The following is a 70810-nucleotide window of genomic DNA, read 5'->3' on the forward strand; positions in this document are numbered from 1 at the left end:
GCCTTAGAGTTTCCTGCTTTTGAAGAATAAAACCTAAATGTATATAAACTGTTCAAAATGGCCCTTTTCTTTTCAACTCTACAACCTGGCATCTGGTCCAGATCAAAACAATCAACTGGAGGCAGAAATTATCTGGTAAACTAAGCACTACGCTAATTACACACTTGCATCCTACTTTGGCTATAAACGGTTGTCAGGAGCAACAGTACCATATAATTTTGTGCTGGTAAAAAGCTATGTTGTGAATGTATACAGCCTGTTCCACAAATATGACAGTGATAATTACACTTAAGTCATGTAAACAGCTCTAGATTTTATTTAAATGTCATCATAATTCACAATGACATACACTACTGTTATTATGGTTGTGACATCTTTATTTAAGCTTTAAAAAGGAGAGAAACACAGACCAACATGGCTACACGATTTATTACTGAAAATACTCAATATATCAGGGCATCAGTTCAGTCTCCAGTACTGTAGTTATTGCTTTACAATAATCTTTGTCTGTGGTCCTCAGCTGTCTAGTCTACAACAGGGAATAACACAGGTGAACTGGTTTAGATGGCAGAGGCATGTTTTAGATCAGAATCCTTTTATGGGGAGTGCTGACATCATAGATGGAGGAGTCTCTTGAAATCCACTGTTGTAGATAGGTCTACTTAGAAACCAACATACGAGAGCGGGACTTTGGGAAACCGGATGTTTAAACCTGGCATAAATTACAATAGGGCAAACGATAAGGTCCCACCATACAGGTCAATAGGTCTTCTTCCAGGAGCGAATATAAAGCTGGATGGGGATCAGTGGGTTTCTTTTCTGTAGGCTGGGATGGAACACATCAAAGTTTACCCGCCGCACCCTTTGAAGGTAGTCCTCCAGCACCACCTAGAACAGCAGCCAGAGAGAGGGAAACAGCATCCACAGCATCAACACACTGTGTCAGTCCTTATTCTCTACATGTGGTAGCTAGTGTGAGCATTATCTGAGCCCAGGAAAGTGATTCCTCTTTGCCCTAGACGCATTGTGACCATCCACCCTTCAAAACATAAAACACACGATGCGGGGCATTTGTCTACCTCAAATTCTTCACCGTGGCGTCATTCTCAAGGCTCTGGTTAATAAGCTCTGCCGTTCCTTTATTGCCCTCTTTCATGCCCCTTCTCTGTGGGAATCAGACTGCTTTTGAGAGTGCCAGTGGTAAGAGCCCATAATGCAGTCCCTTGGTGGTCTGTCTGGTGCGATTTAAATTGGGAGCATTAAAAAGGTCTGTCTGGCCAACTGATGGGGAGCGTGCTGTGATGGGAGGGAGGGATAGGCTAGACATCCATGTCAGGATATTGGGAGGTGGTTGAGGAGGAGAAAGGATCGCTCAACAGATGCTGCTCCTCCTTACCTAGGTTCAGATGAACCTGATTGGAGGATTCATGAAAAAAAAAAAAAATAATCGAATGATAAGAGAACGAAGTGAAACTAACACACAGACCTGGTCTCTTCCCTGGTGCCAAGACTAAAGAAGCCCCATAGATCAGTTCACGAGTCTTATCTTTGGTCAACGCTTTACAAAATATGACCCTTTTCATGATGTTACATCAGTCACAGTGACCACAACCTAACCCAATAAATGCTAATCATTCTTATAATAATAACAACAACCCACCGTTTGGAGGAAGGCAGGGAAGGCAGGGAAGCTGGTATGTTCTTGCTGAATGATCTGGCCTGTGGAGACAAAAAGGTTCAAACTGAGTAAAATGACCAACACAGGCTAATAAAGCTATAATCTGTTTTATAACAGATGAAGGTCTGTAGACATACAAAATCAATGACGCGCATATAAAACACCAGTAGCTACTTAATTTCGGACTGCTTCTCTTTTCAATCCCTTTTCTGTACAAACTCAAAACTATTTTTTTTAACTCAAAGCTCACAATAAAACAAAGTTACAAGTATCACCAACGTTAATTGATTAAGTACACTACCGTTCAAAAGTTTGGGGTCACTCAAATGTCCTTGTTTTCATGGAAAACAGACTTGAAATTAGTTGCAAAATGAATAGGAAATAGTCAAGACGTTGTGGTTATAAAGGTTGAGGATATAAAGGTATAAATAATTATTTTTAATTTAAATAATAAATTGTGTCCTTCAAACTTTGCTTTCAACAAAGAATTCTCGATTGCAGCAATTACAGCCTTGCAAACATTTGGCATTCACAGCGTTGTACGAGATCTTCAGGTTCTTGGCAATTTCTCCCATGGAATAGCCTTCATTTCTCAGAACAAGAATAGACTGACTAGTTTCAGAAGAAAGTCCTTTGTTTCTGGCCATTTTGAGCCTGTAATTGAACCCACAAATGCTGATGATCCAGATACTCAACTAGTCTAAAGGCCAGTTTTATTGCTTCTTTAATCAGAACAGTTTTCAGCTGTGCTAACAATTGCAAAAGGGTTTTCTAATGATCAATTAGCCTTTTAAAATGATAAACTTAGATTAGCTAACACAACGTGCCATTGGAACACAGGAGTGATGGTTGCTGATAATGGGCCTCTGTACGCATATGGAGATATTCCATTAAAAAAACCTGCCGTTTCCAGCTACAATAGTCATTTACAACATTAACAATGTATACACTGTATTTCTGATCAATTTGATGTTCTTTTAAAATGGACAAAACAGTAGCTTTTCTTTCAAAAACAAGGACATTTCTAAGTGACTCCAAACCTTTGAACGGTAGTGTGTGTCGTACGGGTAAAAAAAGCGCATTGTAGTAACCATTAGAGAAAACGACTGATGCCACATGAGAACACAGTCAGAGCCCTACATTTTTTTTTTTTTTTACCAGGACTGGATGAAAAATGTAATTGAATCAAATCTTATTGAAGACTGGAGTTTTTAAAGCAGTAAAACTGTTCAGCAAGAACAGCCCATCAAATAACATTGGAGGAACACTGTCCTAATTTCATAAGGGTACGTACGTGTTGTAGGTGTACGTGGGCTTGGCTGGCAATGTCATATACCACGTCTCTCACATTCTGTTCCCGGCTTCCTCGGATGAAGTCCTCCTGGCCTGGGAGGCTCTGTGCTGGTGGTGACACACACCTTTGTTCACACCACTTATTCACACAGGAGAGATTTGTTCCTTCAAACCACTAATCTAGCCGAGCGAACCAATTGCTCATGCTGAGAGCATATGGTCTCTAAATGGGGCGAATAAAGTGAAGCTCCCGATAATGATCTTCATTATTCACGGCATGTATAGCTATTGTCAGATCTGTTCCTTCTCCTTTAAACTGTTGGCCTCAGGTCAGCCCCCTGATAGACAGAAGTTGTTTAGAAACTGAGTAGAAGTCGGATGATTTGACTGAAAAAAAAAATATATAACGGGTAATCTGAATCTTATTATACAAATAAGGAGTTTAGTTTGATATAGTTTAACAATAATGAGGACAAGGAGTTTTGTATTGCCTAAAAACACAAGGCAGTCGGTGTCTGTAGACATGCTGCTACACATGTTAGCTTGACAAACTAAACAATCAAGTCAGGGAACTTCAATACTATTTGAATGCAATGAAGCTTGGTATTGCAAGTTATTAGCTCGGCTAGAAGCTGTTGTCAAGCAATGGGAGCAACAACAAAGCACAAACATACAGAGGGTCCAATGCCAAAGCCTGTATAAAAGGTAACATCACCACAGACAGAGGCTGCAGTAGTTAAACCCCTGGACACCAACAGTCCCTTCTGCTTCCGACCAGAGCAATTAACTTATGACCGGATGAAAATAATTGGGAAATTGCAAAGCACTCACTGTCCCTTAATGACACAGAAAGTGGAGAAAACCCACCAGGCTTTAGCGAGCTTTAATGTGGGGGGGTGAATCATAGATGGACTGTAGGGGGAAACTCTAGGGAGCTTCAATTGTGCTCAGAACTAGACCTTTATGATGTTACAATAGCGCCCCCAGGTGCCAAAACAATCTTGATAGGCAAATGACCTGGAGGCCTCCACAAACCTGACGAGGTCACTAATGTCACACACACTGGACTAGTAGGGGTAAAAACATCTCCTGATGTCACATCATAAACCAGCTGCACACAGTCCCCTGTCACTCCAGCTGTGGCTCAGAGGCCTTGTTGACAGATGGATCAGACAAAGCTGTGAATTTGACTTGTAACTACAGCCAGTGCATTTGTCATGGGGTTTCATTATAACTGTGCCTCTGGCATACTTCATTTGGAGTAGTGACACACTCCCTCACTGTGTTGATAATGCCAAACCGGTCTAGCAGGAATATCATGTGACATAAAGGCCTGAGATAGATCAGGAATGGCATCCATCTGTACCAAACGTCACTAGCAGGAAAGTCATCATTTTGATACCTCTGTTGCAGATATGGTCACTCACCAGCATGCAGATGTCCATAGGTAGGTAGACTTTGCGTCTGCTGCTGTTGTAGGGCGTGGCTCTTAGGCACATCACGATCCCCTGGGCCTTACCAATATGGCTGGCAGCATGATCAGCATGGACATCTTTCACACCTGGACAAAAAACACCACACAAAGGGAATCAGAGAAGGCAGAAAATAACTCAAGTTAAAACATTGTACCCCTTTTTAAAAAAAAAAAAAAACTATTGTATAAAATACACTTTGTCTAGGTACAAGAAGAATTTGTCTTCTAGTTTACCTCAAACATAGTTACTGTTTTTGATTGACTGGGCCATGCTAAAACCTTAAGCAGAGACTGTTCTCTTGTATACATCATTTATCACAACAATGAAGTGCACACACTTTGATATTAATAACTGGGAAATGCTTTCATGCAGAGTGCCCAGTACTTGAAACAGGTTGAGGCTTTGAGTCAGATGTCTCTTCTAGTCAATTAGACTGGAACAAGTGTGACAGGTTCCTTTGCAGAGGGGGACAAAATAATGACATTCCACAAAAAAACATGCAAATGATTGACAGAAACGCAGGTACTTGCGATGCAGAAATGCCACTTAATTAATCGCGCAAGTGAATACAGCTGGACCTGCTTCTAAGTCTCCCTCTCAAGTCATAAAACAATCTGCATAAGTAATCATTATTTTGTATTCAAGGCATTCAGGAAAGTATACAGACCCCTTGATTTGCTACATTTTGTTACGTTACAGCCTTATTCTAAAATTGATTAAATTGTTGTTTTTTCCTCAATCTACACACAATACCCCATACTGATAAAGCAAATAAAGGTTTTCAGAAATGTTTGATGTAAATGTAATATTTCATAAGTATTCAGACCCTTTGTTGAAGAACCTTTGGCAGCGATTATAGCCTCGAGTCTTCTTGGGTATGACGCTACAAGCTTGGCACACCTGTATTTGGGAAGTTTCTCCCATTCTTCTCTGCAGATCCTCAAGCTCTGTCAGGTTGGATGGGGAGCATCGCTGCACAGCTCTTTTCAGGTCTCTCCAGAGATGTTCAATCGGGTTCAAGTCCAGGCTCTGGCCGAGCCACAAGGACATTCGGAGCCTTGTCCCGAAGCCACTCCTGCGTTGTCTTGGCTGTGTGCTTGGGGTCATGGTCCTGTTGGAAGGTGAACCGTCACCCCAGTCTAAGGTGCTGAGTAGTCTGGAGCAGGTCTTCATCAAGGATCTCTGCACTTTGCTCCATTCATCTTCCCTTCGATCCGGACTGGTCTCCCAGTCCTTGACACAGAAAACCTCCCCGTAGGGATTTTGTCCAGGTTTCCTCCAGACGTGACGCTTGGCATTCATATGAAAGAGTTCAATCTTAGTTTCATCAGAACAGAGAATCTTGTTTCTCATGGTCTGAGAGTCTTTAGGTGCCTTCTGGCAAACTCCAAGCGAGCTGTCATGTGCCTTCTGATGAGCGGCTTCCGTCTGGCCACTCTACCATAAAGGCCCGATTGGTGGAGTGCTGTAGAGATGGTTGTCCTTCTGAAAGGTTCTCCCATCTCCACAGATGAACTCTGGAGCTCTGTCAGAGTGACCATCGGGTTCTTGGTCACCTCCCTGACCAAGGCCCTTTTCCCCGATTGCTCAGTTTGGCTGGGCGGCCAGCTCTAGGAAGAGCCTCGGTGGTTCCAAACTTCTTCCATTTAAGAATAATGGAGGCCACTGTGTTCTTAGGGACTTTCAATGCTGCAGAAATGTTTGGTACCGTTCCCCATATCTGTGCCATGTCACAATCACGTGTCGGAGCTCTACAGACAATTTTGCTCTGACATGCATTGTCAACTGTGGGACCTTTATATAGACAGGTGTCTGCCTTTCCAAATCATGTCCAATCAATTGAATTTACCACAGGTGGACTCCAATCAAGTTGTCAAAACATCTCAAGGATGACAAATGGAAACAGGATGACCCTGAGCTCAATTTCACCTCTCATAGCAAAGAGTCTGACTACTTATCTAAATAAGGTATTTCTGTTTATTTGTTTTTATAAATATGGACGTTTTCACTGTCATTATGTGTGTAGATTGAGGAGGAACATTTTTATTTAATGCATTTTAAAATAAGGCTGTAAAGTAACATGTGGAAAAAGTTAAGGGGTCTGAAAACTTTCAGAATGCACTGTACATCCACAATATAATGTGACTGTTCCTGTCAGGATTCTTCCAAATAGGGAAGGAGCAGAGTCATAATGGGGCGGCAGGGTAGCCTAGTGGTTAGAGCGTTGGACTAGTAACCGAAAGGTTGCAAGTTCAAATCCTCGAGCTGACAAGGTCTGTCATTCTGCCCCTGAACAGGCAGTTAACCCACTGTTCCTAGGCCGTCATTGAAAATAAGAATTTGTTCTTAACTGACTTGCCTAGTTAAATAAAAGGTTAAAAACATTTTTTGTTAATTAAAAATAATCAGTCATTCATTTCATGTAGAGGGGAAATTATGGGTAGTTTCTGTTGTCCAGCCTTTCAACAAAAATCTACTGGAGATCAGTGGCTATATTGATTCATTCTGATGGCATTTTCAAAGTGCAATTATGCATAGAGCGCTCTGTAACACCATGGCGGACATGGTATCATTAAACAAGGCACAATTAAAGTTCCCGGCAATGTTCCAGTCGGTGGCTGCAATTCTCATCTTTCTCATTTTAGTCAATGTGCTGCATTGGCAAGCACGATCCTCATCATTTCTAAAAGAGGTACTTGAACACTGGGAAGTTAATTGCACCCCCCCCCCTCGGGAACAGAACAATGCACATGCTGTACACTCTTCAGTCAGTGGAGTCAAGCACAAAACACACATACCTGCTCACCTAAACTCTCCAGGAGAAGGTACAGTAGTGAGGACTGGGTATTGTCTGAATAGGCCTCCAACTCCTGGAGGTTTCTATAAGCTCTGTCTTCCATGTCTTTCTCCTGTTGGCAACAATAGAGACATATATCAAATAAATTAAACGGAACTAGAATTGATTCCACACAAATCCATGACCTAAAATGCAACATTTGCTTACTCTCTCAGAGATTATCCTAAGCATCCACCTCTTTGTCAGGTAGGGTTTCTTCAACGCCTGCAAAAGGAGATATTTGAAGATGTTTAAAACAGTACACATCAAATGCATTGGAAAAGCTGTTTAATGCTATGCATCAAATACAATTGATTTATAAAGTCCTTCTTACATCAGCTGATATCTCAAAGTGCTGTACAGAAACCCAGCCTAAAACCAAAAACAGCAAGCAATGCAGGTGTAGAAGCACGGTGGCTAGGAAAAACTCCCTAGAAAGGCCAGAACCTAGGAAGAAACCAGGCTATATGCAAAGTCCAAACGATATACAGTCGACTGTAATAGCCGCAGTTGAAAATCCAGCATTGAAAATGAAAACAGAAGACGTCTACTCCAGACAGACCCTCCATAGTTCTGCACTGACAGGCTGCACTGGGGGGGGGGGTCGTCCCTGTAGATCTCCTCCTCTGTAGTCTTCCAGAACTGCATCCGCATCAGACCTATAGTCTTCTGGGAAACAGAGTCCTTCACCTTGGAGAGAAACAAAAAACCAGGGTTTTCTCAATCCCTTTCAGAAGACTTCATTGAATGAGTTTAAACTGTTAGGCATATAGAGTTGCACAAAAAATGTATTGCTTTACTAGACCCTTCCCTCACTGTTATCCATGTTCATATCTAGGTCTATAGGTTGATGTGTTATTCTAGACATAACAGAATTATCTTCAATAGCAGGATGCCTGAACATCAACACGTAGCTCTGGACAAGTATTGGACATACAGTGGGGCAAAAAAAGTATTTAGTCAGCCACCAATTGTGCAAGTTCTCCCACTTAAAAATATGAGAGGCCTGTAATTTATCATAGGTACACTTCAACTATGACAGACAAAATGAGAAGAAAAATAAATCAAGAAATTCACATTGTAGGATTTTTAATGAATTTATTTGCAAATTATGGTGGAAAATAAGTATTTGGTCAATAACAAAAGTTAATCTCAATACTTGGTTATATACCCTTTGATGGCAATGACAGAGGTCAAACTTTTTCTGTAAGTCTTCACAAGGTTTTCACACACTGTTGCTGGTATTTTGGCCCATTCCTCCATGCAGATCTCCTCTAGAGCAGTGACGTTTTGGGGCTGTTGCTGGGCAACACGGACTTTCAACTCCCTCTAAAGATTTTCTATTAGGTTGAGATCTGGAGACTGGCTAGGCCACTCCAGGACCTTAATGCTTCTTACGAAGCCACTCCTTCGTTGCCCAGGCGGTGTGTTTGGGATCATTGTCATGCTGAAAGACCCAGCCACGTTTCATCTTCAATGCCCTTGCTGATGGAAGGAGATTTTCACTCAAAATCTCACGATACATGGCCCCATTAATTCTTTCCTTTACACGGATCAGTCGTCCTGGTCCCTTTGCAGAAAAACAGCCCCAAAGCATGATGTTTCCACCCCCATGCTTCACAGTAGGTATGGTGTTCTTTTATTTAAAATAAAAAATATATATATATTTTATTTTTGCATTTTCCAATTAGGAACATTCAAAACAAAAGTGAAAAGATATTAGACAACGATAGGACAAAGTGACAGTAACAGACGAACGTAACAAAAATAAATTATAATTATAGTTATATAAACAAACATACAATAATAAATAAAAAAACAATAAAAAAATATTTTACAAATAACGAGACTTTGGATCACCTGCCGTAGGCTACATAATATACATTACGTGTGAAACATTATGTGAGGATTTATATATAGATTCAATCAATGAGATGTGGGGGGAGATTCTCCATATAGTCAATAAAAGGTTGCCAAATTCTGTAAAATGTCTTTAACTTATTCCTCAAGCAGTAAGTGATTTTCTCCAAAGGGATACAACTATTAACTTCCGAAAGCCACATTGCAACTGGCAGGGAGGAATCCAATTTCCATTTCAAGGCAATACATTTCTTGGCAATCGCTAGCAATATTTCTGTTAGCTTTATAGTATGGCTTTGCCTAAGATTGGTGTTAGTAAAGTTACCCAGTAGGCAGACCTCCGGGTCTAAAGGGAATGCAACCCCGTGAATTGAGGATATGGTATCGCATACCCCCTGCCAGAAACAGTGTAGTTTTGAACACTGCCAAGTGGAATGGAGGAATGTTCCTTCATCTGAGCCACATCTAAAACATAGGGAGGAGATATCTGGGTTGAACCCGTGCAGTCTAGATGGGGTGATATAGAGCTGATGGAGGAAATTAAACTGGATCAGTCTGTATCTGGAGTTCAATGTGGATGTAACCCCATCCCTGCATAAGTCACTCCATAGATCCTCATCAAGATCAATACCCAGATCTCTCTCCCATCTAAGTCGGGGTTTATCTAGCCCAGGCAGTGTTAATCTTGACATAAGAGCATTGTAAACACGGGAAATGGTCTTGAACAGTCGTTGGTCTGCGTGGCAGAGTTGTTCAATAGGTGACATCTTAGGTAGGTTCCATTGTCCCTTGAGAGTCACCTTAATAAAGTTTCGTAGTTGTAGGTAGCTAAAGAAGTCCCTGTTAGGCAAGTGGTATTTCTGTTTCAGCTGATCAAAAGACATATGAACTCCCTCCTCGTAACAATGTTCCAGAAGAGTGATCCCCCTTATCAGACCATGGTCTAAAGTTACTATTCTGGAAAAACATAGGGATCAATCTATTGTTCCATAAAGGGGTTTTAGGGGAAAGGAATCCCCCTCGTCCGAACAGCTCATGCAGTTTGCACCATGCCAGGACAGAGTGTATGATTAAAGGGTTGTCTGTGATGGTTTTTATAGATTTTCTGTCCCATTTGTAAAACAGATCTGCCCCAGTGTCATCATTTACCTCAAGCTTTTCAATGTTCAACCATGAGGGAGAGAGACCATTGTCAAACCTCTGAGCCAGAAACCTAGACTGTGCAGCCCAGTAGTACATTCTAAAATTGGGGAGGTTTAAGCTCCCTTGACTGTAATCAAGGGTCAGTTTATCCAGGCCAACCCTAGGGGTTTTGCCGTGCCAGATAAACCGTCTGGTCAGCTTGTCGAGAGAGGAATAAAATGCTGCGGGAACAGGGATAGGGAGAGATTGAAACAGATATAGAAACCTGGGCAGGACATATATTTTAATTACATTGATTCTACCCAGTAGAGTGAGAGGTAAGTCCATCCATTTACAAAGGTCAACCTCCACCTTTTACAACAAACTGGCCAGATTGAGTTTATAGAGGTTGTTCAGATTACCATCCACCATTATGCCCAAATATGTGAAGCCCATAGGCGACCATCTAAAAGGAAACTTGTGTTTGATGGTATGATGGTCAAAGACAGACAACGGTAAGATTTAGCTTTTATCGAGATTGACCTTATATCCAGAGATAGAACTATAACACTGTAGTAGGATCTGCAAGTGAGAGAGGGGGTGTTCTGGGTTTGTTAGGAATAAGATAAGGTCGTCCGCAAAGAGTGATAATTTATGGGTATGGGGGCCCACCTCAAAGCCATGTATGTCAGGGCACGTTCTAATAGCCTCAGTCAACGGTTCGATGGCGAGGGCAGAGGTGGGGGCTAATTGGGCAACCTTGTCTGTTCCCCCTATAAAGAGGGAAAGAGGAGGAAGTAATCCCATTGGTAGCAATCCTAGCTTTAGGAGATTTGTAGAGTGATTTTATCAAATTTACAAACACGGTACCTAAACCGAACTTTTCCAAAACGTGAAAGAGGTATGGCCATTCAACCCTATCAAAGGCCTTTTCAGCATCGAGGGAGACTGCGACACTAGGTATTTTGTTTTTGTTAGCAAGGTGAATTATATCAAAGAACCTTCTGAGATTATTGGAGGACAATCTATTAATTATGAAGCCAGTCTGATATGGGTTGACCAACAGGGGAAGACATGACTCCAGTCTCTTAGATAGCATCTTGGTGACCAGTTTACAATTTGTGTTAAGGAGAGAGATTGGTCTATAGGAGGCGCACTTTAGCGGGTTTTTCCCTTTCTTGTGGATTACAGTAATCACTGCTTGAGAGAAGGACTCTGGAAAGCAGTTGTCTTCTCTGGCTTTTTTAAGTACCTCCATAAGGTAGGGGACCAACAGCTCCCTAAATTATTTATAGAACTCTGGAGGGAAGACATCCTCCCCAAGAGATTTATTAGAAGGTAAGGATTTAATGGCCTCCAACATTTCAGGGACTGAGAAGTGATCACTCAGGCGCTCACTGTCTTCCCCTGACAGGCATGAGAGGTTGAGAGAGGAGAGAAAGGAGTCCATCTCTGATAGATCATCGCTTGATTGGGAAGTGTAGAGGTCTTCATAGTATTTCTTAAAAGTATTATTAATTTCAGTAGGGTCGAAAGATCTCTTTAGTGAGAGTTTCTATGGCATTACTTGTCCTCTTACTTTCCTCTGCTTTCAGTTGCCATGCCAATACTTTGTGAGCTTTCTCTCCAAGCTCATAATAACACTGTTTTGATTTAGTGATGGCACTTTCAGCTTGATATGTGTTCAGAATATTATATTTAAGTTTTTTATTTACCAAAAGCCTGTATAGATCTTTAGTCGGGCCTCTTTGGTAGGTTTTCTCTAGCTCGGAGATTTCAGATTCAAGAGCACTCAGTTCCGCACCATGTTTTTTCTTCAGCCCTTTAGTATAGGAAATAATCTGTCCCCTCAGGTAGGCCTTCAATGTGTCCCAAAGAATGAAGCTGTCAGGAGCAGAGGGTTTGTTTGTCAAAGTAAAAATATTGATCTGCTCTTTGATGAATGCACAAAATTCAGGTTGCTTTAGAAGTGTAGAATTTAGTCTCCATCTATATGCTCCATTTACCTTGGTAGGAATGGAGATTGATAATACCAGAGGAGAATGGTCACTAAGCAATCTGGGGAGATACTCGACATCTAACACTCTATGAAACAGTTGTGTCGAAAGTAAAAAGTTATCTATGCGTGTGTGTGTCTTGTGTGGGTGTGAATAAAAAGAGTAGTCCCTATCCTGTGGGTGCAACTGTCTCCAGATGTCTAGTAAATTGAGATCTTTCATGAATGACATGGTGAGCTTGCCGGCTTTGGTAAGAAGTGAGGGTTTATCAGAAGCGAAAATTAAAATCTCCTCCAACCAGTAGCCATCCTGGTGGTGCTTGAGCAACCTGAAGGAAGACATTCTGAATAGACATATGGTCATCGAAGTTTGGAGCATAAATATTCAATAGGGTCCAAGACTCAAAACATATGCCCCTGCACCAAAACAAACCTGCCAGAGGGATCAGAGATGGTGTTGTTGACACAGAAGGGGATGTGTCTACTTATCAAAATTGCAGTTCCTCTTGCTTTGGAGTTAAAAGAGGATGCAAAAACTTGTCCTACCCATTCCCTCTTCAATTTCCTGTGTTCACTGGCTGTAAGATGTGTTTCTTGTAAAAACACAATGTCAGCCTTTAATTTCTTAAGGTATGTATAGACTCTTTTCCTTTTAAATCGGGCTGTTAAGACCTTTTATGTTGAATGCGACATATTTTAGTGGATTAAGCATGGGTTGGGTTTCAAATATGTAACTGAATAGAAATCTATCATATGCAGATAATTAGGAAATGTTTCAACTTTGGTTTGAGCACAAAAGTGACCTGTGTGTCTCTTTAAGAAGGAAACAATAAACATAGAAAAAAGGAAGAAAAAAATTATAATAATAAAAATCCCACCCACCCCGATTGTCAGACTAGAACAACAGTCCCAACAATCAAACATGAATACACTTGTAGAGATACGTTGCTGCTCGCTTTCCATCTTGCTCTTACTAGCTAAACCTTGGTGTAAACTAAAATCTGCGAGCTCTCTAAATTGAAAACAAACGTTGAGAATAGATATTTATGGCTGAATATTTACTGCCCATGGTAAGGGCTGCTTGAGTCTCTTTACGAAAGATTAACATAAATGAGGGGGAAAGCAGTGGGCCTAAACCCACTTATTGCTTCGCCCAGTAGATATGGACTAAACCAAAATATACTCTCCTGTAAATGTAATAGAACTCACCCCGGGAAGATACGGTTAGTTGAAAATGTACAAATCAATTTAAAGTGACCAGGAGATACCAGCAGTTCAATCCGGATAAGAGAAAACAAACGAACTGCATTTTATCCCCCAGAGAGACCGTCCTGGCTCAGACTCAGACGTTGCTCAGTTCTTTGAGAAAAGTGTGCACTTCTCCCGGTGTGTTGAAGAGATGGCTTCGGCCTTTGTACTGAACTTTCATCCGCGCAGGGTGGATGAGGTAGCCGGTGATGTTCTTCTCCTTCAGTGCTTTGGCGGCAGGTCTGAACTGCTTGCGGCGTCTGGCGAGGTCCGCACTCATATCCGGGAAAAAGGCTGACCCTCTTCCCATCGATGGCGATGTCCCCTTTGGCTTTTGCGAGTTGCAGTATCTTCTCTCTGTCTTGGAAACGGAGGAACCTGATCAGGACGGCTCTTGGGGGCTCATCTGGCCGGGGTTTCGGCGCTGATGTTCTGTGGGCGCGTTTGATTTCCAGCGGCTTGGTGATGTTGGTTATGCCTAGGACCTCCGGGATCCATTGAGTGAAGAAACGGACCGGGTCACGGCCCTCGCTGTCCTCTTTCAATCCCACCACACGGATATTACTACGTCTACTCTGATTCTCCATCTGATCTACTTTGTTTTTGAGGTAGGCATTGTCCTTTTGCAGTTGTGTCAAGACCTGGTAATGTCAAGCGATGGCATCTTCAACTGTGCTAATGCGCAGCTCTGCCTCAGTCGTTCTCAAAAGGAGATCATTCATGGAGGATTTCAGGTCGTCAATGGAAGAATGGAGTTCAGCCGATTTCTTATCGATTTTCAGAGAAAGACCTCTGTTACCATCCTGAATTTCCCAGAGGAGAGTAGCCAGCATGTCGGCAGGCTCGCAAGAGGCTGCTGAGAGCAACAGTCTGGAACTGTCGTCTGAGTTGTGAGGGCTAATGCTAATCTTGCTAGCTGTAGCATTATCGTTATCTTGGGAATCAACAACGTTTTGGTCGTCCTTCTTGCCTCTCGGTCGGAGGTCCATGGCTCTTTGGGAAGGTAAGTACTTGACAATTTATCAGCCAATGTTAGAATATTGTTTCAACGTTGTTATTTAGGTAAAAATAGAATAAATTTGAAGAGCTCGGTTTGTCAACGTCTGCTCAGCTCCGCGGCATCACGTGTCTCGGTATGGTGTTCTTTGGTTGCAACTCAGCACTCTTTGTCCTCCAAACACGACGAGTTGAGTCTATTTTTGTTTCATCGGACCATATGATATTCTCCCAATCTTCTTCTGGATCATCCAAATGCGCTCTAGCAAACTTCAGACGGGCCTGGACATGTACTGGCTTAAGCAGGGGGACACGTCTGGCACTGCAGGATTTGAGTCCCTGGCGGCGTAGTGTGTTACTGATGGTAGGCTTTGTTACTTTGGTTCCAGTTCTCTGCAGGTCATTCACTAGGTCCCCCCGTGTGCTTCTGGGATTTTTGCTCACCGTTCTTGTGATCATTTTGACCCCACAGGGTGAGTTCTTGCGTGGAGCCCCAGATCGAGGGAGATTATCAGTGGTCTTTTATGTCTTCCATTTCCTAATAATTGCTCCCACAGTTGATTTATTCAAACCAAGCTGCTTACCTATTGCAGATTCAGTCTTCCCAGCCTGGCGCAGGTCTACAATTTTGTTTCTGGTGTCCTTTGACAGCTCTTTGGTCTTGGCCATAGGCGAGTGTGACTGTTTGAGGTTGTGGACAGGTGTATTTTATACTGATAACAAGTTCAAACAGGTGCAATTAATACAGGTAACGAGTGGAGGACAGAGGAGCCTCTTAAAGAAGAAGTTACAGGTCTGTGAGAGCCAGAAATCTTGCTTGTTTGTAGGTGACCAAATACTTATTTTCCACCATAATTTGCAAATAAATTCATTAAAAATCCTACAATGTGATTTTCTGGATTTTTTTCCCCCTCATTTTGTCTGTCATAGTTGAAGTGTACCTATGATGAAAATTACAGGCCTCTCATCTTTTTAAGTGGGAGAACATGCACAATTGGTGGCTGACTAAATACTTTTTTGCCCCACTGTATGACCACCCCATTGAGGATTATAGTTTCATCATTTCCAATATATGCATATACAGTGGGGAGAACAAGTATTTTATACACTGCTGATTTAGCAGGTTTTCCTACTTACAAATCATGTAGAGGTCTGTCATTTTTATCATCTGTGCACTTCAACTGTGAGAGACGGAATCTAAAACAAAAGTCCAGAAAATCACATTTGTAAAGTAATTAATTTGCATTTTATTGCATGACATAAGTATTTGATCACCTACCAACCAGTAAGAATTCTGGCTCTCACAGACCTGTTAGTTTTTCTTTAAGAAGCCCTCCTGTTCTCCACTCATTACCTGTGTTAACTGCACCTGTTTGAACTCGTTACCTGTATAAAAGACACCTGTCCACACACTCAATCAAACAGACTCCAACTTCTCCACAATGGCCAAGACCAGAGAGCTATGTAAGGACATCAGGGATACAATTGTAGACCTGCACAAGGCTGGGATGGGCTACAGGACAATAGGCAAGCAGTTTGGTGAGAAGGCAACAACTGTTGGCGCAATTATTAGAAAATGGAAGAAGTTCAAGATGACGGTCAATCATCCTCGGTCTGGGGCTCCATGCAAGATCTCACCTCGTGGGGCATCAATGATCACGAGGAAGGTGAGGGATCAGCCCAGAACTACACGGCAGGACCTGGTCAATGACCTGAAGAGAGCTGGGACCACAGTCTCAAAGAAAACCATTAGTAACACACTACGCCGTCATGGATTAAAATCCTGCAGTTCACGCAAGGTCCCCCTGCTCAAGCCAGCGCATGTCCAGCCCAGTCTGAAGTTTGCCAATGACCATCTGGATGATCCAGAGGAGGAATGGGAGAAGGTCATGTGGTCTGATGAGACAAAAATAGAGCTTTTTGGTCTAAACTCCACTCGCCGTGTTTGGAGGAAGAAGGATGAGTACAACCACAAGAACATCATCCCAACCGTGAAGCATGGAGGTGGAAACATAATTCTTTGGGGATGCTTTTCTGCAAAGGGGACAGGACGACTGCACCGTATTGAGGGGAGGATGGATGGGGCCATGTATCGCGAGATCTTGGCCAACAACCTCCTTCCTTCAGTAAGAGCATTGAAGATGGGTCGTGGCTGGGTCTTCCAGCATGACAACAACCCGAAACACACAGCCAGGGCAACTAAGGAGTAGCTCCATAAGAAGCATTTCAAGGTCCTGGAGTGGCCTCGCCAGTCTCCAGACCTGAACCCAATAGAAAATCTTTGGAGGGAGCTGAAAGTCCGTATTGTCCAGCGACAGCCCCGAAACATCTGGAGAAGGTCTGTATGGAGGAGTGGGCCAAAATCCCTGCTGCAGTGTGTGCAAACCTGGTCAAGAACTACAGGAAACGTATGATTTCTGTAATTGCAAACAAAGGTTTCTGTACCAAATATTAAGTTCTGCTTTTCTGATGTATCAAATACTTATGTCATGCAATAAAATTCTAATTAATTACTTAAAAATCATACAAATGTGATTTTCTGGATTTGTTTTAGATTCCGTCTCTCACAGTTGAAGTGTACCTATGATAAATGCTTTGTAAGTAGGAAAACCTGCAAAATCAGCAGTGTATCAAATACTTGTTCTCCCCACTGTATATTCATTCAGCGCCTTCAGAAAGTATTCACACCCCTCAACTCTTTACATATTTTGTGTTACAGCTTGAATTTAAATTGGATTAAATTGAGATTCTTTGGTCACTGGCCAACACACAATACCCCATAATGTCAAAGTGGAATTATGTTTTTCTAAACATTTACAAATTAATACAAAATAAAAACCTGAAATGTATTGAGTCAATAAGCATTCAACCCATTTCTTATGGCAAGCCAAAATAAGTTCAGGGTTAAAAATGTATTAAACAAGTCACATAAGTTGCATGGACTCACTGTGTGCAATAAGTGTTTAACATGATTTTTGAATGACTACCTCATCTCTCTACCACACACATACAGATAACTAAGGTTTCTTAGTCAAGCAGTGAATTTCAACCACAAAGACCGGGGAGGTTTTCCAATGCCTTGCAAAGAAGGGCACCTATTGGTAGATGGCAAAACATTTAAAAAAGCAGACATTGAAAATCCTTTTGAGCATGGTGAAGTTATTAATTACACTTTGGATGGTGTATCAATACCCCCAGTCACTAGAAAGATACAGGTGTCCTTCCTAATTCAGTTGCCGGAGAGGACGTAAACCGCTCAGGGATTTCACCATGAGGCCAATGGTGACTAAAACCATTACAGAGTTTAATGGTTGTGATAGGAGAAAATGGAGGATGGATCAACAACATTGTAGTTACTCCACAATACTAACCTAATTGACAAGAGTGAAACAAAGGAAGCCTGTACCCAATAAATATATTCCAAAACAGGCATCCTGTTTGCAATAAGGCACTAAAGTAAAACTGCAAAAAATGTGGCAAAGAAATTACCCTTATGTCCTGAATAAAAAGTGTTATATTTGGGGCATATTTAACAACACGTCACGGAGTTCCATTCTTCATATTTGCAAGCATGGTGGTGGCTGCGTCCAGGTGTTCAAAGCTCTTAGAGACTTACCCAGAAAGACTGGGTTGTAATCGCTGCCAAAGGTGCTTCTACAAACTATTGACTCAGTGGTGTGAATACTTATGTAAATGAGATATTTCTGTATTGAATTTTAAATGCATTTGAAAAAATATTTTCCCTTTGTCATTATGAAGTATTGTGTTACGATGAGTGATATTTAAATATTTAAAAAATATTCTCTGTGGGCTGGAAGCCTGCTAATATTCCATTTTGAATTCAGGCTGTAACACAAAATGTGGAACAAGTCAAGGGTACTCAGTACTGAGCTTGCTGGAATACCTGCCTGAGCCAGCTCGACATTGAAGGCCCTCAGGGCCAGTGAGGAGCGTTGGGCATCCTCAGGGAGAAGCAGGGAGGACACAAAACCGTCATAGTCCCGAGACCTGGGGAAACAAGGCAGTGAACACAGGCAAGTTAATCAAAATAAGTCAAGTGTAATGCTAGTGGTGGACTAACTTCTTCACAATGAAAACATTGGATGCAGTAACACACGTAACAAAAACAAACAACTAGCCAGGGTTGGGGTATATACACTGAAAGTCCAATTCTCTTCAAAGCATTTCATTGAGGAACATTTGGACAATGAAGCCAGTCACAGAGGGCCCATGCAATTTGTGCATAGAAGGATGCTTGCAGGTCATACCATTTAGAGCCATATTTTACTAACTACCAAGTTGGCTTGCTTACCTCACAATATCGATACAGTATTTTTCGTTGTGCTGCGACTCTATAGTCGAGTTTGTTGAAGCTCGTAGACATTTCACTTCTGTAGGTCGTTGAATGCAATATATTTCTTTGGAGTGAGTGAAACACCGAACATTTGGTGGTTAATAATCCATGTTTTGCACTAATGCCATGTTGACAACATACCCTTCAACTTTCACCCTTACCTTGTGTCGCAACAAAAGTCTTCCTCCCTATTTAATTTGTGTTCCGCTTTCTTTTGTATTTTTAAATACAGAACACTCGTTTTTGGTAAAGTATTTGTCTCAAGTTAGTTAATTATTGGTTAACTTTGCTAATTTAGCGAACAATATGTAGCAGCTACAACTGTGCATTTCAGTGTCATTTATAGTGGACGTTTTCAGCAGGCAAAGTAAACAGAACATCATGTGCTCTTCTTATCTTGGACAAGTCATATGACTTCCCTCGCGTTGATTATGGAAGCTAAAAAGTAGAGTGAAGAAGGCACACTTTCAATGTCTATGCTATCATATGGCAACACTTTCAGTGAATGGTCATTTTGCGTTGCTCCTGATATGGATTGGTATTTGGCTTTCGGAGTGCAACAATATTGGGTAAGGGCCGTCGTTTCTAGCTCGCTAGTAAAACTTTCACAATCAGACTCAGAAGTTAACAAGCGCTAGCCTGCTCGCTAGCTAGCTGGGTTGGTTGTGCTTGTGCTGCTGTCTAAAAGAGGCAGACAATAATCTTGTTAGCACAGCCTGTGAGGAGCACTTATCTGACTTCGTAGTCCCGTGTAGTTAAGTTAGTAGAGCATGGCTCATGCAGTTCCAGATTTGTGGGTTCTATTCCCAAGGAAAATGTATGGATTAAAATGTTAAATGTACGAGGGTAAATTAGTATTCCCTACCTATGTTCTGGGATTATAAACTAACTAACTAATTCATTCATAATTTGGTCAGTTATAGCCAGCCAGTTGCTTGATTATGTTTATCTATTGCAGTGGCAGCAGTAAAGTGCAAAGTCATTCTTGTCTCTGACAGCAGAGATAACGGTATGCTGTCCATTTGTGAATATAGTCAAGTGACAGTCTTTGGCACGCACACTTTGCTTCACTGCAAGCTGAGGACCCATCTGAAATACACTGTGTGTGTTTATTATAACTGACCAAATTATGAATGCATTAGTTGGTTAGTTTGCTAATGTTAAATATGAGCATTTTTTTAATGCATGAAATAACTCCTCCCCTATTCTTGACAAAATGATATTGTTATTTAAAGTACAAATCTGAAGTCCACGGTAAAGTACACGTCATTGCATTGAGGCAGAGATGTTTCTTTGGTCACCACCCATCTTGAAGTTTCCGGGTAGTTGGATATAATCAACACTAGAGAGCAGTATTGTATAGTGCTGTGCTTGTATCTCAAATTATATAAATCAATTCCTAGTAATCAATTCTCAAGTTTGTCTGTTTTTTACAGACCCTGTCTTTACTTTGTTACAACAACCTCTCCAGCATTTCTCTCATCCTATCAACTAGCATAAGCTGTCATATGTTGTCTAATGTCATAGAATACCCATTTGAAGGTCTCAAGTTAAAGCTGCAAAAATGCAACTTTTTGGGTGACCCCACAAAATTCACATAGAAATGTGAGTTATAGAGCTCATTGAAAGCATGTCTATGAAGCGGGAGATCTGTTATGTGCCCTATTTCAATGCTTTCTGTTTTAAAGTTAAATTTTTGCGTCTTTTACTATTGTTTTTGTACGACCAGCTTCAAACTGCTAAAAATACAATATTTTTGGTTATGGAATATATATTTCACAGTGGTTTAGATGGTACAATGATTCTCTACACTATACTTGCCTGTTTTGTTACTTTAACTGAAATCAGGTGTGATTTCTGCATATTGTATCTTGCATAGTGCATCTTTATTAACCCTTACCGTAGCCATTTCAACTTCAATTTGGTGACATAAGCATTGAGACGTACCAAGGATCCCGGATAGCAAAGAACTTGGTCTGAAGTGGGCCAAGGCTTTTTCTTCTGGAAAACATTTAGTCACATGACCAACACTCTTTTGACACATTGACGCACTGATAATAAGTCAATTGTTTGAGAGTGTTTTTGGACTCAACTCAATAAATGTGTCACAAGTACTTTTCCTTTAAAGGAAACATTTATAAACATTTTCACTGCAGATCTTGATTTCTTTGAATGCAGTTTGTCTATTTTGCATCAGGTTTAATGCAATATGGACTCAGGAGAAGTGTATCATCATGAGTAAATAAAGTTGAAACAACTGGATATTTGTTCTCCACAGTCCCTCATTGGATGATGACCTCCTATCGCCGTACCCCTACGGCCATAGCCATGGACCCTCGCACTCCCACCGTCATGTCCGAGACTGCCAGTCCGTTGTCCATGGCAACGTCACCCACCAGACCTGGCCTGCCAGCAACCACACTGGGGTGCCAGTGGCTGAGTCGAAAGTCTTCATCTCTGACGTCCCTGGCACAACCCGATGGGTCACAGGTCAGTGGAGGAAATACTTATTTTGAAAATACCCCTAAAAGTCATTATGGCAAAATGTTATTTTCTTTGTTTCCATAGCTATTCAGCAGTTTAAACACCATACCCTTACAATATTAGGCTTTTGTCAAGTGAGATTCTTCTCCAATTTTTTGTTGTTGTGTGTATATAAACTCTAAAATTAAGAAATGATTTCCTCCCTGCCACAGGTCACATTACAGTGGTCCACGACCCCCTGAGGACGGTGTCTGTGCTGGAGCCAGGAGGGCCGGGGGGGTGCGGGATGAACCAGAGGGAGGCGGTGGAGGAAACTGCTAGAGCCGGCAGGTGTCTCTATGCCCAGAATGGAGGTTTCTTTGATACTAGGACCGGGGAGTGTTTGGGGAATCTAGTGAGTGACGGGGTGCAAGTGAGGGACAGCAAAGGGTTGCAGAATGCCCAGTTTGGCATCCGGAGGGACGGGACGCTGGTGTTTGGGTAAGAGCTGCCGGTCTCGTTGAATTTCCTTCTCAATATCTCTCTGTACCTCAACTTGAGCTTTATTTGTGGTTGTAATGTGTATAATTTCTAACAGAAATTTGGACTTCATAACTTTTTCTAGACATGCCGTCAAGGCTTGTAGTTGAGATTGTGGAACACTGATCCTGTTATCATAAAATACAAATATTTTATGTTTATTTGCTCAAACACAAAGGCCTTTATTACATGCTACGATTATTACTCATTCTAAATTATCGCAAGTCTTATCTCATCTCCCTAACAGCAATTATTATTATTGTTTCTCCATATGAAACTTTAATGGACTTCCGCTAAACAAACCTCCATGCCCAAATTAAGCCACCCAACGAAAACACACGCACATGTCACAATAACCCTATCACGTAAATGACGTCTACTTTGGAACATAACCAGTTAGATTAGGACGGTACTCCCTGTTCCCTGGAGAAGTGTGTTGTGTTGACCTGTCAGTCATTCCGTGTAGAGTATTGGCTCTACCTTGGAATTTTCCTGTTTCCCAGATAATGGTGTTTACGTTCAGGTACGTTTGATGGGGAAAAATAAGAGCAGTGAAAAAAGCAGTGGTCCCTAAACCGATAAAACCAGCCGCTTGGTTCTTGTGTAGTGGCTGATGTAATATTGTAATGGCAGAATCACCAAACCATTCACTGTGTCCAATGTGCCCCCCACATCTCATTCCCCCCATAGATTTCTCGTAGGTTAGAGTCCGAGGGCTTTGAACACTAAGCTATTTAACTGTCACAAATTGAATTACAAACATTTATTGTGGGGCCAACAAAGCTAGCCAGGTGAAAACACTGTGTACAGAGATTCAGGATGCACTTGAGCGTTTTGGCTGACTAAGCCAACATGTTTTTATCTCACTAGATTGCTGAATGTACCCTTTTTAACATGAGTATCAAAGCATGTGATCTCATGAGTACCTTGTTCCACAGTTGGTTATTCCTTTCTTGAGATATGACTGACTGGTGTTATTTGATGCTGTTTGGGGGTAACTTGACTTTTTCCTCATCTTTGTCCCTGATTTACCCTCTCTACATCCTGTTTCTCTACTTCTTTTTGTCTCAAGCTATCTCTCTGAGGAGGACGTTCAGGATGAAGCCAACCCCTTTGTGCAGTTGGTCAGTGGGGTGGTGTGGCTGCTCCGAAACAGCCAGGTCTACATTAACCAGAGCATAGAGGCTGAGTGTGACACGACACAGGAGACGGGTAGCTACTGCAGGATACTGAGGATGTCTTCAACTTAGGCATACTTACTTAAAATGCTAGAAATGTATGTAGTTAGTATTGACATATTTCAATATTACTTTAGGTAAAAGTCTCCATTAAATGCAGGTCTAGCATCGGCTTACTCAACCATTAGATTAGGAAGTAAAAAGCAGGACTGGCCTTACGTCAGCACTTGGTGGTAACTTTGTCCCAGACTTGATGTAGAAATCTGTTTTTGGCTTCACGTCACTCGTATAACATGGCCATTTAAAACATCAGGGAGTTGTCAAAATACATCGTAAAAAATACATTTAGAAATATAAAGAGAAATTGCATTTGGCACAATTGACAAATGCATATGGTGAAACCCTGTTTGCCCATTCTGGTTATGTAGAATACATCATTGTTGTTTTTATCAAATTCAGCCAGTATGCTTCAATTCAATTTTCATGCATTTGATTCTGCAGGGAATTTCCGCCATTTTGTGGATGTAGTGTCAGCCAGGACAGCGGTTGGTCACGATCAGGAGGGGAAATTAATCCTGTTCCACATAGACGGACAGACTGACCGCAGAGGGTAAGAATGGACAAGAGATGAGGAGTTGAGAAAAGGGAGGGAGAAGAGGGTAAGGAGATAGAAAGGGTGGAAAATAATACAGGGGTAATTGGATGAGGGTGAAAAAGTGGAGAGTATTGTGGGAGTCAGGAGAGGGAATAGAGTTGGGGGGGGAGAAACTGGATGGTCAAAGTGATGGAGAGTGAAAGGAATGTGAGACAATGCAGGTTTGATTGGAGGCAGAAGTGGGGCCATTTAGGCATATGAAGGGAGATGGGGCTAAGTAAAAAGGCTCTAATCAATTCTATTGATCTGGCTTTCTCTGCACCGGTGCAATGAACAAATTACCTCGTTAACCTAGAGTTTCATGAGTTTAAGGGGACATGTCTGTTCATGTCCATGGCCTCTCCACTCTATCAGGCCATATAAAGTCAATAAATCTTATCTAGTAAGCGCAGTCTCTCGGTGCAAATCAGACCAACCATTGATTTTCTCCAATGAATTGACCTTATTTGTCACACAATTAACATTGCTTCAGAAGTCCTTATGGATTTGTTTTGCTTTAAATGCAAGCACCTTCCTCCTATATGGCCTTATGGTACAGTACTGTACTAGTGGTTTGTACCAATTGTTTTCTCCTCTCTCTAGTATGAATCTTTGGGAGGTGGCAGATTTTCTGAAAGGTCAGGGGGTCATCAATGCCATCAACCTGGATGGGGGTGGTTCCTCCACTTATGTGTCGAACGGCTCATTGGCCAGCTACCCCTCGGACCACTGGTAAGCCAATCAGAAAGCTCACGTCACATATTCATTGCAATGACATTACAAGGTTTATGGAGCTGCTTTTTGTGGCTTTTATTTTAGTCATATGTTGTTGCTGTTTGACACACTGTAAATTATAATATTCATTATTCATTCTCTCACCTGCTCTTTGTCTCCATGCTCCTCTATTCCCTCCTTCAGTGTCTCAAACCCAATGTGGCGCTGCCCTCGGCTGGTCTCCACCATCCTGTGCATCCACCAGCCCCAGTGTCAGCCTGAGGACTGCAGCGGGCATGGGACGTGCATCAATGGGCACTGCCAATGCCAGGAGGGCTGGAGTGGGACTGGCTGTGACACCCTGGTGTGCCAACCTCCCGCCTGTGGTGCCCACGGTGTCTGTACACAGGGTGAGTGAGGAGTGGGTACAGTTTTTCTCTCCTCTTGAGTTCTGAACCAGCTCTCTGAGGTTACAATGAAATGCCTCTCCTATTTCTCTATTCTCTTTCTCTCATCCCTCTCTCCTGGTGCAGATGGCTGTGCGTGTGACGCTGGATGGAGAGGGAAGAACTGCAGCCAAGGTAATCAGCCTCTCTCTGTCTCTATCGCTCTCTCTCTCTCTGGCTTGGTTTGTTTACACAACAAGTCTGTCATTTCTCCTGGTGTGAAACGTGTTGCTTGTCCCCAGGACCCTATGATTTGTGAAGAATGTGCTCTGTCGAGCTTTGGCAATTACGGTTGGTAGTTATAACTTTCACATTCCAGGGCAGTACTTTAACACCTCCTAGACCTCACATTTTCTTTCACTCACTGCACCTTCTCCCAACCCAATGGCCCTATAATACACTGTTTACCTTCCTGACCAAACCTGTGTCCTACATAACTGTATACAATGACATATTGTCCTCATATCTTGTAATACTCCCTCCAAAATCTACAGTATCTGACCGTCTACCCATCACAGCTTACTAGTGTATTTTAACTTATTTTCTCTGTCTCGCTCAGTGTGTGATTTGGGTTTCTATGGAGACGGCTGCAACCAGACATGCACCTGCACTAACGGGGGCTTATGTGACACTGTTCACGGTGACTGCAGCTGCCCCATTGGTTTCCGTGGCGACTCCTGTGAACAAGGTGTGTTGCTAGTAGTGCAGCAGGATAAGTGTGTAACCCTGATTGATTGGTGTACACCTAAAACAACCTTTACGACCCTCCAAAGCAAATTCGTCATCCCCTATCAATCCCTAATTTCTCTTTCACATTCCCAGACTTTCCCTCACCTGTTTTAGCAATAGCACCTTGGAGCACTTCCAATGTTATGCCTTATTCCCAGTCTCACAGGGATAACGGTGAGCAACAAAAGCTTTCCCAGTGGTCTGGCTAGAACATTCTCCCCCTCTGTACGACTTCTGCCAATAGTCTTGCTCCAAATCTCTGAATGAGAACTGCTGGAACACATTAGCCCTAATATGCTAAGCCTTCGTTATATCACTTCCTTGGCACTCTGATGCCCAAATCCTGGACTGAATACCTGTGGCGTTGGAGATTAAATTAAGCTATTTCTGATGTCTTATTGTCTTGTCAGAGCTGTTGAACTCTTCATGCTCATCAATGCTGTAGTTCCCATGTGTTATGGACTAGCTTATGTGTGACAATTACATATTGTGAACATTATCTTAAAATCCCTAAGAAGGTCTAGGAAACTAAAACATTGGTATGAACCCCGGATGTTGCAAGCTAAAGCAGTAGTTTTCAGCAGGGAAGTTTCTTTACATTAAAGCTTTATTGTATTTTCCAGTGACATCTCACCCTGTTTCCCTGGTGTCTCGCATCACTTCCTGTGTTCCCCTCAGAGTGTCCTCTGGGTTTGTACGGGCTGGACTGTGGGCAGGAGTGCCAGTGCCAGGACATGTGCCCATGTGACCCCGTCACAGGAAGCTGCAATGCCCTGTTCCAGGGAGAGAAGAACCAGAGCATACACAGAGGTATGGAACCACCTGTTACTCCCACACCTACTCAGAGCACTAGTAGTTGCAGTAACTAAATGGATCACAACATACTTGCATAAAGAGGTTACAAGCCTCTATTCATGATTTCTGCACCTCGGTCTCTAAAAAGTACTAATAGTTTCATAGTTGTCGTCCTCTAAAGTGTCTTGTACAGTATGTGGACCACTTCATTCTAAGCCTGCTAGCATAGGTTTTCTCCCAAACATGACTTGTCTGTTTTTTATTGGTTACCCATCATTACATGGTACAGACATTCAGGATATGTTTCAGTTGGCTGTATGTAGTCTAGGGCTGTCCCCAACTAAAAAGATTTTGGTCGAAAGATCTTGGTCTGTTCTTTCGCCAAATCGATTGGTTGACATTTTTAAATGTGTATTTCTCCATATAGACACATCCTATGTAGTTTGTTAAAATCAACTATATGCATTGAGCTTGTCTGATGCTTTTAGCTCACTGTTTGAAATAAGACACATGACTCGAGGGAGCCAGAGATCTAGATAACCAGAAGAAAAATCTTAACCTGACCCAATCATCCTCTTCCCTCTCCTGATGGCTTTTGCAGATTCTGCCATTACTCTCCCGAATTTGCTGGTAATTGGCGACACGAGGAGTCTGCAACCTTTTTTCATGTGGCATGCCAATTTATCTTGCCATTTCTACCGATCTGTGAGCCAGTTATGGTTTTCATATGCACATTTGTAAAAAAGTTTTCATATCTCAATCATTGTCATGTGGTTACTCAAAATTATATCTAAATTAAAATGATACAAACCTAAAAAGTAACTTCTATTGCTGTTGGCCAACATAGCCTACATAAAGCCAACAAATAAAAACATTGCAGCCTGCTGATATAAAATATCCTATAAATCACACTGGTTATGCATGGCCTGTCTGCAATGAACTTGAAACATTTCTATCAACTATTAACTTAAGTCTGGTCTGAAGCTTGCTCTAGCAAACTTGCAGCATTGTATAAAATATTCTGGGCCCTCAGGTTCCTGCTCCAGTGAGCATGGGACAGACACCGCTGTAGGCTATTTGCGCAAGTGATAAGAATCAGTGCTTGACTTGGGCAGGAGCTCACCGGTGCGGAGTACCGACGCCTCAAATGTCCTACTGCTTGAGAATATAGAATATAGAATATTAGCTAAAAACTATTGTGGAGCTCATGCACCTAAATATAAACCGTAGCAGCACCCAAAATGGGGCCGGGACCTATTTCAGTCTGAGTCAACCACTGATGAGAAGTGATCAGGTAGGCCTATTTAGTGACATTTCCACTGGATCAGAGCATGACATTTTTCCATTCACACTGAGTGGTCTTTGAAAGGGAGAGCGCTGGAAAGATTTTTCAAATATATTGAGGAACTACTGTCATTCTCAATGGATGTTAAAACAGACTTTTTTTGCTTGCTGTTTGAGGTGAAGAAAACACAACTTTGAGAAGCTCCACAGCTCATTAGTCGTGGTGCGTTACGACAGTCAGAAATACTATCGGATCCCCAAATGGGCACATTTTATATGCTTACATTTGTGAGCAGGCCAGGTAGCCTATAGGCCTACTTCTAAGTGTAATCAGGTGCGTGTCCTTACTCAACATTGTCTTTTGTCTGGAGCACTCCTGTCAATGACTAAATTGATTTGTCAAAATTCGTAATGAAATAAACCAACTTGTTCCTCACAAGTGTTGCATAGGTTGTGTGCTCTGCAAACAATGTGTCCACTCTGACAATGAGAACGGTAAAAGGAATAATATATTGAATGCATGAACAGAAATGACCATAGCTGAACAAACATTGTAGATTAAGAATTAACGGTAAATGTACTCCTGGTGATATTTTTAATGTGGAACTGATAGACGCTAACAATCAAACTAACAAAAGTCACACAATGAAGTTCTGAAACAATGAATGTGCACAAATTGGTGGGAGAAAGTGCATTGTGCATCTGGGCGAGTCATGGTCAATCCGACATCTGCATTGGCCATACAGCATTTATGGTGAATCGGCCTCTGCAGAAGTCATGGCATTCACGCTTCGCAGCGCAGTGCAGAGCTGTTGTAAAGGAAGTAGTACAGCTCCCATCTACCGTCAACCAATAATGTCAATGCGGAGCTATACAGGGCCCTCCGCATTGGTTCATTTGGGAGGTGCATGGCTGCTGCATGCCTCTGGAGGCACCGTAATTGCGTTACACCCTCCATACGGCGCCTCCGACCACATCTCGGATCTAGCATAAATTGGCTTTTAGTCTAGGCCTTCGCAATAGATTAGTTCACTGAGATGGCCGTGTGCGTGTGATACACGCATGCTACTGGTCGACAAAAAACCCCATCTTGGTTGACCAACAGCCTGTCAACTAATTGGGGGGCACCCTAATGTAGTCGCCCTGTGTGTCTAGTGTTCTCATTGTAGTACAAATCAGGAAGGTTTATCTCTGAGATGATCTCAGCTGTCCCAACACACCCAGACTCATTTCCCTTCCATGTATTACCTCATTTTCTCTTCCCCTCTCTTTTGTTCCTGTCTGTCATTTTACCTCCCTCCTTGTTCGTTACTTGTTGGCTATATGCAGTGCTGTAACGATGTACAAAAGGGGAAATAATCATTTACAATGGTGTTTGTTCTTCACTGGTTGCCCTTTTCTTGTGGCAACAGGTCAAATCTTGCTGCTGTGATGGCACACGGTGGTATTTCACCCAATATATTTGAGTTTATCAATTTGAGTTTTCTAGTTCTTTGCTGGTCTGTAATCTGAGGGAAATATGTGTCTCTATTGTCATACATTTGGCAGGAGGTTAGGAAGTGCAGCTCAGTTTCCACTTAATTTTGTGGGCAGTGTGCACATAGTGTGTGTTCTCTTGAGAGCCTGGTCTGCCAAGGCGGCCTTTCTCAGTAGCAAGGCTATGTTCACATAGTCAAAGCTTTCCTTCATTTTGGGTCAGTCAGTGGTCCGGTATTCTGCCGCTCTGTACTCTGTTTAGACACATTAGAAATAATTATTTTAGTTCTCATGATTTGGTTGGGTCTAATTGTGTTGGACCAGCTGGCTTAGGGGACTCTTCTCCATGTTAATGTCTGTGTAGGGAATGACTTTGTTATGGAAGGTTTTGTAATCACTCGCTCTCTGTCTGCATCTCCCCCTCCCTTACTCTGCTGGTTGTGTCCATATGTAGGGCATAGTAGGGAAGTGTTCATGAGCTCTCCTAAACTATGACAGGCCCGTGCAGACTCTAATCTCACCACTTTGTTTTACTTTAGTTATCTCTGTGGGATCCACCATCTCTATTTACTCTAGTTCTATGTTGGTGGCGTTTTTATGTGTGGGGGTTGTAACATCAACGCCACACTACACTGACTCATTCCCTCTCATTCTAGTGTGTTCTCACTCACCCCCTCCCGCAGTCCTTCATCCCATGTCCTCCAAGGTTGATCGCCCTCTCTGAGCATAGCCCAGGACAGTGCTCTTTATCAGGATGATGGGCTGACTGGTCCACACCACAGCCTACTGACTGCCTGGCTGCCACTTACAACACACGTGTAGAAGTTTAACATATTTAGACCCTTGTAAAAGAGAGGAGGGATAAGGGGGGCTTAATCAAGCTGTGTTGGGATGTATGTCACAAACTAGAGTAACCCTAATAAATCCCCAGCCCTCTACATATGTACAGTTGAAGTTGGAAGTTTACACTTAGGTTGGAGTCATTAACTTGTTTTTCAACCACAAATTTCTTGTTAACAAACTATAGTTTTGGCTAGTCGGTTTGGACATCTACTTTGGACACGACACAAGTCATTTTTCCAACAATGGTTTACGGACAGATTATTTCACTTAAAGTTCACAGAAGTTTAAATACACTAAGTTGACTGTGCCTTTTAAACAGCTTGGAAAATTCCAGAAAATGATGTCATGGCTTTAGAAGCTTCTTATAGGCTAATTGACATCATTTGAGTCAATTGGAGGTGTACCTGTGGATGTATTTCAAGGCCTACCTTCAAACTCAGTGCCTCGTTGCTTGACATTATGGGGAAAACAAAAGAAATCAGCCAAGACCTCAGAAAAAAGATTGTAGACCTCCACAAATCTGGTTCATCCTTGGGCACAATTTCCAAAAGCCTGAAGGTACCAGGTTCATCTGTAAAAACAATAGTACGCAAGTATAAACACCATGGGACCATGCAGCCGTCGTTCCGCTCAGGAAGGAGACGCATTCTGTCCCCTAGAGATTAATGCATTTTGGTGCGACAAATGCAAATCAATCCCAGAACAACAACAAAGGACCCTGTGACGGTGCTGAAGGAAACGGGTACAAAAGTATCTACATCCACAGTAAATGAGTCCTATATCGACATAACTTGAAAGGCCGCTCAGCAAGGAAGAAGCCACTGCTCCAAAAGTCATTAAAAAAGCCAGACTACAGTTTGCAACTGCACATGGAAACAAAGATTGTACTTTTTGGAGAAATGTCCTCCAGTGTGATGAAACAAAAATGGAACTGCTTGGCCATAATGACCATCGTTGTGTTTGGAGGAAAAAGGGGGATGCTTGCAAGCCGACAAACACCATCGCAGCCGTGAAGCACTGGGGTGGCAGCATCATGTTGTGGGGGTGCTTTGCTGCAGGAGGATCTGGTGCACTTCACAAAATAGATGGCATCATGAGGTAGGAAAATGATGCGGATATATTGAAGCAACGTCCAAGACATCAGTCAGGAAGTTAAAGCTTGGTCGCAAATGGGTCTTGCAAATGGACAATGATTCCAAACATACTTCCAAATTTGTGGCAAAATGGCTTAAGGACAAAGTCGAGATATTGGAGTGGCCACCACAAAGCCCTGACCTCAATCCCATTGTAAATTTGTGGGCAGAACTGAAAAGGTGTGTGTGAGCAAGGAGGCCTACAAACCTGGCTCAGTTACACCAGCTCTGTCAGGAGGAATGGGCCAAAATTCACCCAAGTTTATTGTGGGAAACTTGTGGAAGGCTACCCACAATGTTTGACCCAAGTTACACAATTTAAAGGCAATGCTACCAAATACTAATTGAGTGTATGTAGACTTCTGACCCACTGGGAATGTAATGAAAGAAATAAAAGCTGAAATAAATAATTCTCTCTTATTATTCTGACATTTCACATTCTTAAAATGTGGAACATTCACTGTCTTCTTGGTAAGAAACTCCAGTGCCTTGTGCTTTAGGTCCTGCTGAAAGGAAAATTAATCTAACAGTGTCTGGTGGAAAGCAGACTGAACCAGGGTTTCCTCTAGGATTTTGCCTGTGCTAAGCTCATTCCGTTAATTTTTTTTATCCTGAAAAGTTCCCCCAGTCCTTAACTATTACAAGTATACCCATAAGCTGATGCAGCCATGACTATGCTTGAAAATGGAGAGTGGTACTCAGTAATGTATTGGATTTGCCCCAAACATAACACTTTGTGTTCAATACAAAAAGTTAATTGCTTTGCCACATTCTTTGCAGTATTACTTTAGTGCCTTGTTGCTAAAAGGATGCATGTTATGGAATATATTTTTCTTTACAGGCTTCCTTTTCACTCTGTCCATTTGGTTAATATTGTGGAGAATCTACTATGGTGAACACTGAGGATGGATCAACAACAATCACAGCCATTAAACTCCAACTGTTTTGTTGGCCTCATGGTGAAATCCCTGAGCCGTTTCCATCTTCTCTGGTAACTTAGTTAGGATGGATACCTGTGTATTTGTAGTGACTGTGTGTATTGATACACCATCCAAAGTGTAATTAATAACTTCACCATGCTCAAAGGGATATTCAATCTGTACCTTATATAAACTTAGCAGACGGTAGGCATGCTGCAAGGAGGCATGAGGACTGCAGATGTGGCCAGGGCAATAAATTGCCAATCTGTATTGTGAGATGCCTAAAACAGCGCTACAGGGAGACAGGACAGACAGCTGATCGTCCTCGCAGTGGCAGACCACGTGTAACAACACCTGCACAGGATCAATACATCTGAACATCACACCTACGGGACAGGTACAGGATGGCAACTACAACAGCCGAGTTACACCAGGAACGCACAATCCCTCCATCAGTGCTCAGACTGTCCGCAATAGGCTGAGAGAGGCTGGACTGAGGGCTTGTAAGCCTGTTGTAATGCAGGTCCTCACCAGACATCACCGGCAACAACGCCGCCTATGGGCACAAACACACCGTCGCTGGACTAGACAGGACTGGCAAAAAGTGCCCTTTACTGACGAGTCGCTGTTTTGTCTCACCAGGGGTGATGTTCGGATTCATGTTTATCGTCGCAGGAACGAGCGTCACACCGAGGCCTGTACTCTGGAGCGGGATCGATTTTGGAGGTGGAGGGTCCGTCATGGTCTGGGGCGGTGTGTCACAGCATCATCGAACTGAGCTTGTTGTCATTGCAGGCAATCTCAACACTGTTACAGGGAAGACATCCTCCTCCCTCATGTGGTACCCTTCCTGCAGGCTCATCCTGATATGACCCTCCAGCATGACAATGCCACCAGCCATACTGCTCATTCTGTGCGTGATTTCCTGCAAGACAGGAATGTCAGTTCTGTTGCCCATGAGGAGATGCGCTGCAGTACTTAATGCAGCTGGTGGCCACACCAGATACTGACTGTTACTTTTAATATTGACCCCCCCCCCCCCTTTGTTCAGACACATTATTCTATTTCTGTTAGTCACGTCTGTGGAACTTGTTAAGTTTATGTCTGTTGTTGAATCTTGTTATGTTCATACAAATATTTACACATGTTAAGTTTGCTGAAAATAAACACAGTTGACAGTGTGAGGATTACTTTTTTTTTGCTGAGTTTGTGTTTTGCCATCTCCCAATAGGTGCCCTTTGTGAGGCATTGGATAACCTCCCTAGTCTTTGTGGGGGAATCTGTTTTTAAAATTCACTTCTCAACTGAGAGACCGTACAATTATCTGTATATGTATCTTATGTGAGTTACGATAATTAGTTGTTACTCCTGAACTAATTTAAGCTTGCCATAAAAAAAGGGGGTTGAATATTTGTTGACTCAAGACATTTCAGCATTTTCAATTTTAAATGTGTGTAGGCCAGTGACAATCTATAGGTAATCCATTTTAAATTCAGGCTGTATGTGTAAGTCACAAAATGTGTAAGTCACATGTTGCTTGAATACTTTCTGAAGGCACTATTTGCTTGAGGCAATGTTGAGGAATAACAAATTGTTGTGTTTGTACTTTGATTCCTGTTTTTATGGAGAGAGAAATTGTCACAGCTAGTGCAGTCAAAGAAGGATGCTGAAGCGACCATCTATAGTTGGTGTGTGTGTGGATGAGACTTTAGACATGAGTGGTTTCTGTAATTGCTGTTTCCACTGTTTCCACAGCTGGCCATTGTCTGGCCAATCAGATGTTTGCAACTTGGAGTGAGGAGGAGGCACACAAATCCAAGCCTTATCTCTCCGAGTAAGTGCCAAAGGTCATTTCAGCTGAAACCCCTCCCTGCTGTTAACCACCTACAAATCAATCTAACCGCCCTCCTCGCATGCACAGCCTCTCTCCCTCCTTTGAATCCCTCTGTTGCTCTCCTATTGTAAATTTATGCAGATGAACATTGTGCAAAACACAGCCTTTCTATTTTTTTCACAGCTTGGCTCAGACAGAGAAATTCATCACTTAATCACCTCGTGTGACTAGAACAGCATGTCCACTGCTATGTTTGGTGATGTGCTAATATTTGCATGGACCAACAGTGGTCTAGACCTGTATTTAGCGGGCTTGACCCCTCCATACTTGTAAACACGTCACAGACTGCAGGAGCCATACGCATTTATTAACCCCCTTACCCTTCACATGCTAGTGAGGGATTGTTTTGAGTTGCTATGGTTTCATCCACAGATGGAGTGTGAGGTTGAAATGTATTTATTCATTGATCATCTTTCTCTCCCGTTCTCAATTCCTCCTCACATTTTTACTCATTGTCCTACAAATGTTCCTTTTTGGGGCCCATACTAATATCAATGAATCCTCTTCTGATAATAATGATAAAAATGGGTTTGATTTGGATTGGATATGTACATTTTCCAAGCGCTCTACACACCGTAAATATACCTATTTCACTTCCGATGCCTAGTACCTGATGTCTTCCATTTTATCTCCCCTGTTCTCTCTTCTCATCCCTCCATCTCTCCTCAGGCAGTGCTGGCTCATCGTCACTGGCCTGTTGACCACTCTGCTGTTGTCCAGCCTGGTGGGTCACCTGATTATGTGTTGGCGGTCCCCGGCTCACCACCCCGGCCGTGTGGACTACTCCTACGTGCCACTGACAGAGATTGGTGGTGCGTGCAGTTCAGGGGACCGAGGGAAAGGGTCGCAACCCAGCAGAGGCGTATTCGAGATGGACTCAGACTCCCAGGATGAACTGTGGTCGGGTCTGCGCTGAGGGAGGGTGATGGGGGACGGGTGGGAGTGATCCTACCCTGTTAGGACCTCTAACTTATTGTAAAGAGGGGAGGAAGGTTTATATAGAGAATGGGTTGCAATCAATGAAGGAGAGGAAGAGATGGAGCCAGGGATAGAGAAGAGCATAAAGAGGTCAGAGCTGGAGGGAGTGCAGTGCAGAGAGGGATCCAAGAGAAGGAGGGGGGTGATGACGAGGCCACCGGATGTTTCAAACTCTATCCCCTATTTGAAGAGGGCTCTTTGTATTTTCCCTCCGGCTCATCAGCCACCATCTCGTTATCCAGAGTGGATGTAAAGAGGAAAAACAGACTGAAAAGAAAGAGGCATAGAAGTAAGAGGAAGAAAATAACTTCTCACCCTTTGTACTGATTTTTAAACTAAATGACTATTTTATTGTGCTCCACTCTAGATTTTTCTAAGTGACAAAGAAGAAACAATATGCCAAAATATTTAATCGTGACTAATATCAATAGTAGACTGTATGTTTCCATATAAGAATAGCTATTTTAAGGGGACATAAACAGAGAAGACCTTTGTTTGCCATCCTGTTCTACAAGCATGGGATGGATTTCTCCACTTGTTGCCATGAGAACAGACAAGGTAAGAACTTTGAACCCTAGCCAGGAAATCCCCAACGCTCCAACCCACTGAACCTTGTATTTATGGAGTCCACTTTATCAAATGATTCAATGTGAATGCACCCAGGTTCACTGGGATTGTTTTCAAGATTTCCAAACTATTTTCTTTCTGTGAAGTCATGTTTCCACCAGCCCTGTGAAGCACCCATTTTTGTAACTGTTCAGACGAACTGTTGAAATCTTGTTTAAAGGTTGTCTGGGTGTCAAGTGTGCTTCTGGTTCAGCCAAAATTTTCTAAGGCAGCAGTAGGGATTTGAATGCAGAAATAAGCATGTACTCAAACTAGTTTGACAGGACCTGAGTGAGTATATATTTTTTTGTCTGACAGGTTGTTGACCTCTCCTTGACCCCAATCTCAATTATTTAACAGAAAGTTAATTCTAGTTATTTTTCAGTTGAGGCTTCTCAGAGATGAGATAATCCTTTCTCTTTTCCATAGTATGAGAATTGTGTGGCGGCTTGGTGAGGTGGATATGGGGGGGGGGGGGGGGGATTATGTTGGGAGAGTGGGGATGTAAAGAAGGATGTTCAATTTTAATCAAACTGTGTGTGGAGTTATCTATATCTCTCAGACTACGGTTAGGATTCACTTTGAGAAATACCAGGGGTTGTTATATTACAAGGCTGTGGGAGAACACTTGATAGGACATGTGTTTTGTTGATGTTCTTACATGTGTATTTAACATGCAGATTGTGGTCTATATGGAGGCTGTTAGGGAGTTGAATTGTCCCACTGAGACTACTAATGACCTGTGCTCAAAAACAGTGAAAGGACTTTATACAGTGACAACGACTCACTGTGTGCTAGCGATGCTGTTGTGTTTGTATAGTTACCTATCTTGACTCGCACTTCCTTGAACTGGTGAAGAAAATGAAGGAATTTCATTTGCGCTCTCACTTCAGGCAAGGCAAAATGCAAATCGGGGTGATTGCTTGAGTAGATGTTTGTTTCAATACATTTGCCTGTTGTAGTGTTGCGAGACTGGTTTTGTTTGGTAAATTGTAGCTGTTTTATTATGCAGCTTCTATGAGCTAGCTGGACAACTAGAGGTGCCTGGCCTCACTACCCTGGAACATATATGTGGCAGGTTAGCCTTACGGTTAGAGCATTGGGCCAGTAACCGAAAGGTTGCTAGTTCCTTGCTAGCTATCAAGGTGAAAAATCTCTGTGCCCTTGAGTTAGGCTCCAGGGTCACACTGGCTGCGACCCCACTCTCTGATGGGTGTCTTGGGAAGAGTTGGGATATGCAAAAAATGAATTTCCAAATCACACACGCATATTAATAGGACAAATATAAGCACTCACCAAATTATTTTTATTACATACTGTACGCTTGCAATTAATGAGTCTTTTGCTTGAATGTCTTTTTTTGTGTTTTATTTTTGCATAATAGCATAATGCCAAATGATTGGGGGTTGATTTAATATATATTTGTTAAAAATTGGACTTCCTCTGTGTTTTACTCAGGTAGGACATAATTATGTTTAGTCCCCATCCAATAAGGGTCAGGAATTGATACTTCAATATTTATAAGTTTGATAATGTGTTAATTTTTGCCAAGGAATGTATTTGATGCACTATAGTCATAGTGTTTAATCAAGAAACTAAAGTCAATGAACTGAAACTGGTGTAAAAGTTTCCCATGATTGTGCTTCCTTTACAGTCATTGTGGTGAATGACAACTCGCATACCTTGTCTACTTGAAACTTCCTGCTGTTAATATGCAAATGTCAAGAATTGAGAAACTGCATTTTGTTGAAGGTGGTTGGCATGTCACTGCTGAGTTTTAGTAAAGATTATTTTTCACCAATAAAGCCTTTTTTCCAGTATCAATGTATTCTCTGGGCTAGGTTGGAACTATTTAGGACTATAAGTCATACACCTCATTCACAAGTGATTTTATTTTGGTGGACAAAGGAAGTAGCCTAGTCCGTAGGCTGCCTCCCCAACCGCAATTAACTCATTTGATTGATTTTTATAATCTCATGCGTCCATTACATGTTGGTGTTCAACAGTCAACAAGGTTATTTTTCATGGGAGTGACTGACTGGATGGCCCACCCGATCACTTGCTGACTCACCCATGTCTGCCCTGCCTTCTCTGTCCCGTTCAGCTGATGCAATTCTCAAGAGGGATGTCACTCTCCCTCCCTGCATCTCTTTGCTCCTTATTCTGCTTGTTCCCTGTCCACCTCTTTTCTGCTCCCTCAATGTCCTCTCTCTGTTGTCCTATCATGTTCTTACTCCCTCTTATCTCCATTCATGACATACCTTACCCACATTACCTAGAGTGTTCGTGACTACTTCAAAACAATAACTTAAGCATTCATTGTAAATATTGAATTTCTGTGTGTGCCTTCGCTTGAGTGTTTGTGTTTTTCTTTTTGAAGTAGACTGGCAGGAAAGGTTGCCCTCCCACGGTTTCTTTGTGTTTGTTAGAATTCACTTGTTTGCCTGTGAACTGTCACACTCTGGGTCAATGTTAATCAATCAGAACCAGACCCAAATTCTGTGTTTCACCTAATCATCGATCTTTATCGCAGGTTATTTTGAGTGTCAAACATACCGCAGGCTATGTGCGTCTTTCTCTTATGGTGTATATTTTTGTCCATTCCTAAGGGACTGGAGGAAAGAAAACTATGACCCTATTTCACATTGATTTCATTTTTATTTTTTTTACCCATAGTTCCATATTAATATTTCGTAGTGCTTTGACTTGACATAAGTTGTTGAGGGATGGAATGGACAGTGTCAATGGACAGTGTCAATCCAACCACAGAATGTGGCTGAATGAAATAGCCTGTAGCCTACCACACTTAAATGAGACCTCCCTTAACTTTGCATGCCCCTATGTTTTCACAGCCTTGTCTCTTTACCCCACAGCTTGAATACACAGCTCTGTTTTCTGTCCCAAATTCCCAACACACCAAAACTCTTTCACATGGCCTTCGACATAGGTTTCCTTTTCTTTACACCCCCCCCCCTCTATTTACAAACTGTCCTCTCCCTCAAGGAATAGCTGTCCCTAAGGATGCATTTTAAATGGACTACTCTGAGAAGATTCTGTAATGTTCTTTTCTGTCAAATGCATGGTTTAAATTCACCATGTTAAATATCAGAGAAAATGCAAATTAGTCTGTTTTTGTTCTGTAATAAAATGTACGTTATTGATTTATTAAACTGCTGAAATTATGACGACAAGTCATCAATGAACTGTGTCCCCTTGTAGCTATTGCAAAAAGGATTGCCCACTTTGAAACAAACATTAGCAACATTATGTAAGGATGTGGTTTCTTCACGTGAAAGGGAACATGTATTGTATTTTTTATACAATGACGATGGCCCATTAAAATGACACAATTAATGTTAAAAAATATATTTTTTTGTGCACTAAATATATTGATAAAGAGAGGCTGTGGTATCTGAGAAAGTCTACTTGATGTTAGGTGGTTTGACATTATTTACACCTGATGGTAATTTTAACATTTTATCAATATAATCCATATTTGTTTCTGAAAAACACTGTTCTTAATAGAATAGAAACCAATAGTATGTTTTAATTTGTTTATCCAAGTAAAATTTGACCTCAAGTTCTGTAGGTCAAGAACACTCGGGTTGATTTTGAGTGATGTAACACTTTTGTGGAAAAAAGGAAACTGAGTTGAGCTGAAAGCTGCATCTTATCAGTTATGCAATAGTAGGCCAACTAAAACAGCACAGGTGTGGCTGTTTTTGGGCCTGGAAAATTCCCGAAAGAGCTGGTTAGATTTTGAAAAAACATTTACATGGATACGTACAGTTGAATTCGGAAGTTTACATACACCTAAGCCAAAATACATTTAAACTCAGTTTCACAATTTCTGACATTTAATCCTAGTAAATATTCCCTGTCTTAGGTCAGTTAGGATCACCACTTCACTATTATTGACATTTCACATTCTTAAAATAGTTAATTAAGCTTTTATTTCATCACATTCCCAGTGGGTCAGACGTTGACATGCACTCAATTAGTATTTGGTAGCATTTCCTTTAAATTGTGTAACTTGGGGCAAACGTTTCAGGTAGCCTTCCACAAGCTTCCTACAATAAGTTGGGTGAATTTTGGCCCATTTCTCCTGACAGATCTGGTGTAACTGAGTCAGGTTTGTAGGGTCTCCTTGCTCTCACACAATTTTTAAATTCTGCCTACAAATGTTCCAGAGGTTGAGGTCAGGGCTTTGTGATGGCCACTCCAATACCTTGACTTTGTTTTCCTTAGGCCATTTTGCCACAAATTTGGAAGCATGCATTGTCCATTTGGAAGACCCATTTGTGACCAAGCTTTAACTTCTTGACTCATGTCTTGAGATGTTGCTTCAATATATCCACATAATTTTCCTACCTCATGATGTCATCTATTTTGTGAAGTGCAGCGAAGCTGCAGCAAAGCACCCCCACAACATGATGCTGCCACGCCCGGGCTTCACGGCTAAGATGGTGTTCTTCAGCTTGCAAGCCTCCCCTTTTTCCCTCCAAACATAACGATGGTCATTATGGCCAAACAGTTCTATTTTTGTTTCATCAGACCAGAGGGCATTTCTCCAAAAAGTACCATCTTTATCCCCATGTGCAGTTAAATACCGTAGTCTGGTGTTTTTATAGCGTTTTTGGAGCAATGGCTTCCTTGCTGAGCGGCCATATATTGATATATATGTTGATTATAGGACTCGTTTTACTGTGGATATAGATACTTTTGTACCCGTTTCCTCCAGCATCTTCACAAGGTCTTTGCTGTTCTGGGATTGATTTGCACTTTTCACACCAAAGTATGTTCATCTCTAGGAGGCGGAATGCGTCTCTTTCCTGAGCGGTATGACGGCTGCATGGTCCCATGGTGTTTATACTTGCGTACTATTGTTTGTACAGATGAACATGGTACCTTCAGGCATTTGGAAATTGCGCCCAAAGATGAACTAGACTTGTGGAGGTCTACAATTTTTTTTTTCTGGGGTCTTGGTTAATTTCTTTTGATTTTTTTCCCATGATGTCAAGCAAAGAGGCACTGCGTTTGAAGGCAGGCCTTGAAATACATCCACAGGTACACCTCCAATTGACTCAAATTATGTCAATTAACCTATCAGAAGCTTCTAAAGCCATTACATTATTTTCTGGAATTTTCCAAGTTGTTTAAAGGCACAGTCAACTTAGTGTATTTAAACTTCTGACCCACAAGAATTGTGATACAGTGAAATAATATGTATGTAAACAATTGTTGGAAAAATTACTTGTGTCATGCACAAAATAGATGTCCTAACCGACTTGCCCAAAACTATAGTTTGTTTACAAGACATTTGTGGAGTGGTTGAAACACTTAGGTTGGAGTCATTAAAACTTGTTTATGTAAACCTCCGACTTCAATTGTATGACTGATTCACACTTAGATAACCTCACCTCTGAAAGATGGGGTGATGGGAAAATATTTGCCTTCCAGGAAGAGTTTCTTGGTGCTTACATAAACACCAACTGTGCCCTATGGTCCAGTGTAGACAAACCAGACTGCCCTAAAGGGAGAGGGCAGGGTGGCTGTGCCCTATGGTCCAGTGTAGACAAACCAGACTGCCCTAAAGGGAGAGGGCAGGGTGGCTGTGGCATAAGACAACACATACTCAGTTTATGGTCTCTACATTTTTTATGATGGCCTCATCCTACTCAGCCCTTTGACAAGAGACTTCCTCATTTCAACATTGCTCTTTGTTTTGGGGGTTAGGGTATATTTAGAAACACTATTCCAATCTACATACTTTTCATGTAGATATTCTTCTAGCCGCCTCAAACTATTTGTTATGTATTACATATTAGTTGTGTTTGGCTTACTTAGACCAGTGTCTTTTTACTTCCTATGTCAGTCTATATGCCCACTGTAATGCAGTTCCATTTTCACCACAATGGAATACTTGGACAGCAGTCCAGGGGCAGATTGCACCAGTTGGGTGTTAAAAAAATCATTGGTGTTAAATGCTAGGTTGCACCTGTTGCACCAACCAAAAATGAGATTAGTCGTAGCTATATCCGGCTTAAGCAATGCGACTTCATAAGATTTTGATGTTTCATAATTATGGTTGGTAGGCCATGGCAATTCTGAACAATGATTTATGTAAAGCCTGGATTGCTGATGCTATATATTGGCCATTGAGAGGCTTCGAAGCCCCTGGTCTGCCATATTGGCGCTCTGGATTAGGTGCAGTCCTCCATAGGAATGAGTGGAATTCTACAGTATTTCAATTAAGTTTTTCAAGGACAAAATTACATGTGTTTAACAAACAAAAATTTGTAGTGGGGAAAGTAACATTAGTACTCTCAACAACAAAAATACTTTTAAGAAAAATGTTTTAGCTCACATAATTTAAAAGTATGCATTAAGGTGTCTATTATAATAAACGAATGTAGACATTAATAAATGCATTTCTATAGCTTCCAAAATGTTTTACAATTGAGGAGTGTCATGATGGTTGCGCGCAGGGTTCAATACAACGGCCCCTGTTAGTCATTCAGGGTTTAAACACCTAATTGGTTCTAAACTTTGCAGGGCATGTCCGTCCCATCACTTCACAAAGCTCATCACTATGCAAGCACAATTTCTTAACCACAATGGGATGGATTAATCAATAATTACTCTGGGAATGAATATCACTGAATGACGGGAATATTGGAGTAAAGTAGGCTAATGCCATTGAAGACATTTATCATATTGTTACAGAAACTCCCAGTCGTCCAACTGTTTTAAATGGCGTGTGTGTGTGTGTGGGGTCAGCAATCATTTCAGCGTTATTGTGCTGCTTTAATACAAACATGGGGACTCGTCTTGATAAATCAGTCATTTTTGGGGGTTTTCACAGACTATTCAAACAGACATTCCATAAGGCTCGGAAAATGTTAGCCAAATTGAGGTGTGTTTTCTAGCCTCAATAACGATTTGCTATTGGTATTTATTTTATATTAGTTGTGTTTGGCTTACTTATTAGGCAATAAAGACACTTATATGTCTGTCTATATACCCACTGTGAATTTCAGTCTTACTTTCACCCTAATGGAATACTGGGCCAGCAATCCAGATCATTTTACATCGGACGAAGAGTTACGACCAACTGGTGCAACCAGCCCCAGGAGGTCCTTTGTACAAACTGTCCTTAATCCGGTTTATGTATGGGGGTTGGTGTGTCATGTCTTGGGTCAGGTCCCTTTTCCCAATTTGCACCGCTTGAGGGAAAGGGGAGCGTTATTGTACCCCTCACTGGTGACCTACATGCTATTTATTGAGTGCACTGTCATATTTTTATCCCCTATTCCTTTGTCTGGATCCTTTTTGTTTGTGAAGCCAATGGCCCATTCTGTCCCAACAGAGGAGACATCCGTCCATCTAATTTTAGTGATTGCAACAACAAAAAACTTGGTATAAGGTTCAAATCTATATATTTTCATTATTGAGGGTATCCTTTTAGGGAGGGTGCAGAGCATTGCTTTGTAACATGGTCCCACACTATTAAATGTGCTTTTATTCTTATGCATGTAAAGAAGGATTTTAGTCAACTCAGGATGAAATTGTGTGTTTTGGTAATGTTGATAATGTCACCTTCACATTAATAGAGTATTTGACTGTCACTGGACTACCAGGAGATGTTTATTTTAGCGAAGGAAATGTTACAGGACGGCTTCATTGACCCTTTACAGACAGTTATATAACATAGGGTTATAAGCATTGTATTAACATGGTATAAGCATATTACAATATTGTTAATTTATAGCCTGCTGTCCATAAAGCTTGATTTAATTAAGCCGGGCGATATTTTACACATCACAGGAAGTAAGGGTGTCTAGTCAAATATTTTGACAAGTTTGAAGACACTTTTTGAAAAGCACTCCCAAAAACGTGTGGGCTGGGCCTAGCCCAGTCTTGTCTTTCTCTGGGGTCACGTGCGTTGGTGACAGTCTGTCAGTGTCAACGGCGGCGTATGATTGGCTTACAGATTTAATACAGGGCACTCCCATAGGCTGCCCGAAAACACGTCACTCCGATCAGCTGTTAGTTCGCCTCAACAATAACAAAGGGAACAGTGGGACCTCGGAAAGGCTCGGAAAAGAAACGACCTGTGTTGTTCCGAAAACAAAGGTCCATGTACTAAATTTCTTCCGCGAAGAAAACTTTTTTTATATTCTCGAAAAGATACAATCTACCTCAAAGTCTTAAGGATTTTATCACTAAATATCCGTCCTTTGCTGTTCACATTTTGTCTTGCCGCAGGTGAGTTTTTTGGGGCGTCTCTTTGTTGTCTGTTGTTGAAAGAACACACAGTTCTCTTTTGCATTTTAATTGTAGGCCATTGTTGACATTACTTTATTTACACAAGTACGGTTTAGCACAAATACATAGCCTATTTCCACTGTTTTTATGCACCAACAGTGTTTTGTGTAGCAAAAATAAGAATCTCGGCCCATTTTTGCCAAATAAGAGTCAGACCGCAGTCTAATGAAAAGTTATTAAAATGGCAAGGTCTAGATGTCTACCTATCTATTAAGGGAGGAGCTAATTATATGCACAAAACAGAATTGTACTTTTAAGTTAAACTTTGCTGGCAGTTGAACATTGTAGGAGCTGCGACCCGCCTAAGAGGTGTAGGGTTACGCTATACACCCTCCGCTTGTATGCTAGTCAACAAATCATCCCGCAAGCAGACAGCCTACCACAGACACTAACTGAACATTTAATTCATATTTTCAGGGATTTATGTGTTTTATTACAGAGACAATTTCAGGCATTTTGCTCTGGGTGTAACACTCATGGAGAATATTCATATGACGTAATCGTTACGGCTCCTAACGTTCTCTATTCCAAGGAGTCGACGACAGGCCTCTAACCAACCATCCAAATACATACGACAAGAAAATATTATCCAGTGAGCTCTCACATTAACCTACCGTTTCATTCCGTAAATAATAATATTCTGCCTTTTTAATGTTACCAATATCACGACGCTTTCATCCCTCCTCCGTGTTTGCTATCGGAATAGAGTCACGGTTCTGGGAAGAAAATGCTTGCAAGCGATATTTTGTTGAGGACGAACAGGTGCAGGAGATTATAACCCGGTTGCGTATTGGACATACTGTAGATAATGTCCCATAGAAAAGCCCTCAGTCCCTCAACCTCATAGCACAGCTGCTCACTTTATTTGTCGTTGAATCTAACAAATAAGAGGACATTGACTCAAAGAACGACTTGTTTTTTGCAATCGCTTGCATCCTACACATCTTCTGACGAATATGTCTGATGTTAGGTCATATCTAACAAACCTGTAATTCTGGCATAACGTGTGTTTGCCTGTAGCCTATCTGGCAGACCAGGTTTCAGTTTTTGTGTCAGGTCTACCAAACAACTATCTTGTCCTTTTTGAACATTATCATAAAGAAGCTACTGTAGTTCTCTCAGCTTTTCAGATCTTACAAACCCACAGATCTCTAATTATTGGCTGCACAGCTCTGTATTTGTTTACCATACATGTGTACATGCATACAACTCATAGTTTACAATTCCACTGACAAATGTGGCTTCACAAGCAGGAATTCAATGTTGTCTGGCAGAATATTGGTTGTTGTGTATCACTGATCTTGCTTCAGGTCAGGGGTCATAATGTATGACCTGAAAACAGTGTCACTGCTTTGCTGTATCCCTGGTGTGTCAGTGTGGGGGCAGTAGTTAACTTTATCAGCAGACAAATGATGTCTGGCTTTTTGGACTGTAAAGGCCACAGAGAGTTGATCCCTAAAGATAATAATCCCACACCTGTAAAAGCATTTACCCACACATATTTGACCACATTGACGGTGCCTCTTTGAAGTTTGTGACAGTTGTGAATGATCTGGCTACCCTTTTATATGTTTTATTATCGAGGATTAGAGATATAGAAAACCTATTTATTGGCAGAGAGTGTTTATATTGGAGTGTACTCTAAAAGTAGTAAGCCAGAACGAAACATGGATGTCCTTCCAGTTCAGTCTGAACCATGTTTTCCTCCTGCCAATTGCCCAAAAGTTAAAGGATATTTGTATGCATCTCCCCCTCCCTTTTCACACAGGTCTTTATAAGCTCATATATATGGTCTCAAATGTGTCACTCAAGATCACAACGACGTATTATCTCTCTTTCTCCCTCTCTCTCCCCCTTTGTCTCTCAGGTCCTTTGTAATTTTGCACACGTCGAGGTGAGCTATGACCAGACTTTACACAGCTCCCCTCAGATGATAGACATCCGTACCTTATTGAAGCACTTTAGCACCTGCAGCTGATGACCAAAACGCCTGTTCCCCGTCCTCGCACCGCTCACCCCCCCCCCTTGGTCCCTTTGTGCCCCCCCAAGGAGTTTCAGTATGTTCCAGAGGCTCACCAGTGTCCTGTTCGGGGACAATGTGGAGGAGGTGAGTGGGGGAGGCCCTGGAGAACAGGGCTTTGGCCAGAAGGAGGAGGATGAAGAGTGGATCCTGGTGGACTATCTGGGTGAGCTTCAGAACATACACAGACACACACAGACGAAACATACACAGACATAAACACAGACATAAACACAAACAAAAATGCAAATACATACTCTAAACACAATCAACCCCTCACACACCATAACCTCCTGGTATCCATGTACAAAACAGGTCAGGTGGGTTCAACAGTGAGTATCATTTCCATACAGTCACATGGTGGGAACTTCACTAACTTTTAAAAGGCAACTGATCAAATCAAATAGTTTTTGTCACATGCGTCGAATACAACAAGTATAGATAGATCTTACAGTGAAATGCTTACTTACAAGCCCTTAACCAACAATGCTTTTTTAAGAAAATACCTTTAAAAAAGTAAGAGATAAGAATAACAAATAATTAGAGGAGCAGTAAATAACAATTGCGTGGCTATATACAGGGGCTACTGGTACAGAGTCAATGTGCGGGGGCACCGGTGTCGAGGTAATTGAGGTAATATGTACATGTAGGTAGAGTTAGATAATACATGTAGTACATGTAGGTAGAGTTAGATAATAACAGAGTAGCAGCAGTGTAGAATGGGGGGGGGGGGGGGGGTGGGGCAATGCAAATTGTCTGGATAGCCATTTGAAGCTGTTCAGAAGCCTCTTGGACCTGGCGCTCCGGTACCACTTGCTGTGCAGTAGCAGAGAGAACAGTCTATGACTAGGGTGGCTGGAGTCTTTGACAATTTTTAGGGCCTTCCTTTGACACCGCCTGGTATAGAGGTCTTGGATGGCAGGAAGCTTGGCACTGGTGATGTACTGGGCCGTACGCACTACCCTCTGTAGTGCCTTGCGTCGGAGGCTGAGCAGTTGCCATAACAGGAAGAGATGCAACACGTTAGGATTGTCTCAATGTTGCATCTGTAAAACATTTTGAGGATCCGTGGATCCATGCCAGATCTTTTCAGTCTCCTGAGGGGGAATAGGTTTTGTCGTACCCTCTTCACGACTGTCTTGGTGTGCTTGGACCATGTTCGTTTGTTGGTGGACTGGACGCCAAGGAAGCTCTCAACTTCCTCCACTACAGCCCTGTCGATGAGAATAGGGGCGTGCTCGGTCCTCCTTTTCCTGTAGTCCACGATCCTCTCCTTTGTCTTGACCACGTTGAGGGAGAGATTGTTGTCCTTGCACCACACGGTCAGGTCTCTGACCTCCTCCCTATAGGCTGTCTCATCATTGTCTGTGATCAGGCCTACCACTGTTGTGTCATCAGCAAACTTAAGGATGGTGTTGGAGTCGTACCTGGCCGTGCCGTCATAAGTGAACAGGGAGTACAGGAAGGGACTGAGCACGCACCCCTGAGGGGCCTTCGTGTTGAGGATCAGCGTGGCGGATGTGTTGTTACCTACCCTTACCAACTGGGGCCGACCGTCAGGAAGTCTGTGGATCTGTTGGTGCTGTATGAAAATTGGAGTGGGTCTTGGGTTTCTGGGATAATGGTGTTGATGTGAGCCATGACCAGCCTTTCAAAGCGTTTCATGGCTACAGACTTGAGTGCTACGGGTTGGAAGTCATTTAGGTAGGTTACCTTAGTGTTCTTGGGCACAGGGACTATGGTGATCTGCTTGAAACATGTTGATATTACAGACTCTGACAGGGAGAGGTTGAAAATGTTAGTGAAGACACTTGCCAGTTGGTCAGCACATGCTCGGAGTACACGTCCTGGAAATCCATCTGGCCCTCCGGCCTTGTGAATGTTGACCTGTTTAAAGGTCTTACTCACATCGGCTGCGGAGAGTGTGATCAAACAGTCATCCGGAACAACTGATGCTCTCGTGCATGTTTCAGTGTTACTTACCTAAAAGTTAGCATAGAAGTTATTTAGCTCGTGTCACTGGGCAGCTCTCGGCTGTGCTTCCCTTTGTTGTCTGTAATAGTTTGCAAGCCCTGCCACATCCGACGAGTGTCGGAGCCGGTATAGTATGATTATATGCCACTGCAGTGTTTGTTTTTCCATGTGAGCATATTATCAGATATTACATCTCATAAACATCTATGAAATGTCCTTATCCAACTGCTTGGCTATGCAGTCCTTAGGTGCCTTATAGTCTCTATAAACCGATGAAACCTAGGTTCACCTGTATTCACAAATGCAGACACAAGGATGCTACTCTAAGCCCTGGCAAGGTTCCCAATATCCATACACACAAAAACAAATGCACGTGTGCCCATACATGCATGGTTCTATACATACACAGTATATAAATGCTGCTCAATAACACACACACACACCTGGATCACACTTGTTCTTTGGGGGAAGGGAGTGCATCCAGCCCGTCTGTCTCTGATAGAACTCATATTCCACAAGTGTGTGAATATTCAAGGTGTGAGAGACTGAATCCTGCTGGCCCACTTCTATATGGGGGAGGGGAGGGTGGTGGAAGGGATATGGGGGAGTATATGGGCAATATGTCTGTAATCGGGTCAAACAACAGCATGTGGGGCTAAGGGGAGGAAGATAAAAATAGGCCCAGTAGAGTTGCCCTTCTGGGCTCTGAGGAGTGAGTAGTGTGGGCAGACAGCCCAGCAGAATTCCCCTCCAGAATTGTCCCCAGTCGGTAACAGTCTATGACCCAAACCACCTGGGATTAATGCATTCACAGCGTCGTCTATCACGCCATAATTCGTTATTGGACTTGTCTTGCATATGTAGCTCATGGCCTCTTACGACAACCTTTGGGAAATGCATTATGGCTGACAATGTGTTCATAAACCATGTCACACATCATTCATTACAGGTGTTCCATGTAAATGCTTGAATATCTATAAAAGCATTCATAATGCTTTACAAACAGGTGGTTGATATATTACCCTACAGTCCAAGCACTCTGTAGCCTTACCCAAACTGTTATGTGATCATAGAACAGTATGATATAATAATGATTCATCTGATCACAGTGAATCTCTAATATCTGATGATACATGGTATCATAAGCCCTTTATTACGTGTCTGTTTCATAGAACTGTTAGAGTGAATGCAGTAAGCAGACACTTGAGGTCAGATGTTTTGTCTCTGAAAGCATTGAAACATTCTTTCTTGCACAGACTGCAGTACCGTAACCTATTTTACAGTAGGGATTGATTCCACACACTTAAAGTGTGTACTACTTAGTGTGTACGATCTGTATTCCTGGCACACTTCAACACCTCAAGTTGCACTAGTCTCCTACTTCTTCTAAACTGCTAATCTATTATATCAATAGCGTGGACTGCTTTCCTTCCCCCTTCCTGCGTGCGCACACACATACAGTACACACACACACAAACAAACACAAGGTGGATGGTGAGAGGATTACAGGTCCCAATTAGCCTTACAGAGGAAGTGATGATGAATGTAAGCCGTTTTAGGGTTCTGCTGTGTTGCTTAGCAGCTAAACTAAGGGTGTGTGTCGGCACAGATGAGATTTACTATTTTTATTTTTTGGAGTAAACAAGGTGGCTGCACTGCTGCTGACATGCGTGACAGAGAAAGATGAAGATGGGAACTGGTGTCCTTGGGAGTGGGTGTATTTATATCACACATATATACACCATAACACACTCAGAAATGAACACACTCTGAGGAACACAACACATCTATGCACACATCATCAGAAAAGGAAAGAGAGAAACTTTCATGATCATGCACACAAGGGAACACATCCAATACACACACAGAACACTTATGCACAGAGAACACTGTTAATACACAAAGAACACAGAGGAAAACATCTACACACACATTTACATGCACACACTCAGCTGTTTATCAGAGATTCTGTCCAAAAAAAGACAGACAGTCCGGTTTAAACTTTGGCCAGGAATTAAGTTTTGGCCAGATGTCCGTGCAGGCTATTTTTAGTATAATGGGAAACCAAACTGCAATCTGCTGGCTTTGATTCCCATCTGGTATCAAGTTACTTTTTCCATCATAATTCCCATATGGCAGTGTATTATTCTGACTTATTAGAGCACTATTGACAGTAATACCACCGAGTCTCAAAGCAAGACATGCTATGTAGCCCATGGATGCAGTGAATGAAACTTCTCGCTCCAGCCAAACCACCTCATTTAACTTGATTAGATGTATTCTATTGAAACTTAGTTTCTCTCCTATCCTTTTGAGATAGTTAGCTAGTGGGGGAAAAAAAGTGTTTTGGTGCATTCTAGAGTTGGGAAAGACTGGAAAGCATTTGGCAGCAGTTTGGTAGAGGGAGTTGCTGAAGCTGCTTGATCCTATGAGTGACAGCTCTTGCGCACACACACTAGTATCTTGGGTCAGGCATGTTATTCTGACAGACAGAACACTGCGCTGTGCCTGTAGGGCTTTGACACCTATACATCAGGGGAAAAGATGGTTTTTGTTTTGATTGCTAAAGCCATTTTCTCTGAGCCACATTGCCCCCTAAAGTCATGTTAGGGTATTGCATGTGAGTTGTTATCCCACCCAGGTTGAGCTCAAGACCATCATATTGCATTTTTACATTTTGCTACGGGGAGTTTTTTAAAATCTCCAATTATAAAACTCAATGGTTGTATAACACATTTTCACACATTTACCCTACATGCTTTGGCAAACAGAAACTTTCCATTTCTTATTTAAATGTTAATTGTGCTGATGTATCCTAACCAATCCCTGCCTTTCTCCCCAGCCGAGGCCTGCTCTAGCCCCTGTGGTGATGGCCTGTCTGAGGTGGACCTGACTTCAGAGGAGGAGGAGGACCTTGTGGTCGTCCCCTCTCCCATCGCCAGCTCCCCCATCCGCTATGCCTCCTGCTCCTCCCTGGACTCCACCGCCGACATCGAGGATGGGGGTCCCGAGGAGGAAGAGGGGGGTTTCCAGTGCCTGGAGGCCTGTTCTCTAGAGGAGAGCTGGTTCGTCACTCCCCCACCCTGCTTCAGCGGGGGGAGGAGGGGCAAGCCTATGGTACTAGAGACCAGTCCCCTGGAGAACCTGCTGATAGAACACCCCAGCATGTCTGTGTACACCACCCACTGTCCCCCACGAATCTCCCTCAACCTCCCCCTCTCCCTCAACCTCAATCTCTGCCTCCCCCTTGTTGACGTACCTGCCGCCGTAGTCAAGGAGCCGGGTCGACGTTCGCTTGACATCCCCTGCCACAGGTAGGATTTGTTGCTGCAAAAATTCTGGCAGTAGTGTTTCATCACCTACATTTAGTGAATTTATGCTTAATTAACCTCTACGGGATCAGTGTCCCTATTCTAGGACGGTTGAGCTAACGTGCACTAATGTGATCAGCATGACATTGTAAGTAACAAGAACATTTCCCAGGACATAGACATGTCTTATATGGGCAGAAAACTTGCATTCTTGTTAATCTAACTGCACTGTCCAATTTACAGTAGCTATTACAGTGAACAAATACCATGCTATTGTTTGAGGAATGCACAACAACAAACTTTTCACGGCAATTGGTTTGATACATTCACCTCTGAAGGTAAATAATGTACTTAAATTCAGTAATCTTGCTCTGATTTGTCATCCTGAGGGTCCCAGATGTGTGAAAATTAGTGTGTAAGCTAATGATCCATCATGATTGACATTCCTGGGAGTGTGTAAACAAAATTATGTATGTTCTCTATAGTTATGTACTTCAAAATGTATCAATGAACCAATTTGGCACATTTGGGCAGACTTGATGCAAAATATTGTCCAGTATTGCAATGCTTCACTGGGTCAATCTGAAAATCTGAAACGTTGCACACACACTGCTAATTGCACACACACAACCCTAATTGCGCCTAAACTGCAATATTATATGATGGCCTTTCTCTTGCATTTCAATGATGGAGAAAGAAAATTATTATCTTTATCTGTATTATCTTTTACCAGATCTAAGGTGTTATATTATTTAGATGTTAGATCTAATGTGTTATATAATATATTTTTTGGGGCGGCAGGGTAGCCTAGTGGTTAGAGCATTGGACTAGTAACTTGCAAGTTCATATCCCCGAGCTGACAAGGTACAAATCTGTCGTTCTGCCCCTGAACAGGCAGTTAACCCACTGTTCCTAGGCCGTCATTGAAAATAAGAATCTGTTCTTAACTGACTTGCCTAGTTAAATAAAGGTTAAAAAAATAAAAAATAAAAAAGCCTCGTGGTTTGAGCATTGGGCCAGTAACTGAAAAGTTGCTGGATTGAATCCACGAGCTGACAAGGTAAAAATCTGTAATTCTGCCCCTGAACAAGGCAGTTAACCCACTGTTCCCTGGTAGGCCGTCATTGTAAATAAGAATTTGTTCTTAGCGGACTTGCCTAGTTAAAAAAAAGGTTAAATGAAAAAATGTGAATGTAAAAAATATTCTCCTACATTAATTTCACATTTTAAAAGTGTTAAATTAATTTCACATTTAAAAGTGTTTCCTTTTAAAATTGTATCAAGAATATGCATATCCTTGCTTCAGGTCCTGACAGGTGGTTAGATTTGTCATTTTAGGTGGAAATTGAAGAAGAAAAAAAACATGGATTAACCAGTCCAGCCCCCTTCCTGTCTCCCCCTATAGGCCAGAGATGGTAGTGCAGCGCAGAGCCGGGCTCCATGCTGGCTGCTATGCAGCAGCCATCACAGCCCGGGCCTCAGGCCTCCTAGACCAGGTCCAGCAGCACGGGCGCCTGGCCCAAAGGGTACGTGGCGCCGCCCAGCACCAACTCCTCTCCCGCAACGCCCTACGCCGCCTCAACCTGCTGCGTACTAGAGGGGCCAAGCAGGCCAAGACCACCACCACCTATCTACACCAGCCTGGCCAGAGGCACCTCAACTACTGAGGTCCTGGCCCTATCCCTTACCCTCCATCCATCAATTCATCCATCTGTCTCAACCTGGATCCACAAAAAGAGTACATCCTGCAACATGCTCTCCATCTTCCCTCCATCCACCGATCCTCCACTCTGGATTGAAGAGACGTGATGAGGACTCCTTTAGAATCAATGCCATAGGTCACTTTACTCCGCTGCAGGTTCCCACCACCACATGGTAACTGGGAGAGACTGGTTCAATCAGATATTACACCTGTAGCGACACTCTCCGCTTTCACCCACACTGCAATGTTTGTGTGATGTCATAGTGTGGCTGTATGCTGCCATAGAATGGTTGTGTGATGTCATTGATTGATATCATGGAGTTGCTTGTATGCTGTCGTAGTGACATTGTAAGTGATGTAATTGAGTTGTTGTATGCTGTCATAGAGTGGTTGTGTGCTATCAGAAGAGGGTTTGTGTCTTAATAGAATTACTGTGATGTCTTTAGAGTAGGAGTAGGCATTTAGAAAAGGAGCATGTCTTTCACTTGTAATTAGGACAGTTTATTAACAAAGTTGTTTCTAATGTCCCTCCAATGAAATTGCTTCCTCTATCACTTCATGACAAACTAATATAATTTGTCATTCTGATGGCCACAACTTACTTTTCAAAATCATCACCCCCCTCTCCTGATTAAGGGTGAACCTGCCTTGAATTGAGTAATTCAGTACTTTCACAATATTGATTGATGAAATGTTGGTCAAATACTGGGTTAAATATCACTTAACGCCTTGTTATAAAAGTAGAATTTAAGATGAAAAATAAATGTAAAATATATTATTTTAAAAAACTTCAAAATATTTTTAAAAAGAAAAAAACGTATATTACATATCAGTATGAAGTTAGTATGAGCGTTTATCTACATAGGTATGTTTGTAAGCAGCGGTGTGACTATGTTAGTGTGTGATTTGTTGCATGGTTTTAATAGTGCTAGAAAACAGAAAAGATACAAAAACACATTTTATTCTGTTATCTCTCATTGTTTGTTCTAAATCTGCAGTCCACTTCTCAGGGTCATAGCCAATCACCTTTACACTTTACTACAATGCAGATTACTTGACCGATGTTAATTGTCTTTGTACATACTGGAGACCTTCCAAATTTGTCATAGTGTGCTTTGCCTTGTGGTAATGTTTGTGATCAATGATTGACCTTTTAAAAGAATCGTCTGCGTCTCGAAAAAAATTGAATTTGAACGTTTGCTTGTCCAAGGACTGTGAAAATGAACTCCTACTCTCTCTATCGACTGTTATAACCCCAAGATGCAGTGAAACTGTCTTTTTTCATTGTTGTTTATAAATGTTTTCTGTGTACTTTCCATTGTTTTGAGTTAGATATTTACCCTGTTCTTTATTTGCTTAGTTACATAATATTACTAAGTTATGTTAAAATGTCAACCAAAAAAGTAGCGGCAAACTCTAACCTTGCAATAGTTTATATTACTATTGTTTTTGCTTTTACAGTATATTCTTCTTTACTTTAACAATGTTTTCAAATTGAAGACCTTTTTCTGAAATGGTCAAGTTTGTGACAACATGAATCTGTGCGCTCTTGTGGTAAGAAACCACAGAGAGACACAATTCAAACACCTAAGTAGCCTAGTTTCACAGAACCTCTGAAAGTCAAGTATCCAGGGCAAACTCAATCATTTACATGACCTAATATTATTATGACCTTATATTATAACCTAATATCACCTGTTTCTTTGTACTTATTGGGGGAAATACACATTACATACATACTCAGATGTATTTAGCATTGTAGCATTAAGAAGCACTAAGGTGGTTTTGTCTATATAGTTGTAAACTGATTATAGTGAAGTGATTTAAGCCTAGTCATTGTATTTGTGTATCTTTTTTATTTTCAGATGTGTCAGATTGCAAAGCTTGCATCATTTGACGCGTACATTTTTGTACTGCATTGTTGTGACACGGGCAACAGGACGAAGGGAATGGAGGGGATGGCTAAGTCCTCATTTTTGATGTGTGAAGCTGGAAGGAGACATTTTGTTTTGTCCTCAGCTGTCTGTATGAGCTCTTGATGATAATAACAGGGATTTGTATTTTGTTTTATGCCTTGAATTTGTTGTGGATCACGTGCCTTCCAGGTTAAACAGTATAATGACAATGCATTAATGAAGAACTTGAACTGTTGTCCAAAAGGACAACACATACAAAAGCAAATCAACTATGCACACAGGAGGTAGCTTCTCTTCGTCAACCACCCAGCCCATGTACAGCTTTTTATACACAAATGTAGCAAACCTGTTTTCTCCTGTGTGAAGAATATTTGGTGGCATTTTTTTTTAGACTTTTGCTTTGATTTAGTTTACTGGAATAATACAGCACTTTGCCAAAAAAGTGTAGGAATTTGAGCGTTAACTGTTATTTATCTTCTTAACTGATCACATTATTTTATTTTGGATGTATGACAGACGAATTCACTCTGTTTTTATGGTCAGCAAAATTTGCAAATGAGAATGTGGTAGTCTGTTCTAAAACTGTAATACATGATCTGTTGTCATGATGTAAACCACAGTCTACAATAAATGTTTTCATACACATACTCTTCCGTTTCTGTCCATTTGATCCATTTAACCTTTTCTACCAGGTTTATTAAACTATGATGAAATTTTGCAAGAAAGACCCACCAAACAGCCGAGACTTTAATTCCAAAACAAGCCCTTTATAGCACTGAGCTGAGACAGCTATGATGTTACTTTCAGTATGACATTCTCATGAGTTCTGAATAAAGAGCACATAACAGCTTTGCACAGCAAGTTCTCACAAATGTTTGACCAATCACAACAGAGCAAAGTAGTTGGCAGGAAGATCTTTAATAACTAAACTCAGCAAAAAAAGAAACTTCCCTTTTTCAGGACCCTGTCTTTCAAAGATAATTATTAAAAATTCAAATAACTTCAGATCTTCATTGTAAATGGTTTCTAAACACTGTTTCCCATGCTTGTTCAATGAACTATAAGCAATTAATGAACATGCACCTGTGGAACGGTCGTTAAGACACTAACAGCTTAGTAGGCAATTAAGGTCACAGTTATGAAAACTTAGGACACTAAAGAGGCCTTTCTACTCACTCTGAAAAACACCAAAATAATTATGCCCAGGGTCCTTGCTCATCTGCTTGAACGTGCCTTAGCCATGCTGCAAGGAGGCATGAGGACTGCAGATGTGGCCAGGGCAATAAATTGCAATGTCCGTACTGTGAGACGCCTAATCCAATGCTACACGGAGACAGGACAGACAGCTGATGATCCTCTTAGTGGCATACTACGTGTAACAACACCTGCACAGGATCAGTAGATCTGAACCTCACACCTGCGGGGCAGGCACAGGATGGCAACAACAACTGCCCGAGTTACACCAGGAACGCACAATCCCTCCATCAGTGCTCAGACTGTCCGCAATAGGCTGAGAGAGGCTGGACTGAGGGCTTGTAAGCCTGTTGTAAGGCAGGTCCTCACCAGACATCACTGGCAACAACGCCGCATATGGGCACAAACCCACCGTCGCTGGACCAGACAGGACTGGCAAAAAGTGCTCTTCACTGACGAGTTGCGGTTTTGTCTCACCAGGGGTGATGTTCGGATTTGCGTATATCCTCGAATGAATGAGCATCACACCAAGGCCTCTTACAAATCAAATCAAATCAAATGTATTTATATAGCCCTTCGTACATCAGCTGATATCTCAAAGTGCTGTACAGAAACCCAGCCTAAAACCCCAAACAGCAAACAATGCAGGTGTAAAAGCACGGTGGCTAGGAAAAACTCCCTAGAAAGGCCAAAACCTAGGAAGAAACCTAGAGAGGAACCAGGCTATGTGGGGTGGCCAGTCCTCTTCTGGCTGTGCCGGGTAGAGATTATAACAGAGCATGACCAAGATGTTCAAATGTTCATAAATGACCAGCATGGTCGAATAATAATAAGGCAGAACAGTTGAAACTGGAACAGCAGCACAGTCAGGTGGACTGGGGACAGCAAGGAGCCATCATGTCAGGTAGTCCTGGGGCACGGTCCTAGGGCTCAGGTCCTCCGAGAGAGAGAAAGAAAGAGAGAATTAGAGAGAGCATATGTGGGGTGGCCAGTCCTCTTCTGGCTGTGCCGGGTGGAGATTATAACAGACCGTGGCCAAGATGTTCAAATGTTCATAAATGACCAGCATGGTTGAATAATAGTAAGGCAGAACAGTTGAAACTGGAGCAGAAGCATGGCCAGGTGGACTGGGGACAGCAAGGAGTCATCATGTCAGGTAGTCCTGGGGCATGGTCCTAGGGCCCAGGCCAGTTGATACTGGAGCAGCAGCATGGCCAGGTGGACTGGGGACAGCAAGGAGTCATCATGTCAGGTAGTCCTGGGGCATGGTCCTAGGGCTCAGGTCCTCCGAGAGAGAGAAAGAAAGAGAGAAGGAGAGAATTAGAGAACGCACACTTAGATTCACACAGGACACCGAATAGGACAGGAGAAGTACTCCAGATATAACAAACTGACCCTAGCCCCCCGACACATAAACTACTGCAGCATAAATACTGGAGGCTGAGACAGGAGGGGTCAGGAGACACTGTGGCCCCATCCGAGGACACCCCCGGACAGGGCCAAACAGGAAGGATATAACCCCACCCACTTTGCCAAAGCACAGCCCCCACACCACTAGAGGGATATCTGGAGCGGGATCGATTTGGAGGTGCAGGGCCCATCATGGTCTGGGGCGGTGTGTCACAGCATCATCGGACTGAGCTTGTTGACATTGCAGGCAATCTCAACGCTGTGCATTACAGGAAAGACACCCTCCTCCCTCATGTGGTACCCTTCCTGCAAGCTTGTCCTGACATGACCCTCCAGCATGACAATGCCACCAGCCATACTGCTCGTTCTGTGCATGATTACCTCCAAGACAGGAATGTCAGTGTTCTGCCATGGCCAGCGAAGAGCCCGGTTCTCAATCCCATTGAGCACGCCTGGGACCTGTTGGATCAGAGGGCTAGGGCCATTCCCCCCAGAAATGTCCGGGAACTTGCAGGTGACTTGGTGGAAGAGTGGGGTAACATCTCACAGCAAGAACTGGCAAATCTGGTGTTGTCCATGAGGAGGAGATGCACTGCAGTACTTAATGCAGCTGGTGGGGGCCACACTAGACACTGACTGTTACTTTTTATTTTGACCCCCCCCCTCCTTTGTTCAAGGACACATTGTTCCACTATTTATTAGTCACATGTCTGTGTAACCTGTTCAGTTTATGTCTCAGTTGTTGAATCTTGCTTTGTTCATTCAAATATTTACACATGTTAGGTTTGCTGAAAATAAACACAGTTGACAGTGAGAGGATGGATATTTCTTTTTTTTGCTGAGTTCATTACAAACAAACAACCGATTCAACACTTTAGGAAATAAACAGTGACCCAGAAAATAATAACTCTGATAAAATAATCCTATACACTTGTTTTAAAGGCTATAAAATGGAATAATGACTGATGTTTATTGTGTGTTGAAATCTGAGGGGTATTGTACGAAGTGGGATCAATCAGCTGGCCAGCTAGGCAACCAGAAATAACTGTTGATTTTCTGATTCATTAAAAAGGCTTAACTTTATGCTTTTGGTTGTTGAGTCAATTAGACAATGCCCATTTCAAGCATAACTTTTTTAAAAATTAAATAAGTTATTTCAGAATTTTTCGGCATGTAACTCCTTGATCCTGCTTTACGGTATAGGCAAACATGGTTTAGTAAGAAACTGTGGTATAGGTATACATGGGGGTCGATGTCACTATTTGGACGGGTCCAGCAGTCTTATCTTGGTATGACAAATAATGCATTAGCTAGAAGAGGAGTGAAAAAAAGAAAGCTTCAACCTAGCTCAATCTATGTACAATAACAATAAGCATATAATCTCTGCGTTGAAACGTGTAAAAATCTTCCTGTTTCAATATGACAGCGCTCCACACTATCTTAATCTCGGGTTGTTTACATTTTGAAGGAAGACCACGTTGTTTCTCCTGACCCTCCTCTGATTGGCTAAGCGAGTTTGAAACCCCTCCCATATGTTGATCTGTAATACGGAAGTGTTTTTCTTGCAGCGAAAAAATAAGAAAATAGAGCATAAACGTTTTTTTATATATACTTGACCAAGTGTAAAGGCTAACTCAGCGCCTACTGCGTCATTTAAGGTTAACCGGGAAATAAGGAAAGCGTCCTTTTTTCCTAAAAATATCAATTAAACCCCTCTTGTGCAAAGTAGATCCACCATCCATACAAAGTCGATGAGTGCTACTCTCTAATAATGTTCGCAAACACGTGATCAAATGTATTAACTCCCGGGAAATAAAACCGAATGTTCGCTTTCTTATTTGCAATAAATGGAATTCAGATTTGAACATTTAGCGCGTTTAAATGAACCGGGAACACACATGCGCACTTGCCATGGAATGGTCATATATATAAAGATTGGCGCCGGCGCGACAGCTGATCATTATTCGTTCATTCATTTCTGAGGGTAAGGAGCTGGAGAGTAATTGTTTGCTTATTTAACTAGCTATATATCTCAGGAGTTTATTCTGAAATTGCGTGGTAAAGCTATTATGTCGATGAGTAACATTTCGTTTATTGTTTTTTTTTTGTTGTCAAATATTGAAAAGGAACCAAATAGCAAGAGAGACTGGTAACGTTAGCAAACAAGTTGGTTGCAAACTAATGTTATCTGGCTAACATTAGTAGGTTGATTTGATAAGACAATACATCTGTTTCTTCACATTGTTTTTACGCTGTTTTATCAAATTTGATTGATATTTAACGTAAACATAGAAGCAACCACTGCTTTTCAGGGACGTGGCATAAAGATACTTAGCTAGCCAGTAAACTACATCCTCATGCAAATTATACCTACCAATGTTGAATTATTGCTGCGGCAATACATTCTTTATGTATCATATCCTTTATCTAAACTTTTGTTGCTGTATTAGAGTTAAAGTTTGCTCAGTTGGTTAGTTGGTGAGCTACTGTAGCTAGCCATAGTGACTGTCCAAATCCTCCCGCTTCGAGAAATTGGCGCGTAGTTTGGTTTCACAAACCATCAAATAATTATCGTGTGGTTACTTTTGTTAACAATAACCATGTAAGTTACTACCAGGGCTTCTGACATAACACTGGGACTACGCATAAAGTTGATCTTTATGCAATTTGTGGTAGATTTCTTTATGGAAATGACGGTACTCACAAGCTCAACCCATTTGGCATGCCATTTTACCGCCGGAAAAAAACAGCCTTTTATTATCCAATCGTGTTTTGAACTTGTGAAGATAAGTATCTTTGTCATTTTAACAATGTTTTCGCCCTGTCTCCGTTTCAGTGGATCATTATCGGTGGAACTCTGAAGCCTTCAATTGACAGAATGGCTAACGTTAGACGCAGGTATGGGAAAACGCCTTGTTATCAACAAGCATGATTGCAAGCTAGCTATAACATTGCTTATTTGTACATGTTTGTAACAAATTTGTACGGTGACTGCTTCATGTCGCTAAAGATTCTGTCCTTTCAGTGGTCGCATCACGTTGAAAGCAAGAGATGAGAACGCACCAGAAGAGAATGTCAAGATCCGACGGAAAAGAAAATCTGAGGTTTGTTCAATTAAGCTAGCTGTGTTATTTTTAACTGGTAGTGTAGCGGTGTTGTTTTTATTGGTTTTGTCGTCAAATAAGAACTCTGATCTTAGCTAACTGTATTGTCCACGTACTTTTCAGCCATCCAAAAAGATGCCACCCGCAGTGATCAAACAAAGCTATGAAATTCAGGTTGGTTGCTTTATTCAATCAAGTAACTTTACCAAGTTGTGCCAGTGATTGACTGTAAATCACGTGGGAGAATTTAGGGGTGAACTACGGTCAAATTCGCATTAATATCGAAGTAATTATTGATGAGACTTAACTACTCGCGTTAATTGTGTCAGTGGGTTAGACTGCGGCGCAATAACACCCGGCGTTTTGTCTGTCCCTTTCTCCTCTACCCGCCTAATCTAAATCACATCGCGTGCTTTGTTTTGTATACACTATGGAACCTCTCACAAATACCCGTTTCTGTCGAAATCATTATTTAATTTTATATGTGAAGTTCATATGTATACTACAGCTATGAGCAGTTTGGTAGTTTTCACTGTGCTGGTAGCATGCTGTGACCTCTATTTGTAAATGAGGGCTCTGTTGGCTATATGGAATTATCACTTTGTAAATGCATGTTTATTTATATCTGCATTTGCTGCTTATGTGACTGCTGATGAAGAGATTGACCTTGGTGCCTTTTCTCTCTAGAAACGGTGGTCAGAAGAAGGGGCAAGTCCATGTGTCCTCGTAGAAACGCCACACAAGGAGCTGGAGATGACAAGAGACCGGTCTGGCTTCAAGCAGTTCAGATTCAAGAACATCTTCATCAAGACCTCACCGCTGCCCTGCCTCAGGTACAGTGTGTTGAAGGGGCTTAAACCAAATCGCTTTACACCTCAATAGAGTGGAAATTGCTCCCCCTCTCATGCAGATTCCAAATGTCTTTGTTCCTAAGGTGTACCCCCAATGCTACTTAAAACTCTGAATGTGTAATGTTTTAGTGGGACTCGACTCACGTTAGCCACTTGGCTAATGTGTGTCAATGCAACGCTTACATGAGTCAGGGTGGCAGTAGACCTGCAACTAAACACTTCAGCTACTCTGAGATTTCTGCGTTTTCTCCTGTTACTATTGATGACGAACCAATTCAGTGTCTGGTGTTGGGCCCTCATAGTCCTGGATGTCCTGTTAAAGACCGGTGTGTGTGTGTTTCCTCTTGGCAGCTGGGCCAGCTCAGATGACGTGTGGATTAAGATGCTGAACAAGGAGCTGAAGTATGTCCATGACAAGGGCTTCCTACAGCAGCACCCCAAACTAAAGCCCAAGATGAGGTCCATTCTCCTGGACTGGCTTCTAGAGGTACGTGTGTCTCTGAAATGACTTGCTGTACTCTATACAATCTTGGGCCTATTACTTGTACCCATCTATAAGCCTTGTTTACACCCGCGTTTGGATTTGTAATGACTGGATATGAATGAGCCAACGGTCTGATACGGCCACCGCCATAGTTATTATCTCAGGGGTTCTACATCTCCAATACTACTTTACTATAGTGCCCCAGGATTTGTACAGACCCGACTGATGTCTAACCCACCCCTGTTTTGTCCTGTGTTGTAGGTGAGTGAGGTGTACACTCTGCATCGACAGACTGCTTATCTGGCTCAGGACTTCTTTGACCGCTTCATGCTGACACAGGACGATATGGAGAAGGACCGACTGCAGCTCATAGGCATCACAGCCCTCTTCATCGCGTCTAAGATGGAGGTAGGCGTAATGCCCTCCGTTTTCATCTTCTTCTGGATGGCGACCACTGCTTTAGTTTATACTGTGTCATAACAAAATGGCATTTGTGCTGTATTTTTCTCAAGTGTAATCGTTCCCCCTCCTTATGCCCCTCAGGAAATCTACCCTCCAAAGCTCCATGAGTTTGCCTACGTTACTGACGGAGCCTGTGAGGAAGAAGCGATCCTGGAGATGGAACTTGTCATGTTGAAGGTAAGAAGCCCCCTGTGCCCAACCCTGCACTGTACTAATTCAGTTGTCACATTACTTAATGGCTTCTCTCCTCCAGGCGCTGAACTGGAACCTGTGTCCAGAGACTGTGATCACATGGCTGAAGCTCTATGCTCAGGTGGAGTCTCTAAAGGATGGTGTCAACTTCCTGGTACCTCAGTTCTCTCAGGACACCTACATCCAGATCACACAGGTGAGTCCACTAGCCCCCCCCCCCCCCCATGTTAGGGAAGCTGAAAACCTACAGCTGTTTTAATGGCTGTCCTGGTCTCTTCGTGTTACAGCTTTTAGACCTGGCCATCCTGGACATCAACTCTCTGGACTACCAGTATGGGATACTGGCTGCTGCTGCCTTCTGCCATTTTTTCTCTTTTGACGTTGTCCACCAAGTATCAGGTAAGCATTGCTTTGGCATCGTGTACATGGGTTGGCCCCATTCTAGAACCCCACAGCCCTCGTGTTATTACATGGTTACTAATGTCTGTTTCTGTGCAGGTCTGACGTGGGATAGTATTGCGCCCTGTGTCCGGTGGATGACCCCCTTCATGCGCACGGTCAGTGCCTGTCCCAGAGCAGAGCTCAAAGACTTTAAGACAGTGGCGTCTGACGACAGACACAACATCCAGACCCACGTAGACTACCTGTCCATGCTGGTGAGGGCTCACACCTTTCAGGGGCTGGAATGAGTACAATATTAAAAACAGAATGGCTACACTGTTGGCTGTTTAGTGTATTTCTACCAGTGTTTAGGAGGAGCAAGTCTCTTTTCCACCCAGAAATGTAGTTGCAGCCATCTTGATGCATGGGCAGCCATTTTGTGCTACCAAGTAATGTTTTTCAAGTGAAAGAATAGAACTGCTCATACAAATGTTTGTTGTTCTTAATGAAGTGTCTTGTCTGTTGCAGAGCGACGCTCACCAGAGGCAACCGGACAGCCAAGACAGTCTGTCGCCTGCTGCCATAGGAGGGATATTGACTCCACCAAAAAGCACAGAGAAACCAGCCAATCACTGAGCCCCAGGGTCTCCTCGCGTTGATCTTCTGGCCAACCCGATGAAGGGAGAATTCCCTAGACGTCACGCCTGACCAGCCGGAGGCGTAAACTTGACTTCGGAACCTCATCCTCACGTGACCAATCAAATTTGCCTTTTGGTAATAACTCACCTTTGTGTAGCATGTTAAGAGGAGTTATTTTACTTTATATACCAAGCTGGATATCAGTATATATGCAGTACAACCATGGAAATTAGCTCATGGTTACTATATTTGTAAGTTGCTCTGGATAAGAGCGTCTGCTAAATGACTTAAATGTAAATGTGTAATGTATTGACTTAGTCAAATGATTGCAACAAAAACACTGTTCTCCTAATCTTAATCCCCAGAATTAGAATCTTACATGGAGATCATTTGAGGTGACTCAAATCTTTCTCCATAGGAAAACATGTCTGCTGCTCCCTCTTTTACTTGAAGCTGAACATCTCAAGACATGATGTTTTGATAGCTAAAGAGCTCACATTTCATTTGGTACATAATACACAGTTGAGTTGCTCAACTCAGTCTCCTAACATTGTGGTATCGTATGTATTTAGTGCTGTTGAGTCTAAATCTGGGTACTCCTGGGAAAGCTCAGCCGTACAATAACACCGAAAGAAGTATTGATGTTTGCTGTGGTTACGTTTGAACATTTGAGCCGTTTGAAAGGGTAGTGCAGGGTTAACTCTTCTCTATACCGACCTAAGCACCATTTTCGAACCTATGTGTTCTCTTCACTGTGAACGACCCATGTGCCTGCTGCATTCTGCCACAACACATTCCTGGAACACTTGACTTCAGTACTTTGATTTAGGCCCCTTGGACCAATTTACAACCATGTCATTTTAACATTGTATTTATGTGTTCATTTAAGCCTTAAAATGTTTTTATCTCCATATATACATTCATAGGGCTATGAATCCAGTTCTTCAACAATGCCAAAGGAAGGCAACCTATTTAAGTCACGGGATGCATGTTATTTATGATTTAGACATCTGTTATTGGGGGGGGGGGGGGGGTATAATGCAGTTACATATGAAATGTTATGTTGCGTAGTTCTGCGCAAGCCTGTCCGTGGTGCTTTAGTTGACCTGGTATGGTGCTGTAAAGACTTGAGGTTCCAGTGGAGGACTCTAACACCCAGTCTGTCCAGCAAACCTGTGACTCAACTGAACCCTTCAGTGTCGTGCAGAGGCAGCGGTATACAAAGAACCATGTTTAAACTGTAAATACTCACGTGTATATGTTATGTACATAAACTGAATGTTCTGTTTTCTAATGGAAACATGAAATGTATTGAATAAATGAAATGGAAATGAATACATTTTGCCTGCTTTTATGGTTGACTTTGGAATGGCAGCATTTGCCTAGTACTTTTTCGACCATGGTTTGTTAAAGTCTTGTGAATTGGAGAGGGCGTGCCATTTAGAATGGGTCAACTTGAATGCATCAAGATTTGTATACAATACTACCTATTACATGGACATAAGAGTCTGGGGGAGTCCTGCATATCTGTGACATGCTGAGGGGAGAAATGGGATGCAAATCGCCTGGCCTCCAACCAGAGTGCGGTGAGCCTCACGCCTACCGCTTCCTCCGACATAAAGTACCTTTTCACAGAATGGTGGTGTTAGAAAGATGAGGCCTAAACTTTTTACATGTGCTTTGCATTACTAACGTATCATTGGGCCTCGAGTATTGTCTTGGGCCTGGCATTTTAGTTCCATGTTTACACATACTGTGGGAGTATCTTCTGAGGGGGAGGAGAAAGCTTCACTCGAATGACAGGCGGTGTGGAGAAGCCTTTACCATGACTCAGACTGAGTCACGATGACGTGCTCAACATTCGAAGTAATCACTCGGGTATTGAAGGGTGTTCTGTTGAACCCAGAGGGACAACACATCTTATGAATAAAAGGTTATATAAGGTGGGTCAAAGCAGCTGTAGGAGACTGTTGGTAATATGTGATTGTGTTAAAGGTACAAGGCAGCCATTTTTATCTCAATATCAAGTCATTTCAGGGTAACAATTAACTATTGATTGTTTTCAATTCAGATGGTCAAAAAGAAACTTAGATTCTTCGCAAACAGCAATTTCTCAAGCAACAATTATGCTAGGACTGTCTGGGAGTTGTCTGAGTGGGGAAAACTGAAAACTAGCTGTTATTGGCAGAGGTTTTGAACTTTCTTTTTGGTCTATTAACTTAACATCACGAGGCCATGATGATACCAGGCAGGGCAAAACTCCATCCCACCAAAACAGGCTGAAATGTCAGTCCGTATTTTCGAACACTAAAAGGGCATTATATCATTTTCACAATTGCACAGTATTATTCCAACCTCATAGTGTGGAAATATACTGTACTCTATATTAAACACGGGAAAATTATGTTTTTGACTGCACTGGGCCTTTCAGAAAATTGCCCAAGTCCTATCTCTCGTCCCTCTAATGTCCCCCACCCTGAAAGGACTGAACAGTGACTGATCCCTGGTCAGTCAGCTCTGCTTGGGGGTCTGTGTGTGATGATGCATGTCTCTCCATGAGGCCAGTGTGTTTGAGGGGATAGTCTAGGAGGCAGACAGTGGGACACCAAGGCAGCCATGGGCCGCTCTCTCTCCCCTCCCCCTTCCCAAGTCTCGGTTATTGTGTTGTTATTGAGAGGTTATTGTGTTGGCCTGGGAACGCATAGCCCCCACCTCTACATGCCAGCGTTATCATAACCCCCCACTAATCCCTCTTAAACCAACCCTGACAAAGAGACCCTCACCCCCCACCCCTAACTCAACTGCATAATGAGTCCTTCACTTTTAGTGAAGTTATTTTCATTTTTTCAACTTATCGTACATGTGCTACCATCTCCACGTACAAATAGCCCATAGTATCTATGACACATCTACAGTAGAAAGATTTTTTGTTAAATCCTTGAGAGAAACTATAACAATATCGTTTGACCAAATACATTATTTTTCATGTATTTCATGTAAAGATCTGAAACTCACCACCAGAGGGCAGTATGTCCCTATGTTAAGAATAATCATGGCCTTATCCCCTGTTGTTGAACCTTCTCTCATACAGTGCTATGTCCTGATAAAGCCTGTGCCATGGTTCATTAACGGTGTCCATATAATAGAGATGGAGTTACAGCCATCCATACATTGGACAAATAAAGTTACAAAACCAATTGCAATGCCTTGAAGAAAAGTCATTTTTATTAAAAGTAATATACAAAAGGAATATCTGACGTTAGGTTGCTATAAAACGTAGATATGTACATTATATATACACATAATAACATGGGGGGCAAGGACCTCGAGTCCTGAATACAGGAAGTAGGGACGCTGGGCTGCGAGGAGTGAAGCCTTACTGGGTTTGTGAGTTCTGGAGTCCATGTGTGTCCATTTATCCCTTGTATCTATAGTTTTAGGTTAATATATGCAAACATAGCAACTGCAGTTAAGTTATATGGGGGAGAAAATGTAAGGATGCAGTCGATAATTGGACCAAACACCAGCGTACAAAAGGCGCCCCAGTAATTTGAAATGTGGAGACAAAAGCCAGAAGGGATTTTATCAGTGTGTTTGTTAGTGAGGTGTTCCTGGTTCTCACTCTGTCCTCACTGTGCATCACAGTAACTCTACAGCCATGGAAAAAAATTGCTATTTGTTTATACAGCTATATATAAGAGTTATCAAGAACAAAATCGTAAAGTGAAGACATTTTGGAGAGCTAGTTTTGTGGAGTTTCTGTCTACCTACGGCAACAAAAATAGAACCATTTCCATCAGATCAATTATAAAATAATTGTCGGCAATGGAGTTTCTGTGATTGTACTGTTTGACTTTTCTTTGACTACTCACAACTGTTCCTCCCCAGCCAACCCCTCCCTGTATGTCCTGTCTCCTTTAGCACAAAACATTCATCAGACGTTGTCATGACACTGTGGGGTCATCCTGCCCTCTTGTTTCCAAGACGATAGGACAGGAAGTTTCAGACATGATTGGCATCACACAACACCATCTCTGAACCAACATAGAGCTAGAAACAGAAGAAAGGAGCAGGTCCTTGTAAGACACATCAACACAGTGCACCACAAGGGCTGGGTTCATCATGTCTATATTGGAGTATAAAAATATTTCCTATCTGAAACCCATCACTATATTCTATAATACACATAATTGATGCCAAGTGAAGGTTTCTCACCAGGCAGATCAACAATGCTTTTACCATTCCAAGCATTTTAAGGTTTGTACTTATTTTTTGGCAAATGGATTCTGCAATCAAGCCTGAGAATCATCCACTAGTGCAATTAGACCGTGATTGAAAGGGAAAGTCTTTGACAATAGTCTAGAGGCTCTAGAATCTCTTGCATATGAGAACGGATAACTTACACATATCAAGGAACAAGCAACACGATTGACAGCTTTCTTCGTCTAATCAATTTTCCTTTAGTTATATAAAGGTTCCTCCTAGAGATCATATCTACCTCCTGCTGAACGGAAGAAGGGGAACTCCCCCTGTGTAGGGCAAAAATGCTGTTAATATATATTGTCACAGGATAGAATGTGGTAAAGGAACACATCAGAGCGTCTCCGTTTGCCCATTTCCCTGGCATGACTGTCTTTATCCAATAGGATGTCTGAAACAAAAACGTTAGAATACTAAATAAATGGGTACCGGTAACATATACATTTGACACATTAAGTTCAAAGTCCTTATAATATAGAAGAACAACATTGTCCCTGTTGGTTCAACATCATTTCAGAGCAAAAATAAATACAGTTTCAACACATCACCGAGAGAAATAAAACAGAATAAATTAATTCATCTCACTAAGACTTGTAATCCCTCTTCCACCACATAAAGCTTCAGCAAACCTGTCAACACGAAGGAAAAAATAACATGAGCCAATTTTCTGTGTGCTTTCTTTCCCTTACTACCAACCAGCATTGACACACCAGACACAATCACTAGCAGGAACTAAGTCAGTCAATGTTGCAGTGTATGATGTTGTGGTTTATGAATACCCTAAAAAGGGTGTGGCAGGTTGTCCTGACTACGGCTCCTCTGATTCTGGCTGTAACACAAAGCATCCCGGTATGTCAGCGCCAGCGCCGGCCGCTCGTACATTTCACTTAGAGCCTCAAACTTGTCCCCCCAGTGGGATAGCCGATCAGAGCTGAAGGCTGCTCCCTCCTCTTCCTCTGCTTTATCGTGGGAGATGGCCGAACCCAGCGAGCTGAGGCTACCGACCGGGGACCCGGCGCCCTCGATGCTCCAGACGTGATAGCTGTCCGGCGGGAACTCCTGACTGTCGTTGTCGGCCTCCCAGATGATGCGCGCCACGTAGCTCTTGAAGTCCATGGGGCAGTGGCCCACGGAGATAGCATGAGCATCACTACTATCATTAGTATAGCTAGCATTGCTAGCGTGGTGATGTTGATGGCGGTGGTGGTGGTGGGGGATGTGGAGGTAGGGGGTCCCTGAGCTGCAGGCTGAGCCAGCAGGGTGCACCTCCTCCTGGGAGCCCTGGGAGGACTTGATGAGAGGGGCGGTGGTGCAGGATGAGGACTGGGACAGGCTGGAACACAGGGGCCTCTTCAGCTCTGTGATGTCGTAGGCATTCTGGAGGGATGAAATGGCATCAAATTAAAAACATAAGTATGAAAAATAAGTAAATGATGCCATCTAGTGGTCAATTTAGAAATCGATCTCAATGAACAGCGACGTAGGTCATTTCGCTGTGCTGCAATGTCTGACCTGTGTGTGTGTGTGTGTGTGTGTGTGTGTGTGTGTGTGTGTGTGTGTGTGTGTGTGTGTGTGTGTGTGTGTGTGTGTGTGTGTGTGTGTGTGTGTGTGTGTGTGTGTGTGTGTGTGTGTGTGTGTGTGTGTGCGCACCTGGTCCTGCTCTCCTCCTCCCTCCTCGTTGTAGTTGAGGATGTTCTCTCTGATGTCCTCCCAGCTCTGGTGTTCTGCAGGGAGGTGGTACACGGTCCTCTTCTGGAACTTACTACGACTGCCCTTCTGGTTCCACACTGTCACAGCTACCAGCACAGCTACAGGACACAGAGAAAGGCAACAGTTCAGTCATTAGAGTGGATGGAAGAGATGGAGAGATAACACCACTGTACTCTACATGCATCTGAGTGTGGAAGGGAAAGAGATGAAGCAAAACCTATCCTTTTCACGTTCACCTCGTCTTCTGTCGGCCATCTACCGTCCCTCAGGCAATCCTACACTCTCCTTTCCCCTCTCCCTTCATGCCATCTCTCTCAACTTCCCCTCACTCTCCCTGCAAGTCTAACCATCACTGATTTTTAGACATTCACCACTGTAGCTACTTCACCCTTCTCCTCATCTCGCTTGACATTTCTAGTTGTAGCACTCAGATGTTTATGTTCGCCTTCTCCACTTCTCATCCCCCTCTCCTTTCCCTGGCATGGGGCTATGATCTCGCTGCGTCGTGTATCAGGGCCGTCAGCGTTGACAGAGGGGTCCTCGGGGGCACTGCTAGTCTGACATCACAGAGCCGTACCCGTCAGAGGCTCATACAAACCTCGCTACCTGTCACGTGTCACTGTCATTGAACAGGCCCTCTAGTCTCTAGTCTATTTCCCCTGCTCTCCCTTCTACATACATCTAACTACACATCTATCTGTATGGTGTTTATCAATGCTGCTAATGGACAGCATTATAATGGCTACTCTATTGATGTCTTTAAGCACGCTTAATGTTCCGTAAAAACAGCTCACTATACGAAGGGTGAAAGGTCATGTGAAGAGAGGGTTTTAGTCACCCATATTTACCGAAGAAGACGAGCAGACACATGCTGATGACCAGGATGGAGCCCGGGCTGAGGGCGGCCATACGGTGGGCTTTCATCTGGCCCACCTCACAACGCTGACCTCTGAACCCCTCGGGGCAACGGCACTGCCAGCTGTCAGGGGTCAGGGCGTGACAGGTGCCCCTGTTACGGCAGGCTGAGGGTCCACAGGGGGAGGGCACACAGCGGTGGTGGCCTGATGTCTCGTCTGTCACCGTCACCTGGCCACCTGGACACCTGGGAGAGGGCGGAGAACAGGTTTGTTCTTTTAACTATGTCTGTGTGTCCTTAGCATGTGTAAGATTGTGTGTGTGTGTGTGAGATAGTGCTTGTATGTGTTTAAATGTGTGTGTAGTCAGCCTCACACACCTGCACTGGTGTTTCCTCCACAGGTCCACACAGTAGAGGGGGCTGCGGCAGGGCTTGGCACTGCAGGCGTCTGAGTGACAACCTGAAGTCACCCCCCTCCGCTCCAACACCGTGCTGAACTCGGTACTCTGACCATCCAGAAGGAGG

At 42.4% G+C, this 70810-nt stretch overlaps 4 protein-coding genes and 1 pseudogene across 7 annotated transcripts in view; 3 read left to right on the forward strand and 2 right to left on the reverse strand.

Moving 5' to 3' along the window:
- Positions 1-410: 410 nt before the first annotated feature.
- On the reverse strand, positions 411-18953 carry LOC123997794 (annotated as a pseudogene).
- A 174-nt stretch (positions 18954-19127) lies between these two features.
- nagpa (N-acetylglucosamine-1-phosphodiester alpha-N-acetylglucosaminidase) lies at positions 19128-37311 on the forward strand. The gene is made up of 12 exons (XM_046302352.1): positions 19128-19427; positions 21137-21348; positions 21555-21822; positions 22934-23073; positions 23541-23649; positions 24277-24405; positions 24592-24797; positions 24921-24968; positions 25393-25521; positions 26241-26372; positions 33769-33847; positions 34577-37311. The coding sequence occupies exons 1-12, from the start codon at positions 19345-19347 to the stop codon at positions 34821-34823; spliced, it is 1782 nt and encodes a 593-aa protein (XP_046158308.1). The 5' UTR covers positions 19128-19344; the 3' UTR covers positions 34824-37311.
- Positions 37312-43551: 6240 nt separating this feature from the next.
- On the forward strand, positions 43552-55389 carry tp53inp1 (tumor protein p53 inducible nuclear protein 1). 3 transcript variants are annotated; one of them, XM_046302354.1, is made up of 5 exons: positions 43552-43759; positions 45687-45713; positions 45869-46005; positions 50656-51127; positions 52530-55389. In XM_046302354.1, the coding sequence occupies exons 3-5, from the start codon at positions 45879-45881 to the stop codon at positions 52789-52791; spliced, it is 861 nt and encodes a 286-aa protein (XP_046158310.1). In that variant the 5' UTR covers positions 43552-43759; positions 45687-45713; positions 45869-45878; the 3' UTR covers positions 52792-55389. The 3 variants fall into 3 exon arrangements, with proteins under 3 accessions (XP_046158310.1, XP_046158309.1, XP_046158311.1); XM_046302353.1 differs by having other exon boundaries at positions 45687-46005; XM_046302355.1 differs by lacking the exon at positions 45687-45713.
- Positions 55390-59264: 3875 nt separating this feature from the next.
- LOC123996660 (G1/S-specific cyclin-E2-like) lies at positions 59265-64789 on the forward strand. 2 transcript variants are annotated; one of them, XM_046300224.1, is made up of 12 exons: positions 59265-59330; positions 60183-60244; positions 60372-60450; positions 60574-60624; positions 61138-61283; positions 61653-61788; positions 62047-62193; positions 62329-62424; positions 62501-62635; positions 62727-62838; positions 62938-63095; positions 63349-64789. In XM_046300224.1, exons 2-12 carry the CDS (start codon positions 60225-60227, stop codon positions 63454-63456), a joined length of 1188 nt encoding a protein of 395 aa, XP_046156180.1. In that variant the 5' UTR covers positions 59265-59330; positions 60183-60224; the 3' UTR covers positions 63457-64789. The 2 variants fall into 2 exon arrangements, with proteins under 2 accessions (XP_046156180.1, XP_046156179.1); XM_046300223.1 differs by lacking the exon at positions 59265-59330 and having other exon boundaries at positions 60185-60244; positions 60357-60450.
- A 1873-nt stretch (positions 64790-66662) lies between these two features.
- Positions 66663-70810, reverse strand: part of LOC123998339 (neural-cadherin-like) — a 164421-nt gene continuing 160273 nt past the window's right edge. Inside the window, exons 31-34 of the mRNA XM_046303461.1 lie at positions 70664-70810; positions 70278-70531; positions 69370-69527; positions 66663-69096 (exon numbers count right to left, since the gene is read on the reverse strand). The exon at positions 70664-70810 is cut by the window's right edge and continues 34 nt beyond it. Coding sequence (XP_046159417.1) covers positions 68500-69096; positions 69370-69527; positions 70278-70531; positions 70664-70810 — 1156 coding nt within the window. The 3' untranslated portion in view covers positions 66663-68499. The remainder of the gene's footprint in view (positions 69097-69369; positions 69528-70277; positions 70532-70663) is intronic.

The sequence above is a fragment of the Oncorhynchus gorbuscha genome, linkage group LG15 (assembly GCF_021184085.1).
Source record: "Oncorhynchus gorbuscha isolate QuinsamMale2020 ecotype Even-year linkage group LG15, OgorEven_v1.0, whole genome shotgun sequence".
Lineage (NCBI taxonomy): Eukaryota > Metazoa > Chordata > Actinopteri > Salmoniformes > Salmonidae > Oncorhynchus > Oncorhynchus gorbuscha.

What these genes read in the sequence shown, in the direction of transcription:
- LOC123996660 (XM_046300223.1), top strand. Translation starts at nt 60,225, where the DNA reads ATGGCTAACGTTAGACGCAG. An exon ending in ATGGCTAACGTTAGACGCAG is followed by an intron (nt 60,245 to 60,356) that starts GTATGGGAAAAC and finishes ATGTCGCTAAAG; the next exon opens with ATTCTGTCCTTTCAGTGGTC. An exon ending in AACAAAGCTATGAAATTCAG is followed by an intron (nt 60,625 to 61,137) that starts GTTGGTTGCTTT and finishes TTTTCTCTCTAG; the next exon opens with AAACGGTGGTCAGAAGAAGG.
- tp53inp1 (XM_046302353.1), top strand. Translation starts at nt 45,879, where the DNA reads ATGTTCCAGAGGCTCACCAGTGTCCTGTTCGGGGACAATGTGGAGGAG. An exon ending in GATCCTGGTGGACTATCTGG is followed by an intron (nt 46,006 to 50,655) that starts GTGAGCTTCAGA and finishes CTTTCTCCCCAG; the next exon opens with CCGAGGCCTGCTCTAGCCCC. An exon ending in CTTGACATCCCCTGCCACAG is followed by an intron (nt 51,128 to 52,529) that starts GTAGGATTTGTT and finishes CTCCCCCTATAG; the next exon opens with GCCAGAGATGGTAGTGCAGC.
- nagpa (XM_046302352.1), top strand. Translation starts at nt 19,345, where the DNA reads ATGGCAACACTTTCAGTGAATGGTCATTTTGCGTTGCTCCTGATATGG. An exon ending in TGACACGACACAGGAGACGG is followed by an intron (nt 23,074 to 23,540) that starts GTAGCTACTGCA and finishes TTGATTCTGCAG; the next exon opens with GGAATTTCCGCCATTTTGTG. An exon ending in AGCTACCCCTCGGACCACTG is followed by an intron (nt 24,406 to 24,591) that starts GTAAGCCAATCA and finishes TCCCTCCTTCAG; the next exon opens with TGTCTCAAACCCAATGTGGC.